This window comes from Ictidomys tridecemlineatus, chromosome 2 (assembly GCF_052094955.1).
Source record: "Ictidomys tridecemlineatus isolate mIctTri1 chromosome 2, mIctTri1.hap1, whole genome shotgun sequence".
Classification (NCBI taxonomy): domain Eukaryota; kingdom Metazoa; phylum Chordata; class Mammalia; order Rodentia; family Sciuridae; genus Ictidomys; species Ictidomys tridecemlineatus.
In genome coordinates this window covers 120,974,795-121,046,883 of record NC_135478.1, presented here as the reverse complement: position 1 = coordinate 121,046,883, position 72,089 = coordinate 120,974,795, and the positions used below count along the sequence as shown (strand labels likewise).

Here is a 72,089-nt window from a genome sequence, read left to right as displayed (position 1 = left end):
GGTAGTCTCTCAGGCAGGATGACAAGGGATTACAGGTCTGAGTGCAGAATCACTGCATCTGGCAATGACCCAGTGATTCCATTTCTAGGCATATATTTAGGGGAAGAAAACATATCTACAAAACCCTGCACAATAATATTCTCACCAGTATTATTACTAATAGACCCCATTTGGAAACAATTCAAACAATAATCAACACATGCATGGATAAATGAAATGGGCTGTGTCCATACAATGGAATTTTACTCAGCCAAAAAAAAAAATGAAGTACTGATACATGCTACAATATGAACAGACCAGGACAACATTATACACAAGGCCACTTATTATGATTCCATTCATATAAAATATCCCAAACCCAGTAAGGAAGCTAGGGAATGAATGATTGTTCTATAGTTAGAGTTTCCTTCTGGGGTGACAAAAATTTTCTAGAATTAGATAGTGGTAATTGTTGTGTAACTCTGTGAATATACCAAAAAGCACTCAATTTTACATTTTAAGAGGGTGACTGTTACGTGAATTTGATTTCAATTAACCAAAAAATAACTCAAGGTCCATATATACTTCAAAGATTGCATATTTTAAATTTTGTTGTTGCTGTAGATGAACAGACACTTCTCAGAGGAGGATATATAATCAATCAACAAGTATAATGAAAAAAATGCTTACCATCTCTAGCAGTCAGAGAAATGCAAATCAAAACCACCCTAAGATACCATCTCACCCCAGTAAGATTGGCAGCCATTCTGAAGTCAAACAACAACAAGTGATGGCGAGGATGTGGGGAAAAGTGTATACTTGTACATTGCTGGTGGGACTGCAAATTGGTGCGGCCAATATGGAAAGCAATATGGAGATTCCTAGAAAAGCTGGGAATAGAACCACCATTTGATCCAGCTATTGCCCTTCTCGGACTATTCCCTGAGGACCTTAAAAGAGTGTACTATAGGGATACTGCCACATCAATGATCATAGCAGCACAATTCACAATAGCTAGACTGTGGAACCAACCTAGATGCCCTTCAATAGATGAATGGATAAAAAAAAATGTGGCATTTATACACAATGGAGTACTATGCAGCACTAAAAAATGACAAAATCATGGAATTTACAGGGAAATGGATGGCATTAGAGCAGATTATGCTAAGTGAAGCTAGCCAATCCTTAAAAAACAAATTACAAATGTCTTCTTCGATTTAAGGAGAGCAACTAAGAACTGAGCAGGGAGGAAGAGCATGAGGAAAAGATTAACATTAAACAGAGATGAGTGGTAGGAGGAAAAGGGAGAGAGAAGAGAAATTGCATGGAAACGGAAGGAAACCCTCAACATTATACGAAATCGCATATAAGAGTTTGTGAGGGGAAAAGTGAAAAAAAACAAGGGAGAGAACTGAACAACAACAGATGAGGTAGAGAGGGAAGATGGGAGGGGAGGGGAGGTGGATAGTAGGGGGCAGGAAAGGCAGTAGAATACAACAGTTACTAATATGGCATTATGTAAAAATTGTGAATGTGTAACTGATGTGATTCTGCAATTTGTATTTGGGGTAAAAATGGGAGTTCATAACTCACTTGAATCAAATGTATGAAAGATGATATGTCATGAGCTTTGTAATGTTTTGAACAACAAATAAAAAAATAAATAAAAACAAACAAAACCACAAAAAAAGAGGACATGGTGGGAAAGGTCAGTTATCATCCGTCTATTCCATTCACTTCATTCTGAAGTCCCAGGCACCCTGTTTTGCATTGCCAATCTGCAAAATGGTCTAGGCATTGCCAATCCTTGCAGAAATGATCTGGAAAAATAAAGAAAGACATAGAAAATAAAATCCTAATATGCTAGTTTACATAGATATTTTGACACAAAATTTGAGTGGTAATGTTAAATGCTGTTTCATTAAGAATTTTAAAAAAATGGTGCTTAAATGATAAGCCAAGGATGCAAAGTAAGGGATTATGGTAAAGTCCTACTTTATTATGGATTCTGAAGACAACCCTTTAAGATAAGTAGTATTATTCTCATTTTATAGAAGATAGAAAAAGAAACTGAGATTCAGATAATTCACCCAGCTAACATTTGGCAGAAGGAGAGTTCAAAGTCTAGGCTGTGTTGTGCAAATGGCAGTAACTGAAGAGGCTGTGTACAATCCTAGGTAAGACTTTATTAAACTTTTGCTTTTTAAATTAGTCCTTCCCTGCACACTACTATATTGATCAATGTTTCTGTCCTTCCTTAATGTTACTTCATTTCTTCCCTTCTATTGATATGTTTTATTTCCTATTGTGGTTTCACACAACTGAATTACGCAAATGAAACATTAAGTCTAAAGTTATCCAGCACCTCTTTTTTTTCCCAGTAACTGAACAACCTTAAAATGTTTTAATTCTCTAGCCAATGTTATTGTAGTGTTTAGATCTATCTTTTTGAGTTTTTTTAAACACACACATATCAATAAGAATAGGACTTTTTCTTGTTTTAATATACCCTAGCAGTTACTCATTACTTATGAAATCAAGGCTTTCTGTGTATGCACTATGTATTCATGTAAGCATGTTTGTATTTTAGACACCTTGATGATAGCTTTGCTAGGAATCAAATTCTAGTTTGATAAGCTTACTTTGGCACAGTTTATGGATACAATATAACTGTATTCTGGTTTCTACTACTGGTATTGAATAATAAATAAATATTTTTATAAACATATTATTATTCTTATTGTAAAATTTTCTTGTTCGTAGTATTCTTAAGTCTATAATATATGTAAGTGAAGAATTATTTTTATTGATCTTGCTCAAATTATGATTTTCAAACATCTCAGAATCTGTGTTTGATCATTATTCCCAACCAAATTTTTTTCTAAAGAAAATTATATTTAATATACAGCAAGTCTTATTTTGTGTTATAATTTGATGAACATTTACTTTCTTGCCTTCCATATCTTCATGGCTCTCAACTAAATCATGGATATTTGCATGTATTTCTAGTTAAACATTTTCTTTAGGTGTAAACTGCTCTTTGGTACTTCTTCCAATTTTTCTTCATTTTTGAGAAGTTTACCATTGTTAACTTTCAAAATCTAAATTAACCTGTTAATTCAACATTTGCTAGTTTATTTTTTTATGACTTTTATTCCACTAATAATCTTCCCCTTTAGGTATACTTTACTATGGAATGCTTGCCACCATTATATTTTCTAAAAGTTTTGAATGTCTGATGATTCTCACTCATGGTGGGTTATTTCCTTACATTAAAAAATTATAAGTATCTTCTATGATTTATATTCATGGATAGTAGAGCTGACAGTGTATGAATAACTCTGTATTTTGTGGCTTATCCAATGTTCATATTACTTTATAATGCATCATGTGTCCATGTTCTTACAGGTTAAGTGGCATAAGAGAAATTGTTTTGTTTTATATTGTCCCTTTTAAAAACAGCAAAACTTTTTTCAAAACAGAAAACCTCTTCAGGCTATTTAATAATTAAACATTTTAATAGGGCATAATTCATATTTGATTTGTGATGACTCCAAACTGGCAATAAACACATAACTTGCTACTTTCATATTCATACTTGAAGGGGCTTTAGGGGCACACTAAAATTAACCTTGATTTTGTTGTCACAGACACAAATACTTCATTAGGAAATGTAATCAATCACAAGGTCAACCACAATTTCTAAATCCAAATGAAGAGTTCCTGGTCAAGAGTAAAAAATGTATAGACCAAATTCGTTGTCAAGGATCAGAAAATACTTCTAAGGTGAAGTTATTGGAATTAAGTGATTTTGCCAAGGTGAACTGACAAAGTTATAGATTCAGATGTAAATCTAAAACTGTCATACTATTGCTTCCTGGTTATCACCGTGTCAATCACAGTTCCTAGAGATGAATATCTGTGGGCTCTCTCTCATCCAGTGAGGAGGTCCATGATACAGGGTAGAAGAGAGTGTGGCTGTACAGTCGCTAATCAAGACCTTCAGAGATGAAGCAGGAGGAAGGTCTGATTTTATTGCACAGTTACCATGTATATAAATTCAGGCAGTAGCTAAGCAGCTTATAGGCAGACGCCAATACAATTTCTGGCCAACTGTCCTTGCAGTGACCAATCAAGTATTGGGCCATGGACCAAGTGCTGGTACTGCAACATGTGGCCTCACACCTTGGGCTGTGACTATGGGGTGAATGCTATGCCACTACAGGCCTAGCACAGGGGAGTGCTTTCCCCTCAGACACCCTTAAGGTATGCCATGTATGCAGTACTCCATGCATTGTCCCTGCAGATTTCCAAGTTCATGATTGTTTTTAACAACAACAAAAACAAAAACCTGGTATTTATCTGTTATTTTCAAAACAATGAAAGTTAGCTTGATAAGATGTTTACTCAATCATCTTAGAATCATTCAGGGTGCTAGAACATTACACACTTAGAATCTATTCAAAAGCCCATGGACAGTAGCCACACACCCATACAGCACAGTTTACAGTCTTAGTTGCATTTACTCAAGTAGGGCACTAAAAGGGAGGAGTCTTTTCAGAGCTACCCATATCCTAGGTAAAGGGACCCTTCCTCTCAACATCAGGACCACTCCTGCTATCCCTGCTGGGCAGCAGGCTCCACAAACAGATGAGGCCAAGGAGACAGCTGGGATTGAGCCCCAGCCCAGAGACTTAAAAACTCCAGGATCAAAGAAGTGATACTTGCAAAACATGGACACTGTGTGCATGGACAACTGTGAATCTCCAAGCCTGAGGAGCACTCTGCACAGCACTCTATGAAATAAAATAGGAAAAAGATGCTGCCACCACACTGGACTCTACACCCGACTCAGTGTGAACCACAAAGTCAAAGGGATGGGTCTATGATCTGCCCAATCAGCCACCGAAGCTCCTACCTTTCTCTTCACTTCACTTTTGTAGTTTTCTCCCCCAGAACATATTTTTCTCAGTACAGCTTGCTTCATTTGAAGGGGACAATTAATGTACTTGCCTATGTGTTCAGTAATTTTTCCAAGTAGTTCATAAGCTGGAGTATTTCATGGTCAAGCAAGGTGCAAAGCTGACCATCTCCCACTCCATTCTGATAGACCACAATAGATTGTGTAGCATGTGGTACATTTCTAAGCCAGGAACTCAGCACACCTGAAAGGAACCCAGAAACATGTAAGTAAACCCCCACTTGAGACAAATTGACCTCTGCTACTTTGCCAATGTCAGGGTTCCCCTTACAAGACTGTAGCTTTCAGAACAGTTTCATACCTGGCCTCCAACTTCAGAGTAGTCCAGGGGTCTCCTTCATCCATTTATTTATTTATTTTAATCCAGAGGTTCTCAACAACAGTACCATTGAAATTTGAGACAGACAACTCTTGGTGGTATGGCTGTGTGTGGTTGTGTCATGCACAGTGGGGTGTTTTGCAGCATTGCTGGTCTCTACCCACTAGACTACATGCCAACAACATCATCCTGGTGTGGCAACAAAAAAATTTTTCAGTCACAAATGAATGGACTCTAGGGGACACTATCTCCACTTGTGGAGAACTACTGATTTGTAGAGTTGGCACACCAACCCGAGGCTGACTTTTCAAATAGATCTTCAATCCATCCACATGCTCCTCTCCTGGTTCCTGGAGGATGCATTGAGAGTATCACCTGTTTGAAGAAAAGATAAATCAGCTGAAATCTTAATATTTCTTTATTTGGATTCTAAAGTACACTATGACAAAAATGTATACATGTGTATGTGTACATATATACACACATACACATATCAGTAACCAAAGAATCCAATTAAGGATCAGTCTTTTCACATATCTACAGTGATCAAGTATAAGTCTCTTCTGATATCTTAGGCATAAGGGTTTCTGAATACACTTGAATAAGAACTGTTACCATTATGAAAATATTACTCATGTTGGGGATGGGGCTGTGGCTTAGTGATAGAGCACATTCCTAGCACTTGTAAGACATGGAGTTCAATCCTCAGACTATATAAAAAGTAAATTAAAAAATAAAGGTATTGTGTCCATCTGCAACTACAAAAAGTATTTTTTTTTTAACTACTCATGCATTACTACTCTTTTTTCACCTGCTGGGAATGTGACCAAAATTCTACTACTGGAGATTCCTGCTTTGAGGATCAATGTCTTAGGAAAGAGTAGATGCAGAATAATCATCTAAAGAAGGAAATTTCTTTGCAAGAGTGATAGATATTGTGCCAACTTAAACATATCCAGTAGAATTATTACATGCCTGGACTTGTTGGCACACACCTATAACTCCATGCCTCAGGAGGATGAGAGCAGGAAGATCATGAGTTCAAAGCTATCCTTGCCAAAAGTGACATGCTAAGCAACTCAGTGACCCCTATCTCTAAAGAAAATACAAAATAGGGCCAGGGATGTGGTTCAGTGGCTGAGTGCCCCTGAGTTCAATTCCCATAACTCCCCACCCAAATAACATAAAATGCCTCAAGCTTCTATCCCCTTAGTGTTTACTCTTACAGTGGTCTAGAGTGATCTCACCTGACCACCTGACATTATATGCTATACATATTTTTCTGCCTCTTTATCAGGATATAACATCCATTAGATACAATCAGCATTTGGTTATACATTTCCACTTCTTCTGCCAGTATTTGGACCTAGAAAATGCTTCAGAATGTCCACTCAGTTTGTGGTGACACTGTCTTCCCATTATTGCAACATTAATTTTAATAAAAAAAATACAAAATAATGTTACCATGTTAAAATAAAGAATGACTGGAGAAAATGATGTCATCCATGTAAATGAAATGTATTTTTCCTAATGAACATTATGGAATTATTCTCTAGTGGCCCACAGACATCATTGGGGGGGATCTGTGAGGGCCACATATCACATAATACACAGAGACTTGCAAACTAATTTTAAGGTGTAATATGGTTTCTACTCTAAGGATGAAAAAAATGGATCCAGGAGAAAAATAAAGTGTGGAACTAGAGGCACATCTTTACTTGTGGGTATATTACATAAAAAGGAGTAAAGAAGTCAAGATTCTATACCTCCAGCTGTCTGGCAGAAGAAGGATTGGTGAGTCCTGGCTGGTTGGAAGATGGGAGGAGCATGTGAAAATGAAGTTGAACAACACAAAAGAGCCAAGAGTGGCCTGCAGTTGACAGCCAGCAAGGCATTAGGACCTCTGTGCTACTGCCACAAGGCAATGACTTCTGTCACACCCACAATAACCTGGAAGAGGACCACAAGCATCCAGAAGAGAATGTGGCTCAGGTGACATCTTAATTTCTATCATAATTTTAAAGTCTCCCCCAAAGAACTACACAAAACCAGGTATTTTCAACTGATAGTTTTGTTCTCTGTAGGCAAAAACAAAATCAAAACAAAACAACAACAACAACAACAAAACAAAACCCAACCATTCATGTAAAATATTTCAGGGGCATAATTTTGGCAAAAAAAAAATGGTAAAGTTCATGGATAACAACTACTTGTCTGAATTCCCCTAAAAACAGGAGTCTGGACCATCTCATATGTTTGGTGCACAAATAGCTATTAACTAAATGTCTGCCAAAACTTATTCATTTGGTTAATTCCCCATCCATGCTTGCCCCAAATCCTTCACTTGTCTTCCACTGATTTATCATATCTTGGAAACAATCAATACTGATGAACATTTTCTTTCAATAAAAAAGTGATAAATTTAGAACACAATGTGAACAAAGCTTAATCATTAGATGAAAATGTAGACTTTTAAGCCCAATTTTCTGCCCCCAAAATTAGCCAGGTCAGGATTCAACCAACTGACTCCACTGCTAAGTACTGAATAAAGGAAAGCTTGATGTTCTGAGAAAACAAAAATGTAGACTCTTAAATCTCACTAGGAATAAATAAAAGAAAAGGTAATGAAATCAAGCACACCCCTGTCTCCATAGAAGTAGGGCTCCTCCTGTCTTTCTATTTATCTGCTGGGTAACTTTTGTGGCTATGGATAGTAATAACCAGGGTCTGTCCATGGGATGTGTCACCATGCACTTCTTTGGAGTCAAGTATTGAACACATAAGTTTTACGTTTTTTTTTTCAATTTAATAGTACCTGTTTTTCACTCCATTAGGTAATATACACACCACTGTGAAAGCAAGAAGACATGAAATTCTATTTTTAAAATGAAGTAATGATAAAAGAAAGGAAAATAATCTCAAGGCAGAACAATGACAAACTAGAGTCTATTAGGTGACTACTGCAGTCTAAGAAAGTGGAGGGTGCAGAATCCTATTCTATCCCACAACTGTGAGGGTGGAAGAAAAAGGCTATAGGATTGGCAGTTTGGCAATGTACATCCAATGGTTAAGCATGCAAAATCCTTTGTCCCAGTGACTCAGGTTCCAAGAATTTAAGGTGAAGTTAAAAAGGATGGGTTGAAAGTGTTTCTGGAAGTATACCAGGATCAGGATGATCACCATTTGCAGGATGATTATTGTATGTAGGGCACTTGCTAAATGTTTTACTTGACCTAGTTCATTTTTTCAGTGACCCATTAATAATATTATTATCCCCATTTTACTACTGAGAAAACTAGCTTGGGAATTCAAGGTAACCATCTGACTTAAAAGGTGCCCAACATTGCATATGAACTCCAGCAAGACACTAAGCTATGTTAGAGATTACTTTACCCAATGGGAAAAATAATCTTTTTAACATTTTAAATCCTGTGATAGCTATAGGAAATTGTGGGACATTATTCTTTCATTAGATCAAAATCTTCATTCGACAGTAGCAAAAATTTTTTCATTTCACTTGAAAGGGTATAAAAATTTTAAGTACATTATCACATTGATCAAGATAAATTCTATTACTCATCACATTATATAATCATTCTTCTTTTTCGAAAAGTTACCCTTTTTCAGATTTTAAATAACTGGCACACTGTAGCTTGTAATGTTCTTTTAACATTTCTTTAAAATTCCAGTGATATCTATAATAATGAACTCTCAGCTTGCCTCTAATGTTCTTATTTCTTCCATTTTTACAATGTTAAATGTTAATATTTTCTAAAATTACCTTTCAATTTGTTTTTCATTTGTTGTAGTTGGGATGAAACCCAAGAGGCTATACTACTGAGACTCAACCTCAGCCCTTTGTATTTTGAGATCTTGCTGAATTGCCCAGGTGGCCTACAGAGCTGTGATGCATAGCACTTTCATAGTCTTTTAGTTCAAAGTTTTCTCCTTATTGGGTAAAGTAATTTCTAACATAGCTCTTGCTTGGAAACCACCTAAGATTTCAGGGTTTTTTTTTGCAACCGTGTCACCACCTGTTGCTCCCTGAGAGGATAGAGTGAATCTGGATCAAAGTATAAGAATGTGCTATTTAAGGCTCGACCTGATTTATAATGAATAGAGAATCACAGGGCTAGGGTAAGAGAGAATGGGGACTCAGAGAGATGATCCCTGCAAGCAAGGCTGTGGTTCCCATGGTATCTGCCGATAAAAGTACATGTGTCTTGGAGAATTTAAAGAAACTGAAAAGCCCCATAGAGGAAGAAATATAGAAATTGAAGACCAAGAGCTATCATGGAAAGCCTGCTCGAATTACATTTTGAACATTCACCACTTAGAACTAACCAGGTTAGTCACACTGAGTGCTGAAGATGACATTTGACAAGAGGAATGTGAAAGCTGATGGTGGATGTAAACACTGATACAAATATTTTGGAAAAATGATTAGTATTATTTAATGACCTGGAACTTTCTATTCCCAGGTGTATCCCCAACAAAAAAAATGCATATTTGTGTGCATACAATCATGTGCACAAGAGTATCTCTAATGGTGCTATGAGTCACAGCAAGACTAAAGACATCTCAAATGTTCACCTGCAACAGAATGTGTTACAGTTAGTACATGGAATACTAAATAAATCAGGAAGGGAATTAACTAAGGCTGTGCTTAAAACTGAATTCCAAGGTTGAGCAAAAGACAAAAAAGACTATGCATACAAGATTCTGTTTAGTTAAAGTTAACAAACAAGCATCACTAAGATATAGTGACAGAAAGGAGGATAATATTGTATTTGTTGGATAGTGATTGAGGGGGACAAACTGAACAAGAATGATAAAAGTAAAATATCATAATCATTAAATATAAGAACCCAGGGCTGGTATTGTGGCACAGTGGTAGAGTGCTTGCCTCACACATGTGTGAAACACTGTTTTTGATCCTCACCATCACATAAAAATACATAAAATAAATTTATTGTGTTCATTTACAACTAAAAAAAATAGAAAAAATAAATCCAATATTTTTAAAAACAAATGAGAAAATAAAGCATGAATAGTTGTGTTTTCTCTTGCAACAGAATACCAATAAATACAGTAGGAAAGTTGGGAGAAGAAAAAAATATCATTTTGTGGTAAGCAAAGTTATAGTTAGTAGCAGTTGTCTCAGGCAAGAGTCAATGAATGCTGAAAATGAGTGAAACTTTAATAAGAAATAAAGATTTGCATTGCCTTAAATTGTCTTCCCTCAAAAAACATCATAAGAGGAAAAAAATTCAGTGAAATCTACCAGTCCTCCTCTCATCAAATGACCAAAATAAAAATTACTATTTAAATCAACATCCTGTGTTTCCTGGTATGACAGATTGAGAAAAACCAATCACCAGTCACCATGTCTATTGTATTCTGCAAGAATGCATGACTTGAATATAATTATGAGGAAATGAACAATTCCAAATTGAGAGACACTCTACAAAATAACTGGCCAGGGGTCTGGGATTGTAGCTCCGCCCCCTGGAACACTCTATTAAAATAATATCTGGCCAGCATACTTGCAAAATTTCAAAACCATAAAGAGAAAGACAGACCAAAGAAAATTTCTGATGAAAAAATTCCTTCAGGAATAGAAGTTCAGTGTATCAGACAGAGGAGAATGAAGAGAAGGGAGGGAAAATAGTAATGAAAAGACAGTGGAAAGAGTTTGACATAACTTTAATATATACATATATGAATACACCACGGTGCATCTCACCATTGTAATCATTCACAAAACTGGGATTCTAATTAAAGTAAAATATATTTTATATTTGCATAAACATATCAAAATAGATTCTACTGTCATGTAAAACTAAAGTGAATAAAAATAAAAAACAGTTTGAAAATGTCATTTGGAATCAATCATATTTTATAAGCTGATGAGCTTGATTTTTTTTCTTACAACTAAAATTCTAGAATGTGAGCTATAAAATGTATGTATAGGTATTTATGCATGTTACATAGGCAAACATGGTGTGTTTCATTTCTTTCTTCCTTTAAAAAATTCTATAAAAATCAGCTTACAGATTAATGAATAGTAACATAAATTAAAACTGTCAAGATTAATTAACCTAAATACCTTTTGAGCTTAAATGACTTAAATAAACATTTAATAAATCAGCTGTGAAAAAACAAAACCACCTTCAGAAGAACAACAACAACAAAAAACAGCTGAGAGGTCCCAGCACCTGACCATAGCAACACAGGATGCACTGGAGGGATGGAAGGACAGCTGGGCATCACCTACATCACCTCTCCCCAACCCTGGGCAACAGAGCAAAGATGCTGTCTGATGAGGAGAAAGAGGAAAGCAAGCACTGGGCTTTTCCCTGGGTCAGGCCTGCTGAAAAGCTTCTGTGAGACAACCTAAGAAAACCTGGAGGAAAGGGAAATATTTGTAAATTATCTGATAAAATCTTTATAACCCAAATATACAAGGAACTGGAAAACCTAAATAAGAAACCTGATGAAAGAATGAACAAAAGACCAGAATAGACACATCTCAAAAGAAGACTACAAAAGGCATCACACATGTGGAAAAAATTATCAACATTACTAATCATCAGGGAATGCAGGTCAAAGTCACATGAGGTACCACCTAACCCAAGTAAGAATGGCCATGATCAAATTTGTGAAGCAGGGCACCCTCGAACACTGCTAGTGGGAATGTCAACTTCTCAAGCCTATCATAGGAGACAGAGGGGAAGTTCCTGAGAACTAAAAGCAGGTCTGCCTTATGATCCAATGACCTGACTCTGGGTATATACATAAAGGAAACAAAATCAGTTCATAAAAGAAATAGCTCTCCTCCTGTGTTTAGTGCAGCACCTTTCACAATAGGCAAGATGTGGCATCAACATACAAGTCCAAGAGATGAATGCACAAAAACAATGTTGTACATTTCTCTGAAGGCCAGCAGTTAGGATAATTTCAAAAATAAGCTCTTTATTTTCTTTATTTTCACTAGATACTAAAATGTATATGATTTTGAATCCTGGAGATTAATATCAAGAACAAAACCCCATGGGAAAGGTAGGAGCCCATGTGCAGAGCATATGCTTGGTGGGTGTAAACAGAAGAGAAGTGAGGCTGAGTACTTCTCTCATAATGGGAAGGAATGGGGTAAATTGCAGTCATTTTTGCCACTTCAGCAATGAGTGAGGAAAGGGAGATTAGTCCAGAGGCCACATGAAAAGGTAAGGTGACAGCAAAGAGAAATTCCAAGACCAATGCAGGCTTTGTTACCATAGTTGTACTCATGGTGAAACATCTGGCCCATAACACAAAGTGGAAAACACCTCCAGTTTGTATCTGCCAGAAGCCAAGGATTGTAATGCTCCCCTCATAACCCAGTAGCAGGAAAGAAAAAGCAAAATTACACAAGTAACAATGATTAATATGCAATGACTACTTCATGCCATAAGTGCCGTTGTTGATCTTCACATGAATCTGTGATCCTGTGATCCACAAAATGTTGCTCATTTTCTGTTCTAGGACATGGCTCACTGCAAAGAAATGCCCTTCTCCATAGGTCTCAGGTCAAGACTCTGATGCCCCTGTTTACTTAGGTCAAAACCCTCCAAATTCCCTTGCCATAGCTCATGAATAAGTCCTTGAATTCTGTGACCCTGCTGCCCAAATTGGACACTGCCTACCAATGACTTTTTCAGCTTTCATCAGGCCCTCCTTCCCCCAGGTCCCTGAGCTTTGGCCCACCTTTGAACAGAGGAATGAGGAGCAAACACTCCAGAACAACTTCTCCCCAAAACTGTGATTGTCTAATCACCCTTTGTTCTATACCCCAAACCAGGTTCTTCACAGCCTATTTTTGCTCCCTGTAAAAGAAGGCCCCTTTCTGTTTGCCTTTGAGACACAGACCTCATGGTCAAAAGATTATGAACTGCAATGACCTCCTTCCTCCATTATCCCCTATTGTAGTATTTCTCTCCCCTTCTTATAACTGCCCCTTCTCCCATTATAACAGCTCTCGCCCTCTATTGCAATAGCCCCCTTCAAACCTTTTAGGAAAGTCCTCATTCCCCTACTGCAGTAGCCCTTTATCTATTGCAATAGTAAAAGATGAGATGTATATGATTATTAAAAATATGAGACAAATTATTTTTAATTTAAGGTCAAATATTATTTGACCTATAAAAAAATTCTTCCATGTAAAGCATGAATGAAGCTGCAGAATGTTATGCTAGGTGGAATAAGTCAGATACAGAAAAAAGAATATGCGCAATGTCAGTTATATATGAAATCTAAAGAAATAAAATACATAGAAACAAAACATAATGATAGTTACAAGGGCATAGGGTGGGAGGGAGGAGAAATGTAGTCCAAGTGTAAACAGTTTCAGTTGTTAAAATCAAGATCTAGAATTCTACCATACAACCTGAAGACTATAGTTAATACTATTGTTTGTATACTGGAAACTTACTCAAGAAATTAGTTTTCTGATGCTTTTATCCCACTTACGTGTGGAAAGAGGTGGATATGTTAATTTGAGATTAGTAATCCTTGTACCATGTCTATCCATTTCAAATCACCATGTTGTAAAAAACATACTAGCCAGGAGTGGTGATACATGTCTATAATTCCAGCGCTAGGAAGGCTGAGACAGGAGGATGTCAAGTATAATCTAGCCTCAGCAATTTAGAGAGGCCCTAAGAAATGTAATAATAAGAACCACTCTCAAAAAAATTAAAAGGACTAGTGATGTCACTCAGTGGGTTCAATCTCTTGATATAATATATATATATATATATATATATATATATATATATATATATATATAAACATTTAACTCATTGATCAAAATTTAAAGCTAGAAGTAATTTTTTTATAACTCCCTATTTCAATATTGGCAAGTCCTGCCAATTATTCCTCAAACACTTGTTTTTCATTGCTACCATTATGGTTTCTGTCACTATTATTTCTCTCTCAGCTGAAAAATAAGCCCACACATTATCTCCTTCCTTCCATTCTTATTTTACTCCAGCACATTCTCCACTGTCCAATATTCCATGTAGACTCTTTGTCCTCAGGGGGAAGGTTGTTTTGTATTACTGTCCTGCCATCAGGTCCAAAGCCAGAGTACAATGACATTTTAATCTCTTCTACGTCCTCTCTTTCACCTTGACCTCTGTTTTCATCTTCTTTTCTCTTTTCAAGGATACTTCTTAAAATAAAATTCAGTTTCCCTATTAACCCCAAATCCCAGTCTGAGGATGATTTTCATCAGCACTTTTGATAAAAGGATGGGTTCATCTTGGGTTCCACATCAGTCAATCTCAAAATTGACCATGGGCTCCTGTACTTTTGAGACGCAACAATGGTTGGTGACTGTCATCTGTGATACATTCTCATCTTATGGGACTTTGGAGTCTGACACATGGAGCTCATTAGGTACATCATTAGGCACACATGTCCCATAAGTAAAGGTAATGGCGGGTTGCTTTTCAGCATCTATGTCTGCCTCCTTCGTTGCCTTATCCTTTTTCCACTTTACTCTGACAGCTACATCCTTCTAGAACATTCTTAAATGAGACCAAAATTCACCATGTCTGTTTTTGTGCTACACTGGAAGGTAAGGGAGAGTCAGAAATGTATTTCAACTATCAGTTGTCCTTAGTACTCGATGATAAGCACCAGTACCACAATAGGTGCTTAATAATTCTTTCTTCATTTGAAAACAATATTTTGACAATATTTAGGAATTATTTCAAAACCAAAAATATCGTCAGGCATAATTTCAAGTTCAGGACAATGTGCTGGGCCAAAGGCAATATCTTCTGAGTGTACAAACCACAGAGAGCCTGGCTCACCTTTCTTCAATTGAGCCCACTCATGGGAGGGGACCATTACCTGCCTGTGTTAGAATGGCTTATATAACATCCATAAAGCACTTATTATTCAAAAACACCTTAATGGATTAACTCACGGAAACTGCATAGCAGTCCCATGAGCCCACTTGCACAGATGAAGAACTCAAGTAAGAATAAGTAGCAAAGTAGCATGTCCAAACCGCACAGCTCATGAGGGCTGATCACATCTACTCCAGTGGTTCTGCTGTCAGCCACTGTTCCAGAGGGTTATAAACAAGACAAGTCAGAGCCCCAAGAGCAGAGCTGAAATTTCACCTGGACTCACTCCCCTCTGCACTGCCAAGTGAAGAAACAGAGACCTTAAACAACTTAGTCACTTAGTTAACTCTTTTGTTGCTTGCATATATAAACAGGCTAATAGATGAAGCGATTCTGTTATTATTGCTAGCTGACGTATTCTACTAGGGCAACCTGAGGGCATTTCCCACCTCATTCCCCTTTCTGTAGAGAATTTTATCAGAGTAGATCACAAGAGGATCAATAAACAGCAAATCAGTGTGTTAATGAAGTATTTTTATAATATCAAACAAAAACATTGTGCTTTGTAAAACATCATCAAAGGTTGCACTAGGAGTTGTTTAGTTTGATGAGAAAACGTGGTAGATTCTTAATTCTGCAGAGGTTGGCTCAAATCCCCAGTGTGATGGAGCTGTAAATGTCTAAGGAGGATGTCTGATGCAGCCCTCCTTCCACCTGTCTAAAATCACCAGAACCATGAGGTAAGAAAGAATGCATGTGACAACTTTGTGCTAGGGCTTGCTGTGGGAGAGCCATCCAAAAGCAGCCCTCACGAGTGAGCCAGAAGAATGTTGGTCATGCTATCTGCATCAATATCCCTATGAACAGGAAGGCAAAAATGAAGGGTCTGAGGAGCAGGCATCCCCCAAAGCACCCTACTCTTCTCTTTCTTCTTCACCAAGGGAGCATTTGTACCAAGTCTGCAGCAGGTGTCCTTACACATGATTTTAACAGCACCCCAGTAGCAGACTATTCTCGTCCATCAACTAGCGTTTAGTTAAGGACTACTGGGAGGTATGCAGAGTGCATGTGTTCATACACAGATGCTCAAGCAGTATGCCCTTCTCAAGGTCACATAGCCCATGAAGCTGATGAGACAAGGAATCTCAGAGGCTATGCACTGAATATTTGTACACATTTAAATTCATATGCTGGAATCCCAAAATTTAGGAGATGGGTCCTTGGAGAGATGATTAACTCAGAATGGTAGAGTCCTTATGAAAGGGATTGAGGACTTTGTTAAGGAACTCAAAGAGCTCCCTTTGCTTTTTTCTGCCACCTGAGGGGTCACCAAGAAGGCATCCTTCTGCAATCATAAAAGAGCCCTCAGCAGAACTCAGACATCCTGGCTTCCTGGTCTTGAACTTCCCACAGCCACAGCTGTGAGAAATAACCTCTAACTGGTTAGAAGTCACCCAGCCTGCATTACTCTGTTAGAATAGCCTAAAGCTACTTAGACACCAGATCATCAGATTGAAACCCTGTGTTATTACCAGGACATGCCAAGTATGATAATATCAATTTTAACCAAGTGAAGATATGTTTTAAGTCATTGACTGTGATACTTCGACAAGTTGCAGGAGAGCTGTGAAAGACTAGAATCCCCAGAAATTCTTCTTATTTCAATGAATGAGGGGCCCTGACATCTGAATTGAATCATGCAGGTGACAGGGTGCAAAAACAAACTCCTCTGGAAAGGATCACCCCTGCCAGCATCTCTACTGATCAGCACAGGAAAGCAACACATTCCTTTGCAATGGGCAGCAGCACCCACACACATACACCCATGCACATCTTCCTCATAACCCAAATCCATGGTCAGCAATGATGGGAGGTGAGAAAGCAATGCTCCTGCCTCCCTAAGTCCTGGCCACAACCAGTTGGAAATGTTATAAAATACTGTTTAACCACAATAGTTCTCTGTGGCAATTAACAACTAGAACACTGTGAGAAATACCAATGAGAAGTAACACAGAAAAATGTGGGGTCAGAACTTCTGATTGGGCGTAGAGACAATGCTGGGAAAGGAGAGTTGCCAACCACATATCTGGGAAATGAGCCACCTGGTTTTAAAGAATCAGACACAACAACTGTTTGGGGGGGGGGTGTAGACCAACCAAATGAAAATGGACCAGACTATTCACAAGAAGGAGTCAGTGGGCAGGGCCACCAGGAGCTGCACTCACATAAAGCCAAATTAGGAAAACATTCTGCAAAGTGAGAGAAGGCTTGGAAGGAAACCTCACTGCAATCAAGAATGTTCTGTTCTTTGAGCTATTTCCTTATCAACTTGGAAGGAAAATTAATTAACATAAACAGTAGCCACCAGACTTGGCTGGGAAACTAGAGAACAGGATTTGCAGTCCAAAGATTCAAGTTCAAGCCCCAGTTTTCTGATACTATTCTCAGATACAGGATAAATCAGTGGGAACTCTCTGAGCCTTAGATTCCTCACCCATAACACTATCCAGCAGATAGCTGCATGGCAGGGCTATTAACAGACCCAAGTGTCCTATGGGCATAGAAATAAAGCCTGAACTTCCTTATTATTCTTAATTGTTTGATATTTAGCAATTAGGTGATACTCAAAGACTCAGAGGAAATAACTGTGAGAGGCCAAACTAGCAGGTGAATGTGTCTGTCTCCCCTGCTGCCTGTGCATATTGCTTGAAGTAATCTTGAGCATTCTTTCTTATTCCTCAGATCTATATTTTCACAGGGGTTTGCCTAGTTCATGTAAGTGGATTTTGGGATTTAAAACAGATGTTTATAATATGTAGCATAATTATCTACTTAATCAGTCATTTAACAAAGATATCAAGAATCTGATGTGTCAGAAATTACCCACATTAATTAATTTAACCCTTTCTCTTCACACTTCTACTATCTGCTATCTATGTTTGCTCTGTGCCAGGCACTTCTCTGTGAGCTAGAAGATGTTCAATAAAATAATCAATGTCCCAAGGAATTAAATCTAATTTTAATACAATTCATAGTCAAGAGTGTTTGAACATACATTAGATATGAGGCATTGCCCTATTTTATTTTCTCAACACACTCTTGTAAAGTTAGTGTGTGTTGTCCCATATCACAATTGAAGAGACTAAACCACACTGTGTTTGTCTGCTGGCCACCATCACCCAGCTCAGGACTGGCATGTGCTCTCAGGCAGCCTTGACTTTCAACATGAGAACACAGCATGCCACAGGTGAGCATTTCTATCCACATTTCTCTTGTGTGTCTTAAAAAATAGATGCTGATTTACATCACCTTGTCTGCCCTGGGATATTTACATTAAGTCTGCCTTCTATAAGATTTTATCACTTCCTGATTGATTATACTACTTAGTTTTGATTTCTATTCTTAAACTAGAACTTTAACTTATTCTCAACTCACAAAAGATTTATTTTCTCTTCTTGCACCCAGAAGGCATGGAGTCTGGTCCCATTTTTTGTGATATTATTTATCCCTTCAATTATTCTGGCTCCCCTTTCCATCTATCTAGAGCATTTGAGCATTACAGATTCTAATGGAAGTTTACAGTGATGGACAATAAGACAAAATGGAACAGCACAAAAATAAAGACAGAAATAAAGTAGAAAAGAGAGACTGCAGAAGGGTGAGAAAGAGTGAGAGAAGTGTGTCTCTATTCCATACAGAACTAGATTTCTCATGGGCAATGATGTTGTGCAGACCTCTCCTATCATTTCATCACTGCCTATCTCAAAATTTATACTTATTTCTTATGCAGTCAGAATATAGGTAGAAGACTTTGACTTTCTCCATTTAAACCAGATTCCATGGTCTTTGCCTTTCATTTTCAAAATGGTTCATCAAAGCATTTTGATAAACATGTGAATATCTATTTTAAAGTAGAAATCTACTAAGGGCAAAGCACCAATAATAAGTGGTATGTGAAATATAATTTGAGTTGTTCTCACTCTAGTGATATAGCTACTAATTACCTGAGAATCTAGTATCTTGTCCAAGATCAAGAGCCAGGAAGAGGCAGAAGTAGAGTCTGAGCCACATTTTCCTACCTCAGCTCAGATCTCCTGATGGTTCCTCCTCTACACTAGGATGGCCTAGCCACAGTGTGTGATAAACAGAATGAATAGCACAAATCCACTAAATACATGCTAAGTGAAATCAAAAGTCAATGATAATAGATAAAAACTATGAAACAACTAGGTGTAAATTTAATGAACAGGTACAGGATTTGTAGACTTAAAACCATAAAATGCTGTTCAAATAAATGAAAGAAAACCTAAATGAATGGAGATTAGAAGACCAAACATAGTATAGAGGAAAATGTTCCCTAAATCAATCTGTAATCTAAATGCAATGTCTAACAAAGTCTCTACAAGTTTTATAGACATAGAAAAAGTTTATTTAACAGGATGTGTGAAAAGGCACAGACTGTATAATTAAAGCAATCTTAGCAAAAACATATAACATAGAGAAATCTTTCTTCCAAAGGAGTTACACAATCCAAACAGTATGGTATTTGATGAAGAGGAGTCGCATACATCAATAGAACAAGATGTTCAACATCATTAGCATTTTGGAAAATGTAAATAAATCAAAATCATAATGATACATGAATCTACAACCAGTAGGATGGTTATAATTAAAAATATGGTTACTAATTAGTATTGGTTAGGATGTGGAGAAGCTGGGCTTGCAAACATTGCTGGTAGGAATGCAAAATAGTGTAGCCCCTTCAGAAAAGTTTGAAAGTTTCTTAAAATGTTAAGCTTAAGTTGCCATATAGCCTAGCCATTCTCCACACCCAAGATAAATTAAAATAAATATTCATATAAAATGTCTATGCAAATGATCAGAGGCACCTTTGTCATAATAACTAAAAAAAGTGGAAGCTATCTGAATGTCCACTACTGGTGAATGGATAAACAAAGCGGTACATTCAAAGAATGAAACATAATAGAATATATTACCATCAGAATGTGGATGAAGCTCAAATAAATTTTACTAGATGTCAGCCATGCAGCATATCACTGCTTTTCCAAGAAATGACAAAAGGCAAATAGGGATTTACTGCAAATAAGAAAGGGATATTTTTCAGGTATTAGAAGCATTCTGAAACATGAGTGTTCACATGTATTTAGGGTTGCACAACTCTTTAAATCACAAAAATCATTACATTATACACTTAAATTGGATGAATTGACTTAATAAAGCTATTTCTTAAGCCAGGTACAGGATTTATAGGTACCTGTAATAAGGACAAAAGTAATAAGGATCCTTGAGGAAGGAGCACTGTTTCTATAGCTCATAAGGGCTAGATGAATCACCAGAGATTGAGGTTGATAGAGTTGGTTAAGTACCAGATCATCGAAGCCCCTGTGGAACAGTTTGAGCCATGGAGATTTGAGATGGTCCATAAGGCCAGAGGCCAGAGATGGGTCTGAGCAGAGCTCCAAATTTAAAACCTTATTTGGGCATGAACATAAAGGATGGATTCAAAGAGATTTTAAATGCAAGCCCTTTGGAAATTGTTCTTGAATTATCAACAGGGCATCTAATACACACAAGTGGATGTGTACACATTCACTACCCTAACATTTTCTTTGGTTTCTGAAAATGAACTAGATTTGAAGGCAAAGGACATACGACTGACTCTCTTATTTCTATCATCCCTAGCTGTTCTCTAACCTTACTGTACAATGAAGATAAATTATGTATTTATGAAAAGAAGATCCTAAAATGTTGTAACCTGCTTCAAAGTCTGCAATTTATATAACTAGACCTCCACTATTACTCTCAGAATAAACTTAACTCTCTTTGGCATGCCAGACAACATTTACAATGCTTCCCAGAATTGAAATCATTTCTAAACACACACACCCAGTGTTCCTTGAATACCCTGTGCTGGACCTTCCCTGCATATATACTGTTCTTTCTGTCTTAAGCTCCTGTACCTTTGAGGAAGTCCCTTCCTCTACTGAACTCGCCTTCTCCTCTTCTCTTGCTTATCGAACTCCTGCTGCTCAAAACTCAGCCCACCTCTCCTATTTGGGAGCCTCCCCATACATTGGACCACTGGAGATATTTTTCTCTGTGTTTTAGACATATCCATCTCTCTAAAATCTAACATCTTCCCTGTGCACTGTGATAAGTGCTCATCAAGGAGAGAGACACTGAGCCTCCAGCTTGCAGCCTTGACCAGCACATAGAAGATGCACAGGAAAGACGTGCTGAACAAGTGAACCAATCATTCATATGAAAGGACTTTTAAAATCCACTTCTTGAATGTATGGAAAAGTGATTATTTAGGTACCAGGAATTGAATTTAGGGGTGCTTAACCAATGACCCATATCCCGGACCCTTAATTATATTTTATTTAGAGACAGGATCTCACCAAATGGGTTAGGGCCTCACTAAGTTTTTCAGGCTGACTTTGAACTCATGGTCCTCTTGCCTCAGCCTCCTGAGCTGCTGGGATTACAGGCATTCATCAGGGCATCAGGGGGAAGAGTAACTTTATTATAAGTTTATGTTGCTCACATAATTTTCCTTTGAGAATGAGTAAGATTTTTGCTATTTTTTCTTATGTCAAGTAATTTAATAGCATATCATGAACATTGTGAGTTTTATGTTCTGGATATTGAACTATTCCTCTGAAAGAATATGATATGCCTGTTTCACCAACTGCCTTACTTAGACTTAAACTGCAAACTCTGAGCTGCCTTTGATAGATGCAGTTTGACTCTTGTCTCAGGTCCTTAAGGTGTAGCTGTGATTTCTTTGTGTGGGGAGTGGGAACCACCCTAGGGTCTGTTCTTTACTCTCCTAGTCCAAAAAGAGAACAGTCTATTGAAACATTAGCTCCCCCACACTGTACAGGAACTAAAACCCATTCTCAGGTCATAACCCCCAAATGCAGAGCCTTCCATCTACTGATTCATACTTGCAAATGTTATTTCCCTTCAAAAGTCGCTCCCCCTTCAAAACTCTCTGGTACTGTTTTCTTTTTTATTTTGTACAGATTCTAAAATAATTTTATGTGTCATCATAAAACTGTAAAGAGCTTACTACCATTCCAGAATCCCAGACTCTACATGTTTAATGTAAATTTTGACATCACAGAGTGGAAGCCTCTTATTCTATTTATTTGTCCTATTTAATTATTTTTTTCTTAGCTTCTTTTAGATTGATCTCTGATGATGATTTCATTTTCCTCAATTGACTGGCTCACTAAAATATCTTTTTATATTCATTTAAATTAGTACAGAGATGCAAAATGCACCCAAGATTAGTAGTGTTTAAATATAAATTAGTGGTTTTATTTTTCTCTTTCTAGTAAAACAAGAACTTTCAAACAACTGCTTTGTTCCCAGTTGCTTTGTTCCTTAGTTTTTATGTTTAAATGCTTGTGTTTCAAGTCTACATATTTATGTTAGTATTTATAACACTGAAATTCAGATTTGCCAAATAAATTTACCTTTTTTATTTATTTTTATTACTTCATATATCCCTAAATCTTTTAATGATAATGTTGTCATTTAATAATTTACCTTTTAACTGAAAACCTTTTAACTTTAGGTTGAGTCTGCCAGTAACACTTTTGCCCAGTTTTCATGTGTCATAAAATTGTCTTCCCTCCACTTTTGAACTAAAAATATACTAGCTTAGTTGCTGCATATGATTTTATTTAAGGTCTATGAAAATATTTCATTAACTTCTGTCTGCCATTTCTCTATTGGCAATCCAATAAGCTAATATATTTTACTATTTTTAAAACAATATTCTTTTTATAATATTTCTCCCTTCACCTTTTTCTCTCCCTGCTCTCCCTTGCTTTTGTGTGTTAAGATTTTCTCATTGCTGTTACTATCAGCAGTTTCCTAAATGGGACTTTATCTATAATGGGAGGTTTTCCTATAATTCAGTTTAGATGTTATGGAGCTTCCAAAAAATGAACATTCAATTTTTCATCAGAGAAAATCCTCATTTATTGTTTCAACATTTTTGTTTTTCTAATCTTTCTGTATTCTTCAGTGCCAAGTAATAGGTTAGGGTTCTCATTGTTTTGTTTTGTTTTTTTTCTTACCATTCTACTTCATCACTCATCTTTTTCTCTCTGCACTTTATTCTGTTCCTTTTCTTCCTAATGACCTTCCATTTTACAAACTCACGTGTTGACTCTGTCTAATTTACTTTTAAATTCATTAATTGGTTCTTGAATTTTCCTTACTTTTTTCATCCTGGATATTATTTTTTAATAGTTTCCACTGTACTTAACACAATTTTCTGTGTTTCATTGACTTCCTTAGATACACTAACAGATTTATTTTAATAGCTACATTTATTTACTTTATTACCTGGAGTCTCTGTGGACGTTTTAGTCACAAAGTGTCATTTTTTAAAATTTTCTGAATCATCATTGCATATAAAATTTTAAAAATAATTGGGATTCTAAGACAATATTTCTTTCATTTACATACAACTTATATTTGCAACATGTTGTAGGTAGGTAGAAACAAAGTCTTAATCACCTTTAAAATAATTTCAAGGGATGAGGTACAGCTTAGGGGTACAGAACTTGTCTAGCATGTGTGAGGCCCTGAGTTCTATCCCTAGCAGTATAAAAAATAAAAAAAGAAAAAAGAAAATTCAAGGATTGGGAACATTTGAAGCTCGGTTTCATCCCTTGTGTCACACCAAGTTTCTTGCTTTATTCACCATGTCTAATTTGAATTCTCTTAAATTTTCATTTTGAGCCCTGATGAATCTTTTGATGATTAGTCATGTACCTAACAGTCTACTCAACACTGTTTAGTAAACCTGCCAAGTTTACTCTTCCTGAATCAGAGGCACTGTATAGTTAAAATCAGAGATTTTAAAGCCAGATTCTATGGTTAAAACTTATATGTCATTTTGAAGACTTGGAAAAATAGACAGCATACTTATTTCTTTATGTTAGTACAAAATGAGAAAATAATTGTGCCTAACATAGCATTTTTTGTGAAGATTAAGCAAGCTATTATGCAAAAATCAGTTTAAAAATTCTGTGACTCTAGTAATAATTATAATATTATCACTACTATTAATGTCATCACTATTTCCTTATGGGTTTAGGACATAACTTTAGAGTCATACTGAGTACTACTGGGTCTCTGCACCACAACATTCAATTCATGGACATATGTTTCAAAATATAACCTAATTTACAAATTTTAACTAACTCCAACTCACTAACTTTTACCTCAAACCTGGACAATTGCAATTTGACCTCATTAAGTCTCCTGCTTCTATCCTTGCCCTATAACTTTTTATTCTACACGCTAGCTATCTCCTTGAAAATGTAAACCATTCACTTTTAAACCTCCCTTTTACACCTACTAAGTTCATTTGACATGGGTCATGTAGTCTCTACCAAGTTCCCTCAACCACTTGCAACCTTATAGGGGGTCTTCAGGAGTCAAGGATCATTAAACTTGCTGTTCTTTTCCTGATAAAAGGAAAATAAGCTGTTTTCTCTTGAACTCACACCAAATAAATCTCTAATTCTCCAGACACAAACTGTATATCCTACATTTAAACTCAATGCTGACACTACCAAGAGTTAATACAGACCCCACAGATCAGTGGCTCAGTCATACCATCCTGTCCATCACTTCAGATGATACTCACAAGTAGCTGTCTCCAAGTTACCCACACTTTTGTTCAATTTACCTACACCTTGGAGTTTCCCATGACCACCTCACTGTGTTCCATAATGTGCTGTCACATCTCACAGTGGGGGAACACTTGACTTTCTGTTGCAAGTGTATTATAAAGAAAACAACCCAAGAACAACCAAATGAAAGGGAAGCATAGAACACAGTGTGTCATAAGGGGCCATAGCTTTTACATCCTTTCTGAGCACTCTACCTTCCCAGCACATCCATGTGCTCACAAACCCAGAAGCTCCTCCAAATCCTATCACTTAGGATTTAATGGAGTTTCCATTTTAAATACACAGTTAAATAAACTTACTGGCCATTGATGATTGTACTTAATTTCTGGTCCATCTCTTCCCCAGAAATCAGGGGGTAAGGCTGAAAGATCTAGCCCTCTAATTTCATAGTTGTTCTGTCAACCAGCCCGCATGCTAATCCAACTAAGGCTCTTCTATCACAAGATACCTATCTAGGCCATAAACAAATACTATAACTCTGGAGAACCCAAGGGACCTAGAAGCTCTTGTGTTAGAAACCAAGAATTAAGAGCAAACAAAAGATGCTACTATCAGCTCATTACTCAGAAAATTAGAAAGGTTTTAGCAGTACTGTGTCCAGAACTGCAGGCAAAGCTAATTATATATAATTCTTATTATATCTCAACCATGTATTCTTCCAAGACCATCACTGGATCTTCCCATTTCAGATATTCTGGTCTCTACTTAAGTGGCCCCCCACCTTGGTCACACTCCCACTTACTATGCTATCTGAAACACCTACATCCAAGTGTACCATTTAATTTACTTGGTGGCTACTTTATCTCCTATTTTCTAACTGTTGATCTTTCCCCACTAGAAGATAATTTCTATCAAAGGGAGGTTATAGTCTATAGTATCTAATCCTCTGGCTCCAATGTCTAGAAGAGTGTTAATATGTATTGGGTTCTCAGTAAATGTATTTTTAAATTATAGAGGCCTAAAAGTAAGTTGGGTTTCATTTTCTTTCTAAAACCATACAAAGTAGGTAATTCCATATACATTTTAATAACATGTATGAACTCAGTAGGTATCTGGTACAAAAACACATAGTTGGTAAATAATGAATTCAAATTAATTACAAATATTAATTTCTCTGCCACCTACTCAAGCAATATTTTGCTCTTGTCATTGAAGGATGAATAAGATTTACATGTACAGAAATAAGCTTAGAACTACTAAAGTAAGAATAAATATAAATTCTAAAATCCATGGCAATTTTTTCTCTTCACAGGAAAAAAATGAATCTATTTAATCAATATATATATATATATATATATATATATATATATATACACATACATACATATTAAAGCTTTAAGCTTTTTGAAATATTAATTCAGCCCTCATAACAAACATATTAGTTTTAGTAATATTACCATTGTATTTTACATATGAGGAAATTGAAGACTGATTCTTTTAAGTATCTTGCTCAAAGATTCCTAGGGTGATCCCATGAAGAAATATGCTACAACAGTACAGAAAAAAAGAGCCAAGAAACATGTTCACAAATACTTGATATATCACAGATGGCACAACAGATCAGTATATAAAGCAATATTTTAGGTGGGGGGGCAATACTGGGGATTGAACACATGGGTACTGTACCACTGAGTTAAATTCCCAGGCCTTTTTTTTTTCAGACAAGATACAACTAAATTTCCCTGAATCACCTTGAACTTAAAAATATCCACCTCAGCCTTGAAAGTCACTGGGATTACAGGTGAGCACTACCACACCTGGCCAAAGGTGTTCTTTTCAGTGAATGTTGCTAGACAACTGGTTATCTGTGTGGAGGAAAAATGAAACAGACCTCTACTTCCACTAAACAAAAATTGACACTAAGTGGAATAAGATCAAAAAAACACAAACCATAAACAAGAAGTATTGATAAATTTTAGCATGTTAAAATCTTCATTCAAGGAACTATCTTTTAAAAAAAAAAAGAAAAAATACACAAATTAGAAGATATTTGAAATTCACATAAAACAACAAAGTAGTAAAAAAAACAAATGCATGGACAACACCTGTAAAATAATGAGGATATGAAAAGGTACATGATCTAATAGAAAATGTACAAAAGACCTGACTACATACTTCAAAAAGAGGAAATAAAAAAGATTTTAAGTCATGAGTAACAAGAGAAATGCAAATGAAAAAAACAATAAGATACCACTCATTAAATACCCTTGAGATTGACAAAAAATAAAAACTCTACAACAGCAAGTGGGTGGTGAAGATGTTGAGCAACAGGAACTCATACTCTTGATGATGGTGCAAATTGGTACAACCACTTTGGAAAACAGTTGGTAACATCTAGTACTACTGAAGATAGGAATAGTCTGTGACTCAGCAATTTCCCTCCTAGATTCATCATAAATTTTAAAAATACAAGTAGCTGCATACCAGGACACATCCACAAAAATGTTTATACCTACATTGTAACAGTCCAAAGCTCCAAAAATGGTCATTTGTTACTGAATACATAACTTGTGGCATAATCATAAAATGGATTTCAATACAGCAAAGAAGATAAAGCACACTCAATTTTGGAATCTCACAAACATTTAAAAAATGAAGCAAAACACAAAAGAATGCATAATAAAAACATAAGACCAGTATGTGACAAGTTCAAGTAAATTTAGGAAGGCATACATATGTGGTGAAGTATAGATAAGCAAGGAAACTACCCCAAAGTCAAGAGAATGGTTACCTATGTGGAGACAGATGGATGTAACTGAGAAAGGACATGGGTGGTGTCAACATTGCTAGTAATAATCTACTTCTTACCTGGGTGAAGGTTACAACACTATTTACTTTATAGTTGTTACTGTGCATGTTTTTATACATTTTTGAATTTGTACTTTAAAATAATAATAGGATTACAAGGGCTCTTCATTATGAAAATATTTGTTATCCAGCTAGGTGCAATGGCACATGCCTACAATCCTAGAAGCCAGGGAGGCTGAGGCAGGAGGATGACAAGTTAGCAAATTTGCAAGGTTCTGTCTTTAAAAAAATCAAAAAATTTGGGGTGTGGGTCTGTGGTAAATCTCCCCTGGGTGCAATTCCCAATACTAGCACAATTTTTATGATCCCAATGTCAGTAACTCTAAGGTGGCTTAGGGAGCAAAAGCCATCATGAAAGGACATTTATAATGTGCTGATCACTGAATGCTAATCACACAAAACTTCTCAGCTTGATTAACAACAGCAGTTTCTCTTGCTTGTTGTAAGAATCCATAATACAAATACATTTGCAAGTTCATTCCTTCAACAAATATTTACCAACTTCTAAGCCTTGTCAAAGACTGTTCTCAGGGTACCAGCAAGGTACAAAGTAAAAGGCCAGACAGAGAACCTGAGAACATTCATTTTCACCCCAGTTTGGCCTTGGTCTTCTTACTCTCCTACCAAGTTTTACACACCTAGAACCTAAAAGCAGCAATGTAAGGCACACATCAAGTCATTATCAAACCATTACCCTAGGGAGGAATCACCCCTTAGATTAATTTGATAAAATCAGGGTTACCTGTTTTTAAGTAGGCAGAAATCCCCTTATCAAGAACTCTCAGTCAAGGCACTAGTTTTAACAATGGTGATGATTTGGTCATTGCCCAAAGTGGAGTTAAAAACTTTCAAGGATTGCTTTGCCTGGGATCCAGAGACCAGAGGCTTGCAATATTTTAGAAATTATATACTAGGTTTTGTATGTACTGTAGTTTTTCTCAGGTTAAAGTCCATACCTTCATGGGATTCTCAAAGTTGGTCAACTAAAAAGAACAGCTGTGAATAAGAACAGCTCCCAACAGTTGAATAGTTGAGCTTTTGAGGGACAAGTCCATGTAGTCACTGCTAGGTTATCTGAATTGAAACCCAGCTGTCCTGACCCCTAGGCCTGTGCTCTCAATGCCCAATACTTACTCTTAGTTCTTTGAAGGCTTCACCTAGAGTGGAGAACTGGCCCTTGTGAGCCTCAATGACCAGACACAGGAAACAGATGAGCTGCCTATATTTCTAGCAATTAGGGCTTAAATCAACTCCTGGTTGGACACTTCCTCTGGGCCACTCTCTGCTTCCTATTCTATTTCTGGGTGAAATTTGCTTTCTGCGTTGGAATATTACTTAGCACTAAAAAATAACAAGATCATGGCATTTGCAGGCAAATGGATGGCAATAGAGCAGACTATGCTAAGTAAAGTTAGCCAATCCCTAAAAAACAAATGCCAAATGTCTTCTCTGATATAAGGGGGATGACTCAAATAGGGATAGGGAGGAAGAGCATGAGAAGAATTCTACCACTAAATAGGGAAGAGAGGTGGGAGGGAAAAAGAGGGAGAAGGGAAGTTGCATGGAAAATGGAAGGAGGACCTCATTGTTATACAGACTACATATATGATATTGTGATGAGAAAAAGAAAAAAAGTGTCTCACATTAGATTGGATAGAGAGAAAGGATGAGAGAGGAGGGGAAAAGTAGGGGGGATAGGAAGGGCAGAAGAGTGGAATAGACAATATGATTGATGTATGTACATTCCATGTATGTATTATATGTCAAAATACATTCTGCTGTCATGTATGACTAAAAAAAAATAAAAATAAATTGTATGGTATAAAAATGTTTTTTTTTTAAAAGAAACCTGATGAAAGAATGGATAAAAGACCAGAATAGACACATCTCAAAAGAAGGCTACAAATGGCCAACACACATGTGGAAAAAATGCTCAACATTACTAATCATCAGGGAATGCAGGTCAAAGCCACATGAGGTATCACCTAACTCCAGTAAGAACGGCCATGATCAAATTTGTGAAGTAGGGGACCCTCGCACACTGCCAGTGGGAATGTCAACTTCTCCAGCCTATCATAGGAGACAGAGGGGAAGTTCCTGAGAACTAAAAGCAGGTCTGCCCTTTGATCCAATGACCCCACTCTGGGTATATATGGAAAGGAAACAAAATCAATTCATAAGAAGTAGCTCTCCTCCCATGTTTAATGCAGCACCTTCACAATAGGCAAGATGTGGCATCAACATACAAGTCCAAGAGATGAATGCACAAAAAGTGGTATACACACAATTAATGATATTCAGTATATTTCCTTCTTTGTATAAAGAAGGAAATCTGGTCATTTCTGATATCATGGGTGAACATGGAGGATAGTGCATTAAATGAAATAAGTCAGGCACACAAAGAAAAGCACCATATAAACCTCACTCATGTGTGTAACCTAAAAATATTAATCTCAAGAGTGGAAAGTCAGAAAGTGTTTACCACAGGTGGCCTGGTTAGAAACAATGAGGAGCCTGTTGGGGTGTTAGTCAAATGTCACATAATTACAGTTAGGCAGAAGCAATAAGTTCCAGAATCTAATGTGTAACACTGCAAGTACAGATAATGGTGCATATTACATTCTTTAAAAAAATGTGGATATTAAGTGTTCACCACAAACACAACTATTTAGGTAATGAATGCTATGGATGTATACTTTTAGACATGTTGTATCCAATAAATATATATTTCTATATATTAATTTACCATTTTATCTGAAGAGCTAAGTTATTTTATTTGTAAAAAAATATGGCCCAGAAAAGGTGTTTCTTAGTGTAGCATCCCAGGATTTCCTGTAGCATTAAAACGAGAAAGTCTAGGATCCATGTAAAAAAAACAAAAAAACAAAACATGCTTGCTTCATGATTAAGAAATCCTCCCTAGACAAAGATTATCCTAGGAGCAAGAGGAGAATGCAAGATGAATTAAGGACAAAAATTAAAGGAAGGGAATAAGATGGGATCTTTCTATAGACATTCAGACACCAAGTAATGACAACCTGGTCTAAGACAATGGATGGAAGGAAAGATGAGGAATTCCATTGACCAAGGGGAAGAAATCAAGTTAGAAGAAATAGAACACATACTTAGATTATGACTGGGGTTGAAAATTATGATTAATATAAGCCATAACCCATATTATATTACATTTCTATATCTTTTCTCTTTTAAAAATAATATCCAGTTCTCAAGTTTGAGAACATTAGCAAAAGATGGTAATATTAAGGTTATAGCTAAACACTGACAGTGTGTATTTAACTAACTATAAAGGTACATTGGCATTTGTTGGCTAGTTTAGGGAAAGATGGGCAGCATATTGAATTTTAAAGTACTGGTAAATGCAGATTTAGAACTAAAACAGAAGACACACAAAGTAGATACCATCTGTGTATGTCGTGTGAAATGCTTCTATAACACGATTATATGTAAGCTAGGGTTTTCATTTACTTTGTACCTAGAAAATAAGTGTATCATCTGTTCTCAAGAGGCAAAGAACAGTAAAACACAATATAACACTTCATGCATGAATAAAATGCAAAAAGGAGCTATGATATAAATACCAAAATGTGCATTTTAATTATTTTTAAAAGTAATCTGTAGATCAGGTTTCCCTTCTAATGAGCTTAGGTGTCACCATCCATATTTAAAAAGTAAAAAGCTAAATAGACCAACTGAAAAAAAAATGAATGATCATTCTGGGGTCTCTAAGAGAGGTAAAGACCCAGAGCAAATGGCTGCCACCAAGAAAAAAAGCAGGTAGCACAGGAGTCAGGGCTTACCTGAGCTCCTCCGAGAATGCAACCAAGGAAAAGAAAACAGACACCAAATGTAATTGACAATTCATTGAAATTTCTGAAGGTTCAGTGTGGACATCTGTGGAAAATTAAAAATGAAATGTATATGCAAGCTCAGGGAGGACCTCATAATTTTAAAGATTGAGTTCTAGATGAACCAGATTTTCATAAAAATACCAGAGAAAAACTCCTTTATGCCTCCAGAAAAAGGGAGAAAGAAGAATCCTTCTGAAATATTCTATAGCACTCTTCTTCCCAGCAAGGATGGCCTGCAGGAGAAACCAGTTATCAGAGCCTGATCTTTGGGGAATTACCAGTTAACCTGCATAAGGTAAGGGAAATAGCCACTCTAGCACACTCTAGCCATTCAGTCCTACCTAACCAAAGAGAAAAGAACTTAAGAACTTGTGAAGTTCAAGGTCCACAGGTTCAACCTCTCCAGAGAATGAGACCTAATTGTAGGAGTCTAGTTTCCCTTCACCTTGCTACCACATAACCATTTACAGCACCCACTTTGACCCAGCACATCATATCCAGCCATCAAGGAAAAATTACAAGGCATACCAAAAGGCAAAAACACATTCAGAAGAGACAGACTAAACACCAGATAAAACAATGGAAGGTGTCAGAACTCTCAGAAATTTAGCTCAACTGCACTCATAACCAAAAAGATTGAGAAAAGAAAACTGAATCTTTAAAAATCAGTGCTGTCCTCACTCATGAAATCCTTTAACATTTTACTCAAAGTAAAAATTACTCATGTAGTTACACAAGAAATTCAAACCCATAAATTTGTCTTTGTTTGCAGATGACATCTGTGAAAATAATTAGAAACAATAACCTCCTAGAATGAATAAGATTTTACAGAAGGATTTCAATATAGAAGGTTAATACATAAGAGCCAAATGCCTTTCTTTTAATTCTATCAATTAACAAAAGGAGAATTTGAAATTAAAAACTGAAATACAAAAAATGAAATACTAAGGTGTAAATCTGATAAAAGGTATACAAGACCTATCCGAGGGAAACTAAAATTCCAATGAATAAAAAAATAAAGAATGGAGCACATTCCATGTTCCTGGATAGAAAAATTCTTTATGGTCAAGATGTCAGTGAGTTCTTTCCCACTTAATTTAAAGCAATGCTAATCAAAATCAGTGAAGTATTTTGTGAATAGTGGCAAAATAATTTTTCCAAGTTACAAGGAGAAGCAAAACTTCCACTATAAACAATACAATCTATTTTTCTCTTTTCACATTTTTATATTGGTACATTACATCTAAATAATACGATATTGAAAAAGAACAAATATGGAGGAAAGAATTATCCAATATCAAGACTTAACAGAAAACTACAATGGTTTGGGGGAAAACATGCACAAATTGGTAAATAGAGAAGACTTTATAGCCAGAATTACACTTAGGCAAATAATTGGACAGAGAAAAAAGGCAATGCAATAAAGATAATCTTTTCAACAGATGATCCTAGAATAACTGGATATCCACATGCCAGCAGAAAGATAAATGTACACACAAAAATTATACCCTTCACCCAACTAATGTGAAATAAATCACAGACCTAAATAAATGTACAAAACAAAAATTAAGAACTCCTAGAGTTTTTTTTTTAGAAACATTGTCAGTTTTATTTTACCTTAATATACATTTGTATAGGTAATAATAAAAAGGCTATTACACCACAATTCAGTGAGTTTTAACTAGTTTCAAGAATAACGCATGCAATTACAAATGAGAGGTAGAAAGACACTGTATTAAAGACCTAAAAATACAAACATCATATAAATAAATGTTCAAATTAATTGCTGGAATTTCATACAGATAAATAAAGTAGAAATTGCATTATTTTGTCAAAGTAAAGGAAATCCATGTTTGTTTGTTTTTATCAGTACATTAAAATTAGAGTAATGCCGAAGAGCTTCTGCACACTGTCAGTTCAAAATATTTTATGTAAAAGGCTTAAAATAGTAGGATTAAAACTGGTGAATAGTTTATTCAAGTATTCAAGCAGGTAAGTAAAAGAAACCAAATAATATACAACATATGAAACATTCCTAAAAGGATGTTAACTGCTTACTTTTCCATTACAAGCTATTTGGTGATCAGGATTAACATTAAAAATACACATTAGGCTGGAGAGAGCTGCCATTTTCCTAACAGAAAACAAACCTAATTTTTCACTAACTTCATGTAGAATCTCCTCATCACTAACAAGCCTTTGATCACCAACTTTGTTTTGGCCCTATGAAAATTCTCAAGAGTATCTCTTGATTCATGATAGTTTTTCTAATACTGTCCAAATAAACCTATTCTTTAATAAACCTAAAGTCACAGGCATCAATGCACATTTTGCATGCACAAGGAAAAATGCAAACAAAGTAAATATCAGCAACTCAAAATATTACTAAGAAGATCTGTAGGTGTAGATTAAACAAATAAAAAATGCAAAGATTCACATGAACACAAGTTTTGGTCATTTAAAAGTTCAATAGCGATTACATGTGAATTCTGGAAAGAGTATATGTATATAATCAAGTAAAATACTTTAAACAAGTCCATAGTGCCTCAGTTAGTTTTAAATTGAAAATCCAATACACAGTTGTTTTAATAAATTAGTGCAATATGAAAGATTTTGGAAGAATTAACGTATGTCCATACTAGATCAAATTGAAGATTTCAAAATTTCTTCCAAGAGGCATCTTTTGCTCCTTCTTAAACTATTTCTTCCTGAACTGTTGAAAGATGCATGCTCAGGTTCATACAAACTCACCCCACACATCAAACTGTCTGATGAGGTGTACATTCTTGCTGGTGTACACCTTAGCAAACACATGGCATTTCATACATTCCTCTATGAACTGAGTGAAGTGCAACTTGCCTTATTTCATGTTTAATTATCCATAAAAATAAATGATAATTCTAGTTCTAAGGTATGTTTATTTAACAACTTCAAACAGGGAGCAAACTGGAATACTCTTGGTTCTGCTTCTACAAAGAAAAAGGGAAAAGGGAGTATCTTCTCCAGTAAGGCAGATTTTCTAGAAACGTAGTTTTTGGACTGTTTTCCCTTTTTGAAATTGCTGCTTGTTCTTTGGTAGTCACCAGTTAAAATAGTTTCCTGAGGATGGGTGACAGAACCAAGCTGTAATCTCAAATGTATCACCTTATGCTCCCACGCAGGTCAAAGTTTTTTAAAAAAAATTGGAATTCACCCTGTAAAATGAACCAAAATGGCTTATGTGTGACAAAAACAGCTGCACTAGAACAAAAGTAGATTTGCATTATTTCATATAAGAATACAAGTTAGGTTAAGTTCATGTAACAAAAAATACATGTTCTGTAAAATCTCAGAATACCCAAATGTGTTCTGGTTTGGATATGATAGAAACAATATTTAGTTGGTGATGGTAAGCAAGCCAATGAGATGCACAGCAAATGAAAAGCTGTCAATAAAAACTACTTGACAGGACACTGATCCCATGGGAGTCAAAATTCTCCACTGTGACCAGCAGCACTAGCACAGGGGGGAGGAGGGGTTATGTGCAGCAATGCAAAGAAAGGAAACTGCTATAGAATGCAAAACAGCCAGCAGCAGAGGAAGGGTGTCCACTCCTCAGCTTTGTTGCCTCAGACCCACTCCTGGGTGCCAGGTACATTGCAGCATCTTGAAGCCAGGCACTTTATTCCTCTGGGAATTCTACAGGACCTGGTACCTCTCTGAATAATGAAGAAGCTCTTTAAGTAAACATTATAATTCCAGATTTTATATATATATATATATATATATATATATATATTCAGAAAGCAATGCTTTGGGAAACTAAAGAAAGAAGAAGTAGGAGCTGCCACACAGAAGAGCTAAAATATAGCAAATGAAATCCAAACTCAGATCACTACCCAATCTTTCTCAGAGAGCTGAGAATGTGGCAGTTGATGCTTGACTATAGCTCAACACAAGGACTAGGCTGGGTAAAATAAAATAATTGATTATTTATGGATTTTTAAATTGGAAACTTAAAATTGCCACTGTACTTACATAGTTGCTTTTCCCATAGTCATGACTCACTATTTCAACACAGCTCCTAGTATAAAGAAACATCCAGTCATTAGTGACATCACTCTAAGTAAGGATGTAATTGTTGATCCTCTTAAACAATCTGCTAGTGGATCAGCCTCCAACTGAAAAAGAATCACAAGACATAAATTACTGCTTTTTCAAGATCAACATTATCCAAGGGCATTTACATTGTATATTGGTGCTAATTTCTTCTGAAATCTCATAATTCTAGTCTTAACAATGAGTGGATTGAAACTTGGATTCTATCTTGGGTGATATGAAGTTTTTGTTGAGAGTCCATTAGACTGAGATGATTCCAGGGCTTCAGCTTCCTCCACAGGTACATGGAGAATTAATGTAAAAATGTTACATGAAAAGTAGGAAACAGTTTAAGTTTTTAGTAAAATGAAACTAGGAAATTTACCAATTTACAGAAACTGCCAACCAACACCTATGTAGGGACTTTTGACTCTAGTCAAATATTTTTTTTTCATTCTACTTCTACATCAGCCTATGGAAGCTCACTGCCCACACTGCTGCCATGAAACCCTGAACCTCTTCTGGTTCTCAGTGCTGCCTGATTCATTAATCCTTCTTTGCTCTGATACTGTCAAAACTTTAGTCTTTCCTTTTAACATAGGTTCCTCTGCATCATTTTGATTCTACGTATTTGATCCTTAGAAATACAATTGGGAGATCAGTCTTCAAACTGCCATGAGCAAATGTCTACAATGTTAGATAAAGAGATGACATACCTCCCTATAGCAAAGTGCTCTTCATACATTCTGATTCAGTGTTTGCCTGTTGTCTCACAGAAAAAAAAAACAGGGATACTGAAAAGAGCAACAGTCATAGCTATAAACATGACTGCATGGGTTCCTTTGTGCATTACTCTTTATTTGACCCCACAATGACATGAATATATTCAAAATCCATCTTACTGATTTGTAAGGTTGAAAGAGTCTTATTTCTTTCAAAGTTCCTCCTAAGAAAATCTAGGTCAAACCTAAAACATTAGTATTTTAAGATCACTTTGTGCATTCTGGGATCTGAAAATTAACATTCCTTTTGTGATCAATCCAAGAAAAATAATCAATGACAATTAGATATTTGCAAATCAGGACTATTTTCCTTGAATAAATTACTGCCTGTCCTCAGTGTTGAAATACTGAAATTCACTAGTGAATGTGTTTCTCTTCATGATGGGAGTAGCTAGCTGAGGAAGGATGCTCTGTGTTCCCTGCTGGGAATTTACAGTATGTTACTGGGGAAGGATGTTCTCCCTCATTACAGAGATTTAAGCTAGCAGCTCAGCAAGAGCGTCTGGTAAGAATTACCTTTCCCTATCATTGTATAATATGCACCTAGTCCATAATAGGAAAAAAATCATGATTTTTATTGTTGAAATTTAAGAAATTGGAAAACATCATGAGGTGAAAGCCATTATCCAGCCTTCCCTCTGCAGAACACCTGCCCATCTGGAAACACCCATGAATCACTAACATAAGCCCCCTGAGATCAGCTTCCTAAGAGGTAGGGATTTGGATACAGAATCCCTCTTTCTTCTCACTGAACCACTTTTTAAATACAATCACTTTCTTTGCCTCAACTACTTAGTTGTCAGTTGACTGGTCAGTTGTGGGGCAAGAAGCTGGACCTTAACCCTGGTAACAATATAGAACTCCAAAATAATCTTGTCCCTGGATTCACATTTGTTCAGGCAAAAGCATCTCTCATTCATTATTCCTGCATCTCCTAACAGTACAGAATCAGAAAACCTGGAATTGCTCACTCTCCTCCCCAAAAGAAAACCATATTCTCAGCCAGGTGCAGTAACACATTCCTGTAATCCCAGCAGCTAGAGAGGCTGAGGCAGGAGGATCCCATGTTCAAAGCAAGCCTCAGCAATGGCAAAGGGCTTAGCAACTCAGTGGTACTCTTGTCTCTAACTAAAATACAAAGTAGAGCTGGGAAAGTGGCTCAGTGGTTGATTGCCCCAGATTTCAACCCTGGTACAAAAACAACAACAACAAAAAGTTCTAAACATTAGCCATAGGCATTTTTTAATAGAAGAATCTAAGATGCTAAGGGATATACACAGAGCTCAACCTCTGTGCACACACCAAGCAGGCACAAGCACAGTCAGAAAAATAGTACTTACTAGAGTCTTGACTTGACAAACTCCTTCAGTACTGTCATCCTTCTCATGGGACTGTCTCATGCATTTAGACCGGACCTCATCATTCTACAGTCTTTACACATTGCATCCATTAGACCATTTTGTAAAAAGTTAAAAATATGGCTACACAAGCAAGAATACATTTATATTAGAGAAAACTATGGTAGTGAGAGTGGTGGAGCCCCACCCAACCAACTTAGGTGTTACAATTCTGGGTCATAGACTTCTGCAAAAACACTATTTCTAAATCATGATTAAATAGTGACTATACTTTTTGATATTAATATTCAGAGACTAAACTGGGAAGGGGCTCTATCACTGAGCTACATCCTTGCCCCTCCCCTTTGTTTAGGCAGGGCTTCACTAATGTGCCTCAACTGGCCTCAAATTTGTCATCAAATTTGCCTTGGCCTGTGTAGCTGTGATTATAGATGCACACCATGACAGCAGCTAAATCTAACTTTTAAAGACAGAGTTGTCTTCTACAGAGACGACATCAGTCACCATTACCTGTCAGGTAGCACAGCTCAGCAAGATGTACATGTGAACCAGGAATAAGCCTATGGCACTTTTTCCATCTGCCTTTGCTGACCAAGAGACCATCATTGTGGTTCCTGTTGGCATACATGGCCCACATGGCATACATCCCACAAAGAATTACACTAAAGTGACTATTCTCTTTTCTACCCTTGTATGCAGTGATGGCTGAGAGACACTTAAGAGTATACAGGGCTCACTGACCTTGCTTTGAAAATTCCTAAAGCACTCTGAAAACTTTTAAGAACACTTGCACTCATGGGGAAGGGCAAACCCTGACCCCTTTTTAAAATTTCAATTACAGATCTACACCCAACATTTCTTCTCGGTCTTTCCCCCTAAGCTCATAGTTCCTCTTTCCAGGAGGAAAAGACATTTTTAAAACAAGATGTCACAAACACCTTCCTACACTTATCCTGCAGTTCTCAAATGGCAAACTGCCTTTCCTCCCAACAAAAAATAGTGATTCTGCTAGAGCGTTCCACATCACTCATCAACAAGGACCTTGCAAATGATAATCTGTCACAAAGATTCTGGCACCGGGTGTTTCTTAAGCACCTGGGAAGTTCAAGAGTCCTCACACCTCAAAGAAGACAACTTCAAATCTGGCATTTGTGATTATTCTTCTTAAGCTAGCCTCCTAGTTTCAATTCTTAAGATACTGATGCAGGTATACATGTCTTTTCCTAAAAGAGGTTTGTAATTATTTGCTGAGAGCCACAACCAAGTCAAGATGATGCCTGGCACTTTGCCAGAGGGAGTGGTTTGAGAAGTAATGCCAGGGAGCTATTAAGATGATGTTAATTGAGTTAAGCTGTGTATAATTATTAAGATGAAGTAACGCCAGCGAGCCATTAAGATGATAGAGATTCCTTGTTGGCTAATTGCTGTACCTAGATGAAGTTAATTGAGTTAAGATGTGTATAATTGTTAAGATGATGAGGATTGCTGTAACTGGATGATGCTAAATTGAAACAGGCTGTGTGTTCAGTTAGGTATAAATACCTCTGCCATCCTACAATAAAGCGACTCCCCCTGTATCAACCTTCACAAGTTTCTTGTCAACCCCTGGTTATTTTGCCCAGCCAGACTGCAACAATTATTTAGAAAAACCCCTGGGATTCACCTGTGTCCCTGTCCTAGAACTTTCTCATGGTATGGAGTTCACTGATTCTGCAGTTTGTAACTCCATCAGAGCCTTTCATATCTCCAGCCCATTCAAGCCAGCTTCTTCCAGGCTCCCCAATCCCAGAGGATGATGCCATCATCCACCCATATCCTCTCCTTTTTCTGGCACCCAAAAGATCCACACTATCAACAAGTCCTGCCCATTCCTCTCCAAGCCAAGACAACACCATTTACATGAGTACCATTAACAACCACCTCATTGGGTACCTTACCTCCATTTTCATGTAGACACTGCCCACACTTTGTACATATTGATAAAATAGTATTTAAAAACAGATCTCTTGAGCTGGGGATGTGGCTCAGTGGTAGAGTGCTTGCTTAGCATGCTCAAGGACCCAGGTTCAATCCCAGGGCCACAATAAAATTAAGAAAAACAAAACAATAACACCTCCGCTCCCCCCCCAAAAAAAAAAAAAACAGAATCACTTGATTAATCTACATAACACTACATGATCTTGGTAAAGTCCAATTTGTCCCACAGAACAAAGTTCTACACAAGGGGCTCCCTACCTGACCCTCCAATAAGGGTGCAGCACTTGCCTGCTCCTACATCCCTGTCCTGTATTCACCTTACTTCTCTAGAGAACACTTCAGCTGTTTGAGATAGGGTCACAACAGGCCCATCTTAAAAAGTGTGTCTTTGTGCCTCTGTCATCCCCTTCTTTCTCCTCTCCCTGATTTGCATACAGCTCACTCCTGACATGTATATTTCAGCTTCTCACAAGTTTTCCATGACCACACAACTTAAAGAGCCATGAGAGAGTCCCCATAACATGAAATAGATCCATCTTATCTGCCTGCTGTGAGAACCCAAGTTCCTCAATCAGGAGACTCAACTGTCCTAGCATGCACAGCCAAGATGCAACTGAGGCCCTAACTCCTTTTGGAGAAAATACAGAAGCACTGAAGGTGGCCCACATGCCAGGGTAATGTTGTCACTGGGCCATTCCCTTGGATGCCCATTAGAGTGCAGTGTATTTCCAATGGCTCCACATGACTATATTTTGGATTGTTATAAACGAATAGAACTCTTTTCCATATCATTCATCTGCAACTTATTTCTAATTGCTCCAAGTGTCTGGCTCCAAGTGTCTGATCATTCTTTCATTTGTCAAAACTAGAAAGTCAACCATGTCAACTGGCGCTTCATGGTTTACTGAGCTAAGTTTACTTATTTCTTTGTGCACTCTCAAATTTGAGATTGGGGAACCCATGAATTGTAAGGCTTAGCACATAATTGACATCACATCAAATGTAATTGATCATTTTTACTCTTTTTGCACCATGTACTACAGAGCTAAGACTTCTAGACATGTACATTTTTCTATCTGAAGATTGACCATATTTTATTTTTATCCAATAGTACATGTACATGTTGAAAACTATTCTAGCCACTTCTAATGCTAACAGAGTGGCCCTGCTAGAACTGTCTAATGATGCCATATTGCCCCCTACACAGGCACTTGAACACATGGATAATGAATGAAGCTGTCCTAGTCCACAAAGGAGACTATGTTAATACTGTATATCTATATCTATGCTTCCTAAATAAGACTTCAGAGAATTTGATTCTACTAAGGTTAAAAATTCTAAGATTCAGATATGTTTTATAAATAAAGTTTCGTACCTGCTGGTAGAGGTCCACAATGCTGGTTTGGCTGCCATCTGTTTTTTTTAAATGTATCTCGGAGAGTCTGATCTTCATTGACGGCATCCACCCTGTAGGTTCTGTTCTTGTATCTGTGGTGTAATCCCAACATAAGAGGGTATTCCTGACTTAGTCATTGCATTAAAAAGTATTTTTAATCCTCCAAGTAATTGGAGGATATATTAATATTCAATTTACATTCTGTACAACTCACCCATTTAAGTGGATTAGCCAATGGCTTTCAGTGTATCTGCAGAGTTGTACAATCAACCATCTTAGTATATTTCTACCTCCACAGAAAGAGCATCAGAACCACAAGCAACCACTTATTTCTACCCCAGTCTCCTAACCCTAAGTCAGCTAGAAATCCACTTCCTACCTCCTAAGACTTGCCTTCTCAAGTATCATGTGAATTGAATTATACATGTAATCTTTCCTGACTTTCACTTAGCTTTATGTTTTCAAGGTTAATTTGGGCTGTAGCAAGTCTTGGTAACTGATTTCTTTCCATTACCAATTAATGTCCTATTATAACCAGAAGCAATGCCCCATGTGTATAATCCCAGAGACTAGAAAGACTGAGTTAGGAGGATGGCAAGGTCCAGGCCGTCCTGAGCAACTTAGCAAGACCCTGTCACAAATAAAGAGGGGGCTGGGACTTTAGCTCCGTGGTGGAGCACTGCCTAGCATGGGTGAGGCCCTGGGTTTTGTATCTAATATCAAAATCTTATATACATGCAATGCATCTGTATACACACAAATACATACATATTTTCTGTTGGATGGTTGTATCACATTTGTTTATCTGTATACCACTTGATGGACCTTAGGGTTATTTATACTTTTGGTAATTATGAAGAATGTTATGGACAATCTAGTACCAATTTTGGCAGGCAAAAATTTTCATTACTTGGGGTGGGGCTGTGGCTCAGTGGTAGAGTGCTTGCATAGCATGTGTAAGGCACTGTGTTTGATTCTCAGCACATCACATAAATAAATAAAATAAAGGTCTCTCAACTAATAAAAATATTTTCAAAATATTTTTAAAGTTTTCAGTTCTTTTAGATATATAACTAAGAGTGGAATTCTGGGTCATGTGGTGTGCTATCTCTAGTCTGACATTTCCTCAAATTATATTTTTCAAAGAAACTACATTATTTTACATTTCTACTGCAATGTAGGAAGGTTGGTTCTACATTTCCCAATTACTTACCAAGTTGTTAATATCTGGTTTTATTTTAGCTATCCTCATGGATGTGGAGTAGTACCTTATTTTGAGTCTCACTGGCTGATGATGTTGAACATTTTTTTTTATGTGCTCACTGGCCCAGAATATCTGCTTTAGAGGAAGGTCTCTAGAGAAAGGTCTACTCAGATGATGTGTCCTTTATTTAAACATTGGCTATCTTTGTGTTGGGTTCTGTTCTTTATTTGTTCTGCATACATTTTCTTTTAAGACATGTTACTTGCACATATTTTGTCCTTGTCTGTCAGTTATCTTTCCAAATTTTTGACAAGATACTTTGAACAAAAGTTGTTAACTTGAAGTTCAATCTACTTCATATTGTCCTTTATCACTGTGCTCTTGGTGTCCTATCCAAGAGGAGTTTGCCTAATAAAGTCAAAATTTACTCCTATACATTTAAAGAAAATCCCCCTTTAGCTCTTATGTACATATAGGTCTATTTTGAGTTAGTTCTGGAATTAAATTTGGGTAAACTCTGTGCATTGTGTGAGGAGTCAGGTGGATATCCAGTCACCCCAGCATATAACTGAGAAGACTTTTCCCCCTTGTTTAATTATCTTGACATTCCTGTCAAACTAAGTAACTACAAAGATGAGGGCCAACATCTGGACTAAGCTGTTTTACAGTGGCCCGCAGGTCAATCTTCGTGCCAGTATCACCCTGTCTCAATTATTGTCACTTTTTAACAAATTCACAGTTGGGAAAAGTGAGTTCTCCAACTTTGTTCTTTGAAGATTGCTTTGGTAAAGTAATTGGTTATTCAAATCCACTGTCTTATCAAGTTAATACTTCTTGTGTAAGAGAAAAATTAAGATAAAATATTCCCATAAAAAGTAGCCAATGCATTATACTTAAGTGCTGATTTTTAAAATAGCCAAAAAATAAAGAGAGAAAAGAAATGCAGAAAAAACATGCTGCTCTGGGCAAGCAGACCCAATGAATGGGCATCAGGGACTGAGGGACAGTAGACCCTCTACCAGCTGTGTAACCAGATGAGCAGCAAATAGTTCTTATGAGGTAGAGTTCATACTATTTCTAGATCTAAACTTCAACCTTCAGTGATTCAACAAATATAGGAACATCTTTTGTATGGGCAGAAGCAGTAATCAAATTGATGATTGTGTAATATTTTTTAAAAACTTAGACTTACTTTGTAAAAACAATTAACCCAACGAATTCTTTGACTACCTTCTCTTTGGTATTTCTTGCAGTTTTTTTTCAAATATCTTCATTACAAAATCATAAGTAGTTTCCATTCAGAGTACTTCATGGCTCAGGTTGGCACAGAGAGTAAGGCTGTTTTCATATGGAAGAATGCAAGGAATATAACCAGACAAGATTTCCAACCAGCAAGCAGAAAAAAACTGCAGGACAGGATGAAGGTCAAGCTCTGCACATTAAGCAAAGTGTTTCAAGGACTGAGCTCTGGGTCTAAAATAGATAAAAGTCAACTGGTTTTGATTTCTTAATTTTAGCAATAATTTCACATATATATGTAGATATATATATATATATATATATACATATGTGCACATATATAGATACATATATACATATAAATATATGTAGACATATATATGTATATGTATTATATATTTTATATTATACATATATTATACACAAACATATATGCACATTTCAACAAATAATATAGATGTAGAAAATAAGTAAAATTGCTATTAAAATTTTTTCAGAGAGAAAATAATTTTCAAATTTTAGTTGATTTAGGCTTCGTACATTGTTTATTCAATAACTGAATACTGGGGTTCATCCCTAATATCAAAATCTTATATAAATATAATGTGTATATATACACACGAATCCACACATATTTTCTGTTGAATGGATATACCCATTTGTTTATTTATATATAAGTTGATGGACAGAAGTTTAATTACTTTGCAAGCAAAGGAAAAATGCAAGGAACTCTTGTCCCAGAGGCTGTGATTCTGCACAACAGGGGGAACAAAGTGTTTTGAAAGATGGGATTTCAGGTGTGCCCGGTCCTATTTCACTTCTTAATCTGGGATATAATCATTTTTTAACTCTTCTGCTGCCATCTCCAACTCTAAATTTCTTCACTCCTGTGGTGGGTGTGTGCTCAAGGACAGATAACTGAATGGGGTCAAAAAGTAATCCTGTTCCAGGTTAGGGATGGGGAGAAGGGGATGGAAAATATGTTGATTTTAAAATAAGCCTCCGTGGCAGAGCATCAGGTTAATATTTTCAGTATAATTTATACTTAACTGAACTTTAGTTGTTCGTGGTAGATGAGTGGTATTATTTAAAAGGGCATCACTTTTATACCAGTTCAAATAGAGCAACTTTCTAAAAATAATATGTTAAATCTGTAGAACACTATATTTTCCACTTTATACAAATTTATAGTTGTTGAAATCAATTTGATTCCCGTCCCTGGAACCAATTTGTTTCAAATTAATCTGCTTCAGGGTTCTAGAAATTGGGGAATCAACTGAAAGAACTATTTGTTTCAGAGTTGGGGAGCTGACCACCTGGGAGGATAAGGAGGTGTTCAGTGGTGGAAATGTGGTAAGCGACACTCCTGAGTGAGGGAGCAAAAAGTCCAGAGGGGAATAAGCAGGGTCTGTGGGAATCTGGCATGTCCAGGGCAGAAAGGTATATGATGGGTGGGAAGGGAGATGGAGCTGGAAAGAGAAGCAGGATCACATACAGGGGAGATCCCACAGGACCTGATGATGCCCAAGAAACACTTGTTGAAGAAACAAAACAGAGATGGTAGGAGCCAAAGGAGGAGGTTTGGACCACATGGTTCTTCTAAGCCATTTTGTTCCCTTACAACTAGGTAAGACACTTCTCCAGGGTAGGGATGTCCAATGCACACTGCTTCACTCCCTGCTTCACTCCCCACTGGAAAATGGCTCCCTAACAACTGAAAACACAAGTAGAAGCTTCTGAGGGTGTAAGAACCCTTTCCTGAGAGCTGCCTGTGAGTTCACCACACAAAGTTGGGAACAGACAATTCTATGGTGGACCAGTCGTTCATGGAAAACAACATGCTCAGGAGATGTCATAAGATGGAGTCCCTTATTCCATCAACTGCCAACTACTCTACAAGCACCAGCCCAAGAATTGCTGATGCTCAGAACCCGGTGATGTCATCTTTAGAGAACAATGGGACTGGGGCCTTCTAGGGACTCCCATTGGTGGGGAGAGTAGTGGGTCAGTTCACTCTTTGCAGAGCTATAGGCCTGGTAACCAGAGTGAACCTGATGGATTCGCAAAAGGAGGACCTGGGCCTCCCTGGCCGTAAGTACACCCAGTCCTTTTGAGTGTGAGCCACAAACTTTCAGGGAAGACCCTTTGCATGGATGGGGTGGTGGCTGCCTGAATGGAGTGCTATTTAGTTAAGAGACAGACTCCTCTAGGAAACTAAGGACTCCTGGAAGGCAGAGACCATGTTCTGCCCAAGCAGAAAAGATACAATTGAGGTCCTTGCCCTTAGTGAAGCTTCTTGGTCTGAATGACTGCATGGGTCCTGGACTGGAGCCAGAAGGCCTGACTGGAGTCTGGGCAGGTCTGGCCCCTCTACACCTAAAGTTCCTTATCTGAAAAAGGCTAATGGGGTCTCTTATGTGCCCTGCAAATATAGCTTTGACTGAATCAGGAAATTATTAGGCATGTCTTTGAGAAGGGTGGGAAGGAATGAGAGGATGAATGAGCCAAATCCAGGAGAGGAATGAGACACAGTTCAGGTCCCAAACTAGAGCTGTCAGTCAGCTTGCCTCTTTTCTTTTCTTTTGTTTTGTTTTTCTTTTTTTCTTTTTTTTACTGCTTCAGCGTGGGTCCCATGGTACTTCGGATTGTTGGGGCTCTGCACCGTGATAACTAGTGGCTGCATCCTCTTACTCCACTGGAGGAAGAACCTGCGGAGGAGACAGCGTGCCCAGCAGTGGGTGGAGGTGATGAAAGCTGCCACCTTCAGTTACAGCCCACTGCTGTACTGGGTCAACAAACGACGCAGATATGGCATGACTGCTGCCATCAGAATAGACCCTCCCCGGGCTGTTGACAATACTGACATTCAACTCCAAATTCCGGATCTTCCTTCAGAGCCGCACCCCCGTGAAGACAGGTGTCATGCCTTCAGAGACAGCAGCCCTGAGGCAGAAGCCCCTGTTACCCTCCAACCTGCTCTGGTGGTCCCACAGCAGCCCTCACCTAAGGGGATGCCAGAGCGCCAGACCCCATCGCCCTTCCCCAGTGACTTTCCAGAGATCCCCTCTGCCCCTCCCCTCCATACCCTGAACTTTCCTCCCATGCTGTCCCACTCTGCCTCCTACCCCTTTCTCACGGCTCCTAAAAGGAAGGTCCACTTCTATTCCCTTCCCACACTGGCCAGAGGGGTGAACTGACCAATGTGTAGACTTTTACTTCAGTGTCGAAGCCTCCTGTCACTGAACGTGAGAGATTCAGGGGCCAGGTATTATAAAAAGGAGTCAAAGTCAAGACTGTGTTCCTGATACACAGGTCATAACCCATATAGATGTTACATAGTAAAGTTTTTTGAAAAGTCAGAGTCATTTGTGTCTCATTTGACAGTAGGAAAGCAATGTCCTTCCCCAGTGTGATGGTGGCACAAGTCTCACCAATACAGTGAGAACTGGAGGCTGGGCTCTGAAGAGACACATTGAGCCAATACTTGTGGATGAGCTCAATTCCCTCCATCAAGTATTCAATGTGTTCAAGACCCTGGGCTAGGTCCCCAAAGGCACTGCTCTTCTGCAGGATGGGAAGTCAAATTGCCACAAGAGTAACAATTGCCAATGGCACACAGCTACAGCCGTCCACAGTGGCTATGCCACTGGCCAAGCAAGTCATCATGAGGTCAGTGAACCACACCACACTATGTGCTGACTGGGCGATGTCTATGATGTATCGATTCTTAGCTGGTTGTTTCTCTACATTATTTCTAACAGAACAACACTGCAAAATGGTTATTATGATTTTTCTTTTTCTGATGAGGAGACAGGTTCCAAGGGAATATGCCATTTCTTTTTTTGTTGTTATTTTTGCTGATCCTCTTCTCCCATGTACGTCTGCCTGGCATTACAATTCCTGGTCTTTCCACCCCATGATATCCCTTCCCTAATCATGTCTTCTTAAAACATCCTCGGTGAATGAATGCTTCACTGTGTATGGAGTGTCATCAGCTTGGTCTACAGATTTGCTTACTGAAAGGGCCGGTGGTAACCACCTAATATTATATGGAGTAACACATCCAAAGCACTATCTTAAGATACCCACAGCTGCACAAAAGTTGAGTCCCAACTTTTTGTCATTCTTCTACATGGGAATATAAATAATTTTTATACTTTCTGAATAAGGTCCAAAAAGGAGACACAAAGATAATTATCAGATATTTGGCCCCAGTTTAAAGAAAAGAAAGCCTGAAAGCCTGATTCTGTCACACAAATTTTTCCCATTTACTTTGAAAATGAGCAAAACCACTTACCATATTTCATCTAAACTTTAAATGTACACGTCCCTGAGAGAAGTGTCTGTTTTTGCCTATTTTGGGGTGTGTGGTGTGTGTGTTTGTGATTCTCAGAAGTTAGTAAACATGTAGCCAATTTTTTTCTTTTTTACCCCCTGTGTGTGGGCTGAAGGGCTTAGATCCAGCAACTGCAAAGAAAGCCTGATTTCTATCCACATGACCTCTAGCAATATATTTTAAGCAATTTTTATTTTTTAAAGTTAAGTGGAACCATTTCTTCCTTGTATAAACATGATCTTATATTGTATCTCAAAATACAAAACAGGACTACGCAAATCTTCTCTGGAAGAACAAGGGCAGAGGTTCACTTCTCCATCACCTTGCCCCCTGGTCACCTTGCCCCCTTCAACTCTGCAGAGACCTAAAGCCCCTGACATATAGTCTTCACTGCTTCACACCCAAGACTCTAATTCTGAAGGTACATTCTAGGACATTAATTTGTGTCAATGATCAGTTAGCCCCTGCTTTCAAAGGGGGACAGAAGCCATGAACATAAATCAAAGAAGATTTGCTTTCTCCTAAAAATCAAGGGAGTGGGGGGAGGCTTTGTAACACACAGTGACCAAAAAAACCAAAATGTTTTATTCAGATAAATTGAAATGGCTAGCACTGATATAAAATGAAGCTCAAACTGAGTTTTTTAAAAAAAATTGGAATTCACCCTGTAAAATGAACCAAAATGGCTTATGTGTGACAAAAACAGCTGCACTAGAACAAAAGTAGACTTGCATTATTTCATATAAGAATACAAGTTAGGTTAGGTTCATGTAACAAAAAATACATGTTCTGTAAAATCTCAGAATACCCAAATATGTTCTGGTTTGGATATGATAGAAAGAAAATCTAGTTGGTGATGGTAAGCAAGCCAATGAGATGCACAGCAAATAAAAAGCTGTCAATGAAAACTACTTGACAGGACACTGATCCCATGGGAGTCAAAATTCTCCACTGTGACCAGCAGCACTAGCACAGGGGGGAGGAGGGGTTATGTGCAGCAATGCAAAGAAAGGAAACTGCTATAGAATGCAAAACAGCCAGCAGCAGAGGAAGGGTGCCCACTCCTCAGCTTTGTTGCCTCAGACCCACTCCTGGGTGCCAGGTACATTGCAGCATCTTGAAGCCAGGCACTTTATTCCTCTGGGAATTCTACAGGACCTGGTACCTCTCTGAATAATGAAGAAGCTCTTTAAGTAAACATTATAATTCCAGATTTTATATATATATATATATATATATATATATATATATATATATATATATATATATATATATATATATATATAATCAGAAAGCAATGCTTTGGGAAACTAAAGAAAGAAGAAGTAGGAGCTGCCACACAGAAGAGCTAAAGGATTGCAAATGAAATCCAAACTCAGATCACTACCCAATCTTTCTCAGAGAGCTGAGAATGTGGCAGTTGATGCTTGACTATAGCTCAACACAAGGACTAGGCTGGGTAAAATAAAATAATTGATTATTTATGGATTTTTAAATTGGAAACTTAAAATTGCCACTGTACTTACATAGTTGCTTTTCCCATAGTCATGACTCACTATTTCAACACAGCTCCTAGTATAAAGAAACATCCAGTCATTTAGTGACATCACTCTAAGTAAGGATGTAATTGTTGATCCTCTTAAACAATCTGCTAGTGGATCAGCCTCAAACTGAAAAAGAATCACAAGACATAAATTACTGCTTTTTCAAGATCAACATTATCCAAGGGCATTTACAGTGTATATTGGTGCTATTTTCTTCTGAAATCTCATAATTCTAGTCTTAACAATGAGTGGATTGGAACTTGGATTCTATCTTGGGTGATATGAAGTTTTCGTTGAGAGTCCATTAGACTGAGATGATTCCAGGGCTTCAGCTTCCTCTACAGGTACATGGAGAATTAATGTAAAAATGTTACACGAAAACTAGGAAACAGTTTAAGTTTTTAGTAAAATGAAACTAGGAAATTTACCAATTTACAGAAACTGCCAACCAACACCTATGTAGGGTCTTTTGACTCTAGTCAAATATTTTTTTTTTTCATTCTACTTCTACATCAGCCTATGGAAGCTCACTGCCCACACTGCTGCCATGAAACCCTGAACCTCTTCTGGTTCTCAGTGCTGCCTGATTCATTAATCCTTCTTTGCTCTGATACTGTTAAAACTTTAGACTTTCCTTTTAACATAGGTTCCTCTGCATCATTTTGATTCTATGTATTTGATCCTTAGGAATACAATTGGGAGATCAGTCTTCCAATTGCCATGAGCAAATGTCTACAATGTTAGATAAAGAGATGACATAGCTCCCTATAGCAAAGTGCTCTTCATACATTCTGATTCAGTGTTTGCCTGTTGTCTCAAAGGAAAAAAAAACAGGGATACTGAAAAGAGCAACAGTCATAGCTATAAACATGACTGCATGGGTTCCTTTGTGCATTCCTCTTTATTTGACCCCACAATGACATGAATATCTTCAAAATCCATCTTACTGATTTGTAATGTTGGAAGAGTCTTACTTCTTTCAAAGTTCCTCCTAAGAAAATCTAGGTCAAACCTAAAACATTAGTATTTTAAGTTCTCTTTGTGCATTCTGGGATCTGAAAATTAACATTCCTTTTGTGATCAATCCAAGGAAAATAATCAATGACAATTAGATATTTGCAAATCAGGACTATTTTCCTTGAATAAATTACTGCCTGTCCTCAGTGTTGAAATACTGAAATTCACTAGTGGATGTGTTTCTCTTCATGATGGGAGAAGCTAGCTGAGGAAGGATGCTCTGTGTTCCCTGCTGGCAGTTTACAGTATGTTACTGAGGAAGGATGTTCTCCCTCATTACAGGGATTTAAGCTAGCAGCTCAGCAAGAGCGTCTGGGAAGAATTATCTTTCCCTATCATTGTATAATATGCACTTAGTCCATAATATAAAAAAAAATCATGATCTTTATTGTTGAAATTTAAGAAATTAGAAAATATCATGACATGAATGCCATTATCCAGCCTTCCCTCTGCAGAACACCTGCCCATCTGGAAACATCCATGAATCACTAACATAAGCCCCCTGAGATCAGCTTCCTAAGAGGTAGGGATTTGGATACAGAATCCCTCTTTCTTCTCACTGAACCACTTTTTAAATACAATCACTTTCTTTGCCTCAACTACTTAGTTGTCAGTTGACTGGTCAGTTGTGGGGCAAGAAGCTGGACCTTAACCCTGGTAACAATATAGAACTCTGAAATAATCTTGTCCCTGGATTCACATTTGTTCAGGCAAAAGCATCTCTCGTTCATTATTCCTGCATCTCCTAACATTACAGAATCAGAAAACCTGGAATTGCTCACTCTCCTCCCCAAAAGAAAACCATTTTCTCAGCCAGGTGCAGTGGCACATGCCTGTAATCCCAGCAGCTAGAGGGGCCGAGGCAGGAGGATCCCATGTTCAAAGCAAGCCTCAGCAATGGCAAAGGGCTTAGCAACTCAGTGGTACTCTTGTCTCTAACTAAAACACAAAGTAGAGCTGGGAATGTGGCTCAGTGGTTGATTGCCCCAGATTTCAACCCTGGTACAAAAACAACAACAACAAAAAGTTCTAAACATTAGCCATAGGCATTTTTTAATAGAAGAATCTAAGATGCTAAGGGATATACACAGAGCTCAACCTCTGTGCACACACCAAGCAGGCACAAGCACAGTCAGAAAAATAGTACTTACTAGAGTCTTGACTTGACAAACTCCTTCAGTACTGTCATCCTTCTCATGGGACTGTCTCATGCCTTTAGACCAGACCTCATCATTCTACAGTCTTTACACATTGCATCCATTAGACCATTTTGTAAAAAGTTAAAAATATGGCTACACAAGCAAGGATACATTTATATTAGAGAAAACTATGGTAGTGAGAGTGGTGGAGCCCCACCCAACCAACTTAGGTGTTACAATTCTGGGTCATAGACTTCTGCAAAAACACTATTTCTAAATCATGATTAAATAGTGACTTATACTTTTTGATATTAATATTCAGAGACTAAACTGGGAAGGGGCTCTATCACTGAGCTACATCCTTGCCCCTCCCCTTTGTTTAGGCAGGGCTTCACTAATGTGCCTCAACTGGCCTCAAATTTGTCATCAAATTTGCCTTGGCCTGTGTAGCTGTGATTATAGATGCACTCCATGACAGCAGCTAAATCTAACTTTTAAAGACAGAGTTGTCTTCTACAGAGACGACATCAGTCACCATTACCTGTCAGGTAGCACAGCTCAGCAAGATGTACATGTGAACCAGGAATAAGCCTATGGCACTTTTTCCATCTGCCTTTGCTGACCAAGAGACCATCATTGTGGTTCCTGTTGGCATACATGGCCCACATGGCATACATCCCACAAAGAATTACACTAAAGTGACTATTCTCTTTTCTACCCTTGTATGCAGTGATGGCTGAGAGACACTTAAGAGTATACAGGGCTCACTGACCTTGCTTTGAAAATTCCTAAAGCACTCTGAAAACTTTTAAGAACACTTGCACTCATGGGGAAGGGCAAACCCTGACCCCTTTTTAAAATTTCAATTACAGATCTACACCCAACATTTCTTCTCGGTCTTTCCCCCTAAGCTCATAGTTCCTCTTTCCAGGAGGAAAAGACATTTTTAAAACAAGATGTCACAAACACCTTCCTACACTTATCCTGCAGTTCTCAAATGGCAAACTGCCTTTCCTCCCAACAAAAAATAGTGATTCTGCTAGAGCGTTCCACATCACTCATCAACAAGGACCTTGCAAATGATAATCTGTCACAAAGATTCTGGCACCGGGTGTTTCTTAAGCACCTGGGAAGTTCAAGAGTCCTCACACCTCAAAGAAGACAACTTCAAATCTGGCATTTGTGATTATTCTTCTTAAGCTAGCCTCCTAGTTTCAATTCTTAAGATACTGATGCAGGTATACATGTCTTTTCCTAAAAGAGGTTTGTAATTATTTGCTGAGAGCCACAACCAAGTCAAGATGATGCCTGGCTCCTGTGTGGCTCGGCCTGGAGCCAGCTTCCTAGCCATCTTCTTGGTGATCCTAAAATCAATAATAAAATTTATCTTTTTTGGTGTTGGAGAGTAAACCCCGGACTGCTTACCTAGTAGGCAAGTGCTCTACCACTGAGATATACTCCCAACCCATTAAAAAAATCAGTTTTGGGTTTGCGGCTAGGGCTCAGTTGTATAGAGCTCACCTGGTATACATGAAGCACTGCATTCAATCTTTAGCAATGAATAAAAAAATAAAGGTATTGTGTCCATCTAAAACTATATATATCAGTTTTGACACCTTCCTCACATATCAAGTTATAGGAGCTCAACATGTTAGAAAGGGGTCAAAACTTATTTGACACCTGAAGAAGTTGAATGTAACCTTCCTTTTGCTGTAAAGATATTAATTACCAACATAGAATAAGGTAAAAATTATAAGATGATCCCTAAGTAGAAGACACCTTACTAGCATGTTTATCTTTCTTTCCATTCCTCTATGTCTTTAATTTCATTTTCTTGACTTAAGATATTAGCTAGGAACTCAGCAAGATGTTAAAAAGAAGTAATAGGGGAGGATACTCTTGATTTTTCCTGATCTTAATGGAAAAGTTTTAAGTTTATTATCATTAAGAATGATGTAGGGGTGATGTAGGACAGCCAGCGCCCAGGTGGTAGGGGCAGCCCGCCAACTGTGTCAAGTTGCTAACATTGAACTAGACGTCACCCAAGCCCAAGGGTGAAAAGTGATGAGAAGGAGGTTCAGGTACCACAGGGTTGCCTAGGCCACTGGTGACAAGTCCCTGGTGCAAGCCCAGGCCAGGCCTCTGTATTTCTAGGCAGATAACAATGGTTGGCAAGAGCCCTGCAGCCCCGCCCTTTGTGGAATCTGAGTGCTTGGGTCATAATTGACCCCCCCCCCAGCATTCCAGGAGTTTCAGAGCAGAGGTGGATAGAGACAGAGGTGGTTTTCAGAGGTGGATAGAGACAGAGGTGGTTTTCAGGGGTGCATAGAGAAGGAGGTGGTTTTCAAAGGTGGTTAGAGACAGAGGTGGTTTTTCAGAGGTGGATAGAGACAGAGGTGGTTTTCAGGGGTGGATAGAGAAGGAGGTGGTTTTCAAAGGTGGTTAGAGACAGAGGTGGCTTTCAGAGGTGGATAGAGACAGAGGTGGTTTTCAGAGTGGGTCTGATGGCTCACTGAAATTGTGGAGATGTCATCCTGGTTTAGAGGCCTAGGTTCCAGCTTGGGCCACACTTTGGGTCATGTGGGGAACAGCTTGGCTTCCCTCACCGGCCATATGTTGAATGTCACCAAGGACATGGTTCTAGATGATTTCGAGGATGTAGAAGCAGTTTTACCTAGTTATTGGAGAAAGAACATTGAAGATACCAAATGGATGATCAGATATGACAATGAAAGACTTAAAAACTATTGTACTGATCTGGAAGAAAGGTATGCAGCATCCGAGCTACAGATCCAACATCAATCTGCAAATTACAGAAATGAACTGGAAGAGAAAGAAGTAGAAATCAGGCAACTGAAAGCAAGGCAGTTTGTACTAGAGGATGAGTTGTTGCAGTTGAAGTCAGCTGCCCAAGCACTACATTCAGGAGCTGGTGGTGTACCATCAACCACTGCCCCGTCTTCATTTGGTCATGAGATCAGTCATTGTTCAGCTTTTCCTGGTGATGACATGGGCTTCAGTGACATCATTTCAGCACAACAATAAATTAAGAGACTTTCAATTGAAGTTTCAAGACTTGAATTGGAAGTTGGAGCGCTAAAGCTCAGGTACAGGCAACACATAATTCTGATCAAAGTGAAATTTGCAAACTACAAAATACTATTAAGCAACTTGAACAAAACCAAAATCAAGACCTTGATAATCATAAAGATGAAATTGCAGTTTTTCAGAATGTACATCAACAGAAACTGGCAGAGATGAGTCGCCGGTATCAAGAGGAACTAAATGACTCTGAAGAAATAATTAAAAAACTTGAAAATCAGTTACAACAAGATGACTCTGGAGTAACAGTAACTGATGAGTCTATAATCTGTGACTTGAAAAAAACTATTCAGGTTCTACAAACTGAAAAACTAGACTCTGCCAGGAAGATAGAACAACTTGAGGATCAACTAAAAGACATAAATAAACAATTATCTTTGGTTACAAAATGATATAGAGGTCTTGAAGAGAGAAAAAGAGCAGCTCAGTGTGCAAAAGCAACAAATAATGGAACAGTGTGAAAACTTGAAGCTGGAATGTAGTCAATTGAAGCCTGCTGTGATAGAGCAGAAAGATGAGGAAATTAAGAATTGCAGAAAACCAGTTAACAAATAAAAGCCCAGTTGCAGGAACACACACACAACACTCCAGCAGACAATTCTGATAGTTTTCAAAAAACAAAAGTCAAAAATCTTCATATAGAAAACGGAAGTGAAAAACACAACTATGAAACTGAAAAAGGAGTGAAAGGAATCCAAGAATGAGAACTTGAAATGCAACTTGTAAATGAAAAGAATAGATCTTTAACCAACCAGATTAATCAGCATTTGGTAAACTCACTTCAAGTTGGTAAACTCACTCAAGCTATTCAGCAGGAAGGCATGGAGATACAAGCTCTTCAGGCAAAAATTTATTAAAGAAAACTTGATATGATTCCACCCCAGCTCTTGGCTGTGTCATCACGTACCTCCCAGTCAGCAGAGGTCCAAGAGCTGAGACAATCACTGCAAGAAAAAATGGCCACCATTAGGATGCTCCAGGAAAATAACCACAGGTTGTCTGATGGAATTGTTGCCGCCACAGAGAGAGAAAACAAAGGACATGAAGAAATGGATTCTGAAATTAAAGAGCTCAAGGAAAAACAAGATGTGTTAAAAACTTTACTGAAGGAAAAAGACCTCTTCATCCAAGCCAAAAGTGATCAGGTACTTTCTTCAAATGAAAAGCTCACTGACAAAGTGAACGAAAACGAGTTATTGAGGCAAGCAATAACAAACCTAAAAGAGAAAATATTAATTTTAGAAATGGACATTTCTCAACTCAAAGGTGAAAATGAAAAAATGATAGAAACATCCCAAGAAAAGGAAATGGAGTATCAAGCATTACAAGAGAATAACATGAAGTTCTCTGTGATCCTTCTAGAACAAGAATACAAGTGCCACTTCATGAAGGAGCAAGCTCTTGCCTTTGAGCAGCTGTTACTTTTAGAAAAAGAAGATGGCAAAGCTGGGGACTTAAGTCAGCTTTTAAAAGCACTTGAATCCATGCAGGAGAAGACCATCCTAATTCAGCAGGAGAGAGACCAAGTCACCTTGTCTCTAAAGCACCAACAAACGGCAAACCGGACTTTAGAGCAAGAGGTTCAACACTTATGTGACAAAGAATTACACTTAAAGCAAGAGGTACAAAGCCTGAGGAGCCATCTTCTAGAATCAGAAGATTCTTACACCCAGGAAATTTGAGCTGCAGAGAAGAGAGAGAGGAACCTGAGAGAGAAAGTCACACTACTGGAGGAAAAGCTGCTCTCCTCTTCTAATGCAAGTCATCAAGCCAGTGTGCAGGTAGAGTCCCTGCTGAAACAGGTGTGCTTCCTCTCCCAAGAGAGGGATGAGAATACACTGCAGCTTTCGCTCTACCAGGAACAAGGAAAGCAGTATGCCATGTCACTCACTAACCTGCAAAAGGTTCTAGAGCATTCCCAACAAGAAGAAAAAGCTATGTATTCCACTGAATTACAAAAGGAAAGACAACATACAACTGAATGGAAGGAAAAGGCAGAAAATCTAGAAAGAGAGGCATTGTTATTACAGGAACGCTTGGGTAAAGCCAACCATGTGTTGGATTCAGCAACCAGACTTACACAACAGTTCCATCCAGAGGAGGAACAGATTGAACAAAGTGAGCTCCCACGTGAAATATTGGACGATGCCCAAAAGAAACTGATGAACTTGGAAAATGGTACAGAAGGAAAAGTGGACAAAGCCTTAATGAGAAACCTGTTCATTGGGCATTTCCAGACACCGAAAAATCAGCGTCCCAAAGTGTTAAGGTTAATAGGAAGCATCTTGGGCATTCAAAAGGAGGAAAGGGAGCAGTTGTTGAATGGAGATGATGGTGGTGTTACTAAGTGGATGAAGAGTTGGCTTGCAGGAGAATCCCAATGTGTCCTCAACACACCTTTGACACCATATGAGCAACCTGGGCTTAATAGTTCTTTTTCAGAACTTTTTGTCAAATTTCTGGAAACAGAATTTCATTCATCTGTTCCATCACCAAAACTTTCTGCTCATGCCATGAAGTTTCTAGACTCCAGAGGAAGGAGAAAGGAACGTGCAAATGTACCAAGAAGTGGGACAGACGCCTCAGAATTCAGAGCTAGTAGAAGAGAGGCTGTGAATCCATTCTTGGCACCGCGTTCTGCGGCTGTGCCACTGATTAGCCTAGCTGGACTTGGACCTGGTGGACCTGAGAATCTCCTTTTGAATCCCATCACAGACTTCATGCCCACCTTTACACCATTGCCAGTGTCGCCGGACAATAGCTCCAGGGTTGTACTAAAGGACCTTTGAAAGCAATTCAAAGTGATTCTCAAGCCAGAGATGAGTTAGCACTTTAAAGAAGAAATAAACATTTTCTTCTTTTTATAAAGTGGCCTTTACAAAAAGAAGTTGTGTATTTGTAAGGACAAAAAAAATGTTGATCCATAGAAGTACCAGGTATTTTGTCTCCACCTCCCCATTTTTAGTGTGTGTTTGTTTGCTGTAGCACTGTTTTAAAATAAATTTTTCTTTGTTTACTGTAGTCCCTTTTTTCATATGATATTTTGTTCTGATGCTATCAGGTAATCAACAGCAATAATAACTATAGCTCCAACCCCCCTTCTTAGGATTATATTTGTTAAATTCAATTATATTAAGATAAAATTGATACATTTATATAACAGAGTAGAAGAAATATCCAACCCATATGAAACCCCTATGAAAAAGATACATACCTCAGAATTTGGGCTAGCTGAAAACAAAATATGATGTAGCAAAAAGTTGTGAATTCTTTAGTGAATAAAAGAAAACACTGTATAACTACTAAAAGAAAATTACAGTGGGAGGGCCTGAACAGGAAGTTTAGTGGATAAATTCTAAGATTCTTTTAATGCAAATACTATAACACCTATCCATTTTACTTCATTGTATAAAAATCATTTGATGTTCATTTTGTTTTCTAGATGTTAAATAAGTCCAGAAGGAAGATGGCTTTTGTCAGACCCAAAGTATAATCACATGCATCCTTTTTAATTTGTAAGAATGTATCATTAAATAATCTGGACTGTTTACATACTTTGCTCTGGGCCCTTCAGTAATGCTTATAAACACATTTTTAAAAACATTTGATCAAGAAAAAAGTGGGATAGAGAAATAAAACATTTCAAAGTTTTGAAAGATGAAAAAGTTAACAAAGGGGCAATTAAATCCTTTCTTATTTTGGTAAATTAATGTAAAAGATAAATCAAAAGTTTCTAGCTTAATTCAAGTGATATCAGAGAATTGAGAAAGCAGATAATGTAGCAAATGCTTCAGTGACACCTGTAATTTCTAAAACCATTAACATTTTTATTAAAATTGATTCAAATGAAATTTAATATAAATTAAATTATTTAACATAAATCAAATTATAATTTATTATGAATTAATTTCAATAATTTAATTTATTTCATTAATTAAATTACAAATTTAATTTATTTCATTAATTAAATTACAAATTTAATTTATTTCATTAATTCATTTTATTAATTGTTTTTATTTATTAATTTAATAAAATTATGATTTTTTGGGGGGGCGGGGGGGTTGCTTTACATTCTTTCAATTAAATTCTACATTTAATTGCCAAGGAAGTCACAGGCATGAAAACCTCAAATCAAGTTTCCCCTGAATTAGGATGGACAGACGCTGCCCTTACAGGCACTTCTGGGCTGGGAGGGGGCGTTTAAGGGAGCTCAGTTCACAGATACTGCACACGCCCTGTACAGCACTTTGGAGGCATTTGGAGTTGCAAAATAGAATATACAAGTCCGTTTCACAAAATTCTAAAAATAAAATGTATCCTGGGCTATCAATAAAGCATGGAAAAAATCATATTAAAGGAAAATTATCAAGAAAATCCCTCCAGGGTAATGCTGCGAGTCCTAGTCAGGGAAGGGGGCCATGTGAAGAAACAGGGGGCAGGTGATCTAACTTGCCAGCTTGGCCTCCTCCATGCTCATGCTGCTCTTCCAGCTGCTGGCCATGGAGGCTCCCAGGGACACGGAGGACAGGAGTGGGTCAGTCACCCGGGCAGGAGAGAGGGTGTCCTCCGTCAGAATCTCTTCCAACTTGGACCCCATCTTCTCGGGGATGCTGTAGGCCTGGACGCCCTCGGCCGCGGGCCCTAGGCTGCTGCTGAAGGCCAGGGTGCTATCTGTAAGGTCCAGGCTGGTGCACGCCAGGTCTGCCTGGTGCTGCAGGAGGTTCTGACTGCAGTTCTCCAGTACCAGCTCTTGCTTGATGATCTGGTTCACCAGATCCGGGGAGCAGAGACCCGTGGATGGAATGAGGGAGAGTCCGTGAGCCTGGGCCTGCATCTGGATTCTGAGCAGCAGTTGGCGTGCTCCAGCTTCTTCCACCGGCTCTCCAGCTCCTTGGCATGCTGCTGCTCTCGCTGCAGCTCCGGGAGGTAGTACATGGACGCCTTCAAGATGGTTCCCTTGTTCCAGCTCGAGTTGGGATCATTTGACTTGGGAATCAAAGTACCTAGTTCATTAATGCGGTCGTTTATGTTAATCTTCTTCGTTCAATCAGGTTGTGATTGTCCTCCTGCCTCTCCTTTGCCAGAGCTATCGCTTCCGACTCTGTGAGCTCCCGCTTGATGTTGGGGAGATTGGCAGGACAGGAATTTCTGATCCTGAGGTAGGGGAGAGTGGGGGGGTGGCTGGGGTGTTGCAGGCCTTGGCTGCCTTAAAGGTGGATCAAGTTTCCAGAGACAGATAACGTGTTGTGTTTGCCATCTGCAAGGCGGGGTCCATCAAGCCCAGGATTTCCTCATTATAACTTGATTCCAGGTTAATGATGTCATCAAGGACATCATCCATCTGCAGCATGAAGCCCATGGTGTGCATTCATTCTGGGGCACTCGCTCTTTACCTGTTTTGCTCTTCAAACTTATATAACCGCTCTTTGTCACAGTTGGAGTTAAGCGTGAGCAGGGCCATGGGGCTGTTGGGCGTGCTGCTTCCCAGCACCGGTGGCATGACGCAGTCGCCCGGCTGGTTTGGACATGGCAAGCTCAGGATTTGGTTGGCATGTTTATTTGCTAAATTGGTAGAAAAGTACTGTTTTACCTGCTACCGCTGCGCTTCCTGTATGTGGTATTTGTGGGGTTTTCGAGGTGGGTCTGCACCTTAAGGACTTCCATGGGCACCTGGGTGGCAGAGAGAAGGGTTGTGGGTGCGCTGATGTTCATGGCTGGTGTCTGGCTCACGGGCACTCTCTGCTGCAGGAACTGGGCCACCTGCAGCTTTTGCTGCTGCTCTCTGCACTCCTGCTCCTGTATCTGTACAAGCCAGAGCTGCTGGCTTAGCAAGATGCCTGATGTCATACTGGAGGAGTTTACCAGAGGCTTGGAGGCCCCTGGATGCTCCACAGAACTGCTGCTCTTCAGGGGCTGACTTTTGAGTTCCTAGTAGGTTTTCGGCTCTTCCTGAAACTCCTCCCTGACTTCGAAATCCAGCATGATCCCAGATTCCCACTGCATGGCTCCAGCTTCAGAGGGCAGCGATGCTCTGAGCCAGGGCAGAGCAGGGCGCCCAGGGAGGTGGTGGCTGGTCCTGACATGCCCTGCAGAGCTCTGCGCAGCCCACCTGGCCAAGTTGGCCTCTATGAGTTTTTATTATGAATGGATATTGAATTTTGTCAAGTAATTTATGAATCAATTTATGTGGCCAGGTAGTTTTACTTCTTCAGATTTTTAGTAGACACATTATTTTTCATATATTGAAATTTTATATACCCAGGCTAAACTGCAATTAACCATTATGTATTATTTAATATGTTGATGGAATTTATTCTCTATTTTGTTGAAGATTTTTGCACATTTGTTTATCAAGGATATTGTTCTGTAGCCTTCTCTGCTAGTTAGCTTTTTCAAAATACCTAATGAGAACAACTTAAAAGAAGAATAGTTTACTTTAGGTTCATGATTTAGAGGTTCAGTTCACAGTTGGTCAACTCCATTGCTCTCGGCCTGAGGTGAGGCCTAGCATCATGGCAAAAGAGTAAGGCAGAGGACAGCTGCTTTCCTCATGGCAGCTAGGAAACAGAGAGGGGGCAGGGTAGGAAGCTTCAGGGAAGTTGCACCCTTCCAGGGCACACCTCCAGTGAACCACCTCCTGGAGCAAATTCCCACCTACCTACAGTTACCACTCAGTTGTTGATTCAAAATAGGATGAAGTGATTCAGTGACAGCTCTCATGATCTCATCATTCCACCTCAATATCCCTGCATCAATCCAGGAGTTTGGGGGATACACCTCATTTTCCAAAAACTGAGTTCTGCCCCAGGTTCCCATAGATTCCCATTGATCAATCACTACCTACGTACAGGCACAGGTAGTGACCTGATCAATAGGAATCCTAAAGCTCAGGAAATGATGCTGTCAAATTAAAAAGCATGAGGTTAAAAAGAATCTGCATAGCTAAGGAAAGAGGAATGTGAAGAGAACACCTACAGAATGGGAGAAAATATTTGCTAGCTACTAGAATATATGAATAAGCTCAAAAACTTTAACTCCAAAACATCAAATAACCCAGTTAATAGATGGGAAAATGAATTAATCAGTCATTTCTTGGAAGAGGAAATACAAATGACCAGCTAATACATGGAAAAAAAAAAGAACTACACTGAGTTTTCATCTCACAACAGTCAGAATGGCAGCCATCAAGGATATGAAGATAATAAATGCTGGAGAGAATGTGGGGGGAAAAGAGCACAGTTTCTGCTCTTAAAAATGAAAGGATTGAGAAAGAGGAGCCCCTCTCCCTGATGGCAGCAATGTCACACTGCATCCTGGTCACCCTGAGCCTCTGAGTGCCCCCTTCACTCTGCTGTGCCCACCGTCTGGACCCTAGGGAGAACGTGACCTCCCTGGCCTGGGACCCTTCAGGACCAGCTGAGGTGATCAGACAGGCTGCCATGGGATTTGCCACCCTTGGCACCCGGGGTGAGGAGGGCGGCAGTGACTGCAGCTTGAGGAACAGCCGGCTGTCGGGCCGCCATCCTAGAGCAGGTCCCTGCAGCACTGGCTGCAGCCTTAATTGGGAGCAGCTGTGTAATTGCTGCCATAAACAGTACTGTCCTGGTGGTGTGGCCAATTATGGAAGATGGACGATTAGGGAAACCCCACCGTCCCAACGTAGTAGAAGTACTGCCCAGAGGGGCACAGAAAGGAAGCACTCAGTTTCTTGTGGTGACAGGATCAGCACAAATGGAAAGAGGAAGGCGACCCCCAGCCAATTAACCACAAACCCTGGTCCGAAGACTGCCAGCAGGGTCGTCACCTCTGAAGGGAAGGGGCCAGAGTGTCACCATGACACATCTCTAGGAAAGGCTTGTGTGCTAGGCTCCACTCCCTGCCCCCTCACCTAGCCTCTGGGGGACTCACTGGAGATGGCTTAGAGACATGGATGAACATGAGTAAACAGGTCAATGACACGAGGATACTTCCACTTCTCAACAAATGGACAGAGCTGCGGCTTTCTTCCCTGTCCCCGTGGCCCACAGACATTCCATGGACAAAAATGGGCAGGCCCTGACAGATGAGAGAGGGCCCCTGGGAAGGACCTCAGGACCCAAGGGAAAAGGTGGTGGTCAGTCCCCTGGGCTCTCCTTTCTGTTTTCTATCTTAATCTTGGAGCTGAAGGAGCCAGAAAACGAGAATTCCCGATGAGCTCAGGCAGAGAAAGGAAGGAGGGAAGAAAAGGGAAAGGGAGGCAGAGGAGGGAGGCAGGGAGGACAAGGAAACCATCCTGATAAACATGGTCACTTAGAAAAGCAGACCTGGTGTGAAGACACCATAGACCAGAGGACTCCATGCCCATCCAACAGCCAAGTAAAATCATGTGCCCACGCCAGACCCCCAGACCCAGTGCCCAGGTCCTACTTGCATGCTCACAGGACTGTAGCGAGGTGCCTCAACACCCCTATTGTGCTGGGGTCAGAGAAGGCCAGGTGTTTTCCGTCCTGAGACCTCCATCCTGCTGGCTGGTAACAAGCCACCATCCCTATCCCTTCCTAAAGCCTCCCTGGGAACTGCGCAGGAGGAGGTGACTGCAGCCCCCCCCAGCAGTAATGAGATATTCTCCCCATCTCTGCCTGCCCACTCAGGCCCTAGGGGGCAGTGAAGAATCCACTACTGCCCATGGTGATGGGGCCACCTTACCCCAGTGGTGAAGGCCTGTGGGGAACTGGGACTCCAACCCTTTTAGAGTTTGTATCTGGAATGTTCCTAAGGGCTGCTGGGTTGAGGGCTTAGTTTTCACTGGTGGCATTATTGGGAGCCATGGGAAGCCTCAGAGGGTGGGTTTAGCTGAAGTAATTAGGTCACTAGGGGTGTGGCCTTGACATGTGTAGGAACTTGGCATTGTCCCCCCCTAACTCTTTCTCATTCTCTCTCTCTCTCTCTCTCTCTCTCTCTTTCTCTCTCTCTCTCCTTCTTGAGTGCCATGAGGTGAGCAGCTCTATTCTGTCACATGTGTCCCCACCATGGTTATTCTTCCTCCCCCTGGACCCCTGAAATGGGACCAAGTGACTATGGAACCATGAGCTAAAATAAATCTTTCCTCCTTAAGTTAATTTTCTGAGGGATTTTGTCAAAAGGAGAGAATGGTGACTGACACAAACCCCCACCAAACAGTTGAAATGTGACCTCCTCGGGTGTCAGCAGAGACAATCTGGGGTCGTGGGTCTCCCCTCAGGTGCTAGCAGAGGACAAGAGAAGCCATAGGACTCCCTCGCTGGGGTCCTGGACATCCACCTCTGCATGGCAGACACCAGGAAATATTCCCTTCTTTCCACACAAGGTGTGTCAAAGAAAGTCACCTAGGACAGGACGTGTGGACAAGACAAAGGGCTTCTGAGCTTAATGCCCCAAATTACAAGCCATAATGAAAATCACTTGCCAGAAAAAGAACCAGGAAGATCAAAAGCCAACTGAAGAAAGGAAATCTGCAGGAGCCCAGGCAGAGAGAAAGGAGGTGCTGGACTGTTGGACTGAGATTTTAAAGCTGCTCTGATCCAAATGTTCCCGTGAGCAATTACCACCATGCTCCAGTTAACACAGACAAATAAGAAGCCTCGGCCAAGGAACAGTCTTAGCCGAAGTAGGAGATACAGCGAGGAATTAAATGGGAATTCAGAAGCGAAATCACAGTAGCAACAACAAAAACCTCACAGATGGGCACTCGATGGTAGATTGTAGAATGGTGGCGGGGGGGACAGAAGGACAAATGGGTGGGCTGGAGGAGAACAGCACCCACCACACAGCCAGAAAAGCAGAGGCTAACAGAGGAACCCAGAAATAACCACACTCTCGGGGCCCCAGGGGCTGTGTGAATGTCTAATGTCCTCAGAGCTCCGGGAGGAAAAGGGAGCGGGTCAGAGATAATTGCAGAAATGGCTGAAAACATCCTAAGTTTGCCAAGAGAAATAAAAACCTGCAAATTCAAGAAGTACACCTGTGGGCCCTTCTCCAAAGTTCCTCAGAGAGCCAGCCTCTCCTACCCACTGGCTTCACTACTGGCCACCACAGCCACCCGAGTTATTGCAGAGAAGCCCCACTCTCCTGTCCACACAGGAACCAGACAAGACTTTAAATACAGGACACCTGATCTCATTCCTCTCATGGGAACACCCATCGGGCTCTCATCCTATTCAGAATTAAACTCAGGTCCTCACAATGCAAAGCCCAGTCTGCCAGTCCCCAGCATGCCCTCTCCACTCTGTAGTCTGTCACTGGTGCCCCTTTCCATCCCTGTGGTAGTACCCGGCCTTCTCACTTGTCCCTGAACAGACCAGCCCCAGATGGCCTCCACCACTCACCTGGTCTCAGTTTTCTGCATTGTTGCTGCCTAATGGAAGACTTTGCTCTCTTGGTTTCATTAGTTCTCTGACTCGCCTAGTGGAAAATAACCAACGGGAGAATAGAAACATTTCTCTTTTGTTTATTAGGTGACACCCAGAACAGATCCAGAGATCAGGCACCTAGTAAATACCTTTGAATAAATGAGTTGAAGATGACTGCTAAGCCCGTGGACCACAGCTTGTCTCCACTTTTATCGAGTGAGGAATTCTCACGTGCTAAGTGCTGCATCTCCAGTTCCCCCTCAGGGTCCCACACAGAAAGTGATAGTGTCATCTCCCTCACAAAGCTGCAGCAATTGAGAATTGGGAAGAAGAAGAGCGAACAAGTTCACAAAGCTAAGAAGTGATATTAAGGCCCAGGCATGGCTCTGAATCCCAAGTAGTGGCTTCTGCTCTCGGTGAAGCAGTGTCCCTCCCTGGCTCCTCAGCTTCCAGACATGGGTATGAAGTGTGGTTGGGAGGGCATTGCACGTTAGACTGGGGAAGTACAGTGAATCTCATGGTATGTTTACCTTTTCCTGCAGGTTTGACATTTTTCCATCAGTAATCTGATCCCTGGAGCCTCTTATAGACAATATTTATCAGAAGTTTCACCTCTAGCCACGAGATGCAAGTCTTCCAATGAAATCAGACACTTGTAAAAGGGCAAAACTTTTGGTGCACCTAATTCTAGACAAGAAAGGCAGGGCAGGTGCTGTCACACGCCTGTGCATCTTGTGGCTGTCTTTGCTCAGCAATGGACCCCACATGCTGTGGTTGTCCCCCCAAGACTACACTGCCTAATGCTTCCCCAGCCTTCTCAGTTTTCTATACGTACCAGAGATGTCTGCACAGTGATGCTTTCTTCAGAAGGAATCTGTCCTTAGATTAAGGCACAACGGTGCCCTTGCAAAACAGCCAGCAAAAAAGTGTACAGGCCTTGGTCTAAAAGGTGAGCCTGAGATGGAAACATCAGTCTTGAACTAGACTGGCTAGACGTCCCCCACCAAACTCACAAGGCGTCTTCGCCCCTCCACCAACTGCAGTCCCACTTGGTGGTTCCCTGTGTCTGAAGCTCCAGTTGCCTTCACCAGGACCTCAAATCTGACATCTGTCACCTCAGGCTTCCTCAGCATGATGTCCAAGTTCCACCCTGTAGCAAGTCAACCTGGAGGGAGACCCATGAAGGCCCTAGTTCAAGGTCTTCCCTGAAGGCCTCATGGTCACATTGGTCATCCTGGACCTGTCCCAGGGGTCAAGAAAACTCTTCCCAAAAGGAACTCTAGAGAAGCGATTAAAGGATGCTGTGTGCGTCCGTGGTCAACTGCCCCTTGAAGCTGGAGTCCCCTTGACCAACCCCCACTTGGTCTCTTGCTGGTCCTCCTTCCTTCCTGCTCCATTTCTGATTTTTCGTCACACTTGCTGCCCGAGAATCACACTCTACAAACCAACCAACAAAAGTGTCAGGACACAAGTTTTGCCTCAAGATATTTTTTTGGCAACCAAATTCAGTTGATGAGTCGGAGCTCCCAAGGACAAGTGCTTGTCTTGTCTCAGAATCTTCTGAGTTGCAAATGTATTTTATGCTATTAAGTAATTATGTACTATGAATGTTATATAGTCCTTTTATCTCAGTCCTGGTTTGCTTTCTCCAGCCCAGGATTCACTGCAAAGGAAGTGTCGTCCAGGGTTTGCATGGCTCCTGTCTCACCTTTTGCACAGGGAGGCATATGACATAGCGGATTAGAGCAGAGGCTGTGTCCACAGGGCAGTCAGGACACGAAACACAGTGTTTCCTAGAGAGAATTCTAGAACAGGAAGGGGGCATTGGGTAACTCTAATGAATCATGATTAAATACAAACTTTAGCTACTAATCACATCAACATTAGCAGAGAGATTTTGACCAATAAGCCACAGAGGTGTAAGATGTAAGATGTAGGAGGAAGGAGGCTGTGCATCTGGAAACTATGTTGACTCTGTGCAACTTTTGTTCGAAACTAAAAATATTCTAAAGGCCAAAAATCACATTTTAAAATATGCAAATCTCAGATTTTAATAATCAGTGGGTTATTGATTTCATTATATCCAGTAGGAAATATAAGTGTTTGTTTCTATTTTTATTCCAAGTTATATTCTGTTCAACTCATTAATTCCACATTTATTTAGTAACTTAAATAAAATGAGCCATTTTATTATTAGTTCCTAGGGCATTGAGTATATTAAAATTTCTTCTTTCATGAATAAAAATTTATTAACTCACTTTCTGCTATAATTTTTCTCTGAAACTTAAAGAAATACTTCAATGTATTTTATGCTATTAAGTAATTATGTACTATGAATGTTATATAGTCATTTTATCCACACAACCAAGGCCAGGGATTGGAAATCTGGAATTACAGTAGTTAATATTAAGAGAGAATATCATCAAGTAAAATCTACTTCCCTAATTTGTTTTCTGAATATGTTGCTCCTTTTCTACAAAGTAAAATTTGAGTTCTATGACTGAGCCCCAGCTATTATAAACTAATTTTTTATGTGTATCGAAGAAAGAGAAATGTCAGTGGCATGAATCTTCTGAGTTACAAACTTTTAGGGCACAATATCCAACAAACCAAGCTGCTGGCTTTGGCAAAGGAGCCCCTCCCACATCATGCTCACCTGCTTTCCCAGATGGACAGAGTTTCTGTGGGTTTACCTTTCTTTCCTTTTTTTATTGGTACTGAAGACTGAACACAGGGGTACCTAAACATTGAGCCACATTCCCAGCCCCTGGTTTTGGGGGTTCTTTTCCCCCTTTAATTTTGAGAGTGTCTCACTAATTTGCTTAGGGTAATCTTCCTGCCTCAGCTTCCTCATCTGTTGGAATGACAGGCAAGGGCCACCCCGCCTCACTAGGTTTACCTTCTATAACTGGCAGGACAGAAGTCTGGGATAAAGATTGCCCAGGGAGGAGGGAGGTCACTTTGGAAGTCCAGACTGAATTGCTTATTCCACTCCTGCCTTGTAAACCCTTATCCACCAGGGTGTAAAAAGTACACCATGCCCCCCCGCCCCCACTCCCCCCACACACTGGTGAGATTACAGTCTCAGCTGCCCATGTTAGGATTTCCCACCACCAGGGCTGCCTCCATATCTAGCACAGAAAAGAAAGAAGCCAACCTGTGCTTCATAGGTCTTGATGGCATTGACTATTATTAGTCTCCATGGTTGACTTTTCTCTTATGATAGAAATAGTTCCAGAGGTAACTGAGTGCTACCTAATTCTGACATGCACAGCTGAAACAAGAGGGTGGGAGGAGACTATGCTGCTGTGCTCAGAGGCATTTTCTGCTTAAACAAAAGTACAAGCCACAAATGCATGGGATGAAATGCAGAGAGCTGTGCAATTATGTGCACATTAATCCCGTAGGGTCTTATGGTCCATCCCACATGACAATTTCTCCCCTATTCCACTAGCCAGATTTAGTCACATGGCCCAATCTAGCTGCAAAGGAGCTGGGGACACGCAGGGTGAAGATAACATCTGCACCCATTGCACTGTCCCACCACACCCCCAGGCTGAAAGCCCTGTTACCAGAGTCCTCTGGGGAACTAAGACTCGACATTCAGGTTTATTTTATTTGTGAATCTTTTCCTGGAGTAATGAGGTGCTTCTATGCCAACCTGAGTCTGGGGTCTGGGGACGGCTTACCTCCTCATGTCCTTCATCTCAGCTTGAAGAAAATAGAGCTAATGGTGCCTTGGAACAATGGACACTTCTCCAGGACCCCAGCTCTGGCAGACTACAGCATTCCTCAGTGATTTAAGTAAACAACAAAAAACATGAACAATGGCTTAAAGTAGTGGAGTTAATTTCTGCCTTTCCTCTCGGCTTTAGTTTTCCAAATGGAAAAAAAAACCAGTAAAATACAAACTGTAACCTTGATCTTCAGGCACAGATCTGCAAGTACAGTCTCCATTTACTGTCCATAATTATCTCAATTTCTTAGTCTTATCAGATACAGATAATGGGCAAGGCAAAAAGAAAAATGGATTTTAAATTTTCTTTCACCAGATTATTATGATTTCATACAAAACACTTTCCCACAAAGGCAATTCTGCAAATGGAATAAAAGAGAAACGTTTCCAATAACAGTTTTCCTATTTTTTTTCTTGTCTTTGAAATCCAGGTGCTGGAGGACATTTGAATCTGAGGTCAATCAAACTTTCATTCCCTGGTGATCCCAGCACCCTCACAGATCCCCTGTGTGGTTTAGTGTCTAATGTATTTGCTCCCTGTTCTTATGCCTGTCCAACAAACTGAAATTACACCCAAGCAAATCCATTTGCTGCAAAGAGTTCTTGTTGGTAGGAGATTTGAAGACACAAGCAACCTGGTAGTTGTTTTTACCAAACATTATGCTTATAAGGTCTTTACCTAGAGTTTCTATATTACTGGGGACACCAAGACCATGGTCCCACATGGTGTAATGTTACCACTCACATCCTTCAAACACAAGTGACTTTTCAGCTGATTTTGATTGAGATCAGAAATATTATCTGTCAGGTGATGGCACCTGGGACGTGCAATGAATATGTTTACCACGAGATTCTCTCCCACTAAGAACCGGGTTTATGTTCTTCCTGCCTTGCTGGGCCACTTCTCTAGGCTGAGTGTCGTGGTTGGTACTGATCTTCCCTACATTGTTTAATAATTACTAATCCAGGTTTGCATTTATTTCTGAGGGTGTTAGCATATTTACCATTGAGTAAATATTGGGCTGCATCTTATGTACTTCTACAACTCTACCCTTACCTACTGTAGCAGATAGTGCACAATGGACACCCACAGGATCCACCTGGGGTCTCTGATAAACCAGGAAGTCACACTGTCTCATCTGAAGAAGAAGCAGGCTAAAATGGCATGGATATCATTATTTTTTTAAAAAAAGAGAGGGAAGAGAGGGGAGAGAGAGAGAGAGAGAGAGAGAGAGAGAGAGAATTTTTTTTAATTATTTATTTTTTAGTTCTCGGCGGACACAACATTTTTTGTTGGTATGTGGTGCTGAGGATCGAACCCGGGCCGCACGCATGCCAGGCGAGCGCGCTACGGCTTGAGCCACATCCCAGCCCGCATGGATATCATTATTACTAACTGGAAGTAGTTTAAGAAAGTTGTATTCAGAATAAAATTGCTTATAAACGGTTAACTATATGTACTTGGCAAAACTAAGTCAATAAAGAAATCAGGAGATCAAAAAATTGAATGACTTTTACATTTTACAAAAATTATTCATATACATAAAACAATAGGATTTCAGAATTCAGAACTAATTTGTCAAAGCAAATGTTTCTCCGTTAAGAAATGATTAATCATCATGCTAAGCAGTATTTACTTTCCAACTACCCATAATATTGCAATGTCATTTCAAAAAAAAAAAAACATCATTTTTACCTTGAAGTAATAAACAATAACTGAAGACCTTTTTTTTTCAGATCTCACTGAAAGATAAGTAAAACAGGAGGGGAAGTGTATGATGTCATGGGTCTGGCCTTACTTTGAAGGGTTCTCTGTTTGGTAGATACTCAAGTGAGAGAAGAAAGCAATTAATGAAGGAAGCAAGGACTTGCAATGCCACAGGGCATTCAAGCCCCTACATCAACACTGCCCAGTGTTTGGAGAGCTGGTGGCCTAGGGCATGCACGTCCATGTTTAGTTCCTAATTGTCAGCTGGCCTTATGCAAATTGCAACCTGCAATATTCCTTCCTTAAATGGCAAGGCCAATAACCACTTCCAGGAGGACGGGGGGGGGGGGTGAGCTAATTTGTAGAAAAACATGCCTGCAGAGGGCATGCAGATGAGCTGCGTAGATGTTTTCCAAAGGAGGAGATGGCCACACGCACCTGAAAATTGAGTGTTAGCATAGCAGAATCTCTGCTTTCTAACTGCCACCATAAGCTGTTGCTACACCTTAAACGTCTCTGCAGAAAGATTGGGATAGACATCTGAGCAAATGTGAATGACCATATTAGGACCACAGTTTGAGGATTCCATCATTTATGATTAAGTAAAATGCTACATGGTTAAAAGCACCCATCTTCCCTGTGGCTGGGAATAAGAACTATTTCCTCCTTCTCTGCTGACCCACATTAGCTTATAAGTCATTATTTCTTCACCAAGAACATTTACCATGATGCTTCTTCATTTTTACTTTGTACTCATGTAAACTTGACTCTGAGGATTAAATGGAATGTTTATTAGAAATACAATATTTCCAATTATTGGGATTCCCCCTTCATTCTCTTTCATTTTCTTTAAGCTTAGGTTATAGTTTTAGAATAAATGATAGAAAAAGAACCACTTCACATGAGGCTAGTATATACTAAGAGGACATGTCCCTTGAGATCTATGCTACTAAAATTAGAAATAGTCTCTGGTGGGAGGTAGGATGCTTTGCAACATAACACTTTATGTATTTCAGATGCGCTGTTTAAGCTTTTTGTTTCTTTGTTCCAATGCATTGCTTTTGAAAGCCCCATCTCTTCTCAGGCTCAACTTGCAAGCTGTTTTACACAAGCAGCTTGTGAACATTGGTGGAAATCTGTGGTGGCCTCAGAAGGACCCACAGGGAAGCTTTTATATCTTAACTGCTTCATTTCTTCCTTGGGAACTTGCAAGGAAACTTCAGTGGGAATAACAAGTTCTGCAAAAGCTAGTTTATGCACGTATTTGGCAGGGGTGGCACAGTTTACCAGATTTTGTATCATCCATGGCAAGCAGGACATTTCCGTGCATGGTGTTTTCAGATGGTCCCAGGGCATGTTGTGCTTCTCCACTGATTCTCCAGCTTCTGAGGACCATAGGGATGGTCCACATTGGAGCCAAGCATGGTCATTGGAGCCTCAACTCTTCCACTTCCAGCCACTAGAAGAGATTAAGGGGATCACTCTTGGGAATAGGCTCAGAGGTGAGAGGCA

General features: G+C 39.0%; 3 pseudogenes; 2 read left to right on the top strand and 1 right to left on the bottom strand.

The window, feature by feature from the left end:
• Window positions 1–45,454: 45,454 nt before the first annotated feature.
• LOC144370646 (testis-expressed protein 38 pseudogene) lies at window positions 45,455–46,825 on the top strand (annotated as a pseudogene).
• Window positions 46,826–54,171: 7,346 nt separating this feature from the next.
• Window positions 54,172–57,594, top strand: LOC144370638 (thyroid receptor-interacting protein 11 pseudogene; annotated as a pseudogene).
• A 1,231-nt stretch (window positions 57,595–58,825) lies between these two features.
• On the bottom strand, window positions 58,826–60,930 carry LOC144370057 (microphthalmia-associated transcription factor pseudogene; annotated as a pseudogene).
• Window positions 60,931–72,089: the final 11,159 nt, after the last annotated feature.